Raw genomic sequence first — 72,089 nt, forward strand, 5'->3', positions numbered from 1 at the left:
GAGCTGCAGTAGTAGTAGTGGCTGCTGTTGTTGTGGCTGCTGTAGTAGTTGTAGCTGCTGTAGTAGTGGGAGCTGCAGTAGTAGTGGCTGCTGTAGTAGTGGCTGCTGTAGTTGTGGCTGCTGTAGTAGTGGGACCTGCAGTAGTGGGAGCTGCAGTAGTAGTGGTTGCTGTAGTTGTAAGAGCTGCAGTAGTAGTTGGAGCTGTAGTAGTAGTGGCGGCTGTAGTAGTTGGAGCTGCAGTAGTAGTGGGAGCTGCAGAAGTAGTGGCTGCTGTTGTAGTAAGAGCTGCTGTAGTAGTGGCAGCTGCTGTTGTAGTGGCTGCTGTAGTAGTGGGAGCTGCTGTAGTAGTGGGAGGTGCAGTAGTAGTGGCTGCTGTAGTAGTGGGAGCTGCAGTAGTAGTGGCTGCTGTAGTAGTGGGAGCTGCAGTAGTAGTGGCTGCTGTAGTAGTGGGAGCTGCAGTAGTAGTGGCTGCTGTAGTAGTGGGAGCTGCAGTAGTAGTGGCTGCTGTAGTAGTGGGAGCTGCAGTAGTAGTGGCTGCTGTAGTAGTGGGAGCTGCAGTAGTAGTGGCTGCTGTAGTAGTGGGAGCTGCAGTAGTAGTGGCTGCTGTAGTAGTGGGAGCTGCAGTAGTAGTGGCTGCTGTAGTAGTGAGAGCTGCAGTAGTAGTGGCTGCTGTAGTAGTGGGAGCTGCAGTAGTAGTGGCTGCTGTAGTAGTGAGAGCTGCAGTAGTAGTGGCTGCTGTAGTAGTGGGAGCTGCTGTAGAAGTGGGAGGTGCAGTAGTAGTGGCTGCTGTAGTAGTGGGAGCTGCAGTAGTAGTGGCTGCTGTAGTAGTGGGAGCTGCAGTAGTAGTGGCTGCTGTAGTAGTGAGAGCTGCAGTAGTAGTGGCTGCTGTAGTAGTTGGAGCTGCAGTAGTAGTGGGAGCTGCTGTAGTAGTGGCTGCTGTTGTTGTGGCTGCTGCAGTAGTAGGAGCTGCTGTAGTAGTGGGAGCTGCAGTAGTAGTGGCTGCTGTAGTAGTGGGAGCTGCAGTCGTAGTGGCTGCTGTAGTAGTGGGAGCTGCAGTAGTAGTGGTTACTGTAGTAGTAGTAGTAGTAGTGGGAGCTGCAGTAGTAGTGGTAGCTACTGTAGTTGTTGGAGCTGCAGTAGTAGTGGTAGCTGCAGCAGTAGTGGCTGCTGTAGTAGTGGGAGCTGCAGTAGTAGTGGCTGCTGTAGTAGTGAGAGCTGCAGTAGTAGTGGCTGCTGTAGTAGTGGGAGCTGCAGTAGTAGTGGCTGCTGTAGTAGTTGGAGCTGCAGTAGAAGTGGGAGGTGCAGTAGTAGTGGCTGCTGTAGTAGTGGGAGCTGCAGTAGTAGTGGCTGCTGTAGTAGTGGGAGCTGCAGTAGTAGTGGCTGCTGTAGTAGTGGGAGCTGCTGTAGAAGTGGGAGGTGCAGTAGTAGTGGCTGCTGTAGTAGTGGGAGCTGCAGTAGTAGTGGCTGCTGTAGTAGTGGGAGCTGCAGTAGTAGTGGCTGCTGTAGTAGTGGGAGCTGCAGTAGTAGTGGCTGCAGTAGTAGTGAGAGCTGCAGTAGTAGTGGCTGCTGTAGTAGTGGGTGCTGCAGTAGTAGTGGCTGCTGTAGTAGTGGGAGCTGCAGTAGTAGTGGCTGCTGTAGTAGTTGGAGCTGCAGTAGTAGTGGCTGCTGTAGTAGTGGGAGCTGCAGTAGTAGTGGCTGCAGTAGTAGTGAGAGCTGCAGTAGTAGTGGCTGCTGTAGTAGTGGGAGCTGCAGTAGTAGTGGCTGCTGTAGTAGTGGGAGCTGCAGTAGTAGTGGCTGCAGTAGTAGTGAGAGCTGCAGTAGTAGTGGCTGCTGTAGTAGTGGGAGCTGCAGTAGTAGTGGCTGCTGTAGTAGTGGGAGCTGCAGTAGTAGTGGCTGCTGTAGTAGTGGGAGCTGCAGTAGTAGTGGCTGCAGTAGTAGTGAGAGCTGCAGTAGTAGTGGCTGCTGTAGTAGTGGGTGCTGCAGTAGTAGTGGCTGCTGTAGTAGTGGGAGCTGCAGTAGTAGTGGCTGCTGTAGTAGTGGGAGCTGCAGTAGTAGTGGCTGCAGTAGTAGTGAGAGCTGCAGTAGTAGTGGCTGCAGTAGTAGTGAGAGCTGCAGTAGTAGTGGCTGCAGTAGTAGTGGGAGCTGCTGTAGTAGTGGCTACTGTTGTTGTGGCTGCTGCAGTAGTTGGAGCTTCTGTAGTAGTGGGAGCTGCAGTAGTAGTGGCTGCTGTAGTAGTGGGAGCTGCAGTCGTAGTGGCTGCTGTAGTAGTAGGACCTGCAGTAGTGGTAGCTGCAGAAGTAGTGGCTGCTGTAGTAGTGGGAGCTGCAGTAGTAGTGGTTGCTGTTGTAGTAGTGGGAGCTGCAGTAGTAGTGGTAGCTACTGTAGTTGTTGGAGCTGCAGTAGTAGTGGGAGCTGCTGTAGTAGTTGGAGCTGCTGTAGTAGTGGGAGCTGCAGTAGTAGTGGGTGCTGCAGTAGTAGTGGTAGCTACTGTAGTTGTTGGAGCTGCAGTAGTAGTGGGAGCCACTGTAGTTGTTGGAGCTGCAGTAGTAGTGGGAGCTGCTGTAGTAGTTGGAGCTGCTGTAGTAGTGGGAGCTGCAGTAGTAGTGGGAGCTGCTGTAGTAGTTGGAGCTGCTGTAGTAGTGGGAGCTGCAGCAGTAGTGGCTACTGTAGTAGTGGGAGCTGCAGTACTAGTGGGAGCTGTAGTTGTAGGAGCTGCAGTCGTAGTCGTAGTTGTTGTAGAAGCTGCATTTGTAGTGAGAGCAGTTGTGGTTTCTGCAGTAAAACATCATGTACAACTATTAATAATTTGGGAATGTAAAATATTAGATCAGTAGGATTTTAATAAGTAAATTCTTGAAATATTCTATCCCAAGTTTTGTCCTCAATCTCCTGTACTAGGTCACTGAACTCTCTGTAATTATCATTATCATTCATTCTTACGGGATCGGTATGAGATTCTGCCGCACGGGATGCCGAATGTCAGGATACCAACATCGGCATCCTGTGCACCAGAATGCCACAGTGGGGTAAGAGCAATGAAGCCCCTTGCGGGATCGCTGCGCTGTCCATGCTGCGGACTCGGTGGCGAGCTTAGCTCGCAACAGGTTTTATTCTCCCTCTATGGGTGTCGTAGACATAGAGGGGGAATAACCTACCTCGCCGGTATTCCTGCGGCGATATAGTATCCCCATCAGGATCCCGGCATCGGTTTTGCGACAGACAGGATCCCAATGGGCGGTATGTTAACCACATACCATTCTTACAAATATGTTTTTGTAGAATAAGAATGTTTCATCGGGGTTGAAAGCATTGGCGATTTAGTCTGTGAGCCGACCTTTTTCTTTTCCATTCTCGTGGATATCAGACATGTACAGATGTAGCCATGCTCATCTATCCTGTGGCTTGGCCGCAGCGGTACACACGTTTCATCGAGACACGGGTGCCAATTAGTAAGCCAAGGTGTGGTTTAGTAAGATGGATTATGTATTTCTATGGGCACGCGTACATAGAGGCACCAGCACATCATAGTCATAGGCACACTTGCCGTGCCTGGATTGCCATGAATACACCAAACTGCAGGCTGTATGAGCGTGTCTACATCTGTAGCTGCTGTTTGTGAATCGGACGCAGCTGTGTCTGTGTGAGCATCTATTGTAGAGATGAGCGGGTTCGGTTTCTCTGAATCCGAACCCGCCAGAACTTCATGTTTTTTTTTCACGGGTCCGAGCGACTCGGATCTTCCCGCCTTGCTCGGTTAACCCGAGCGCGCCCGAACGTCATCATGACGCTGTCGGATTCTCGCGAGGCTCGGATTCTATCGCGAGACTCGGATTCTATATAAGGAGCCGCGCGTCGCCGCCATTTTCACACGTGCATTGAGATTGATAGGGAGAGGACGTGGCTGGCGTCCTCTCCATTTAGATTATAAGAGACTGAGAGAGATTTACTGGAGCTGACTAGGAGGAGTACTGTTACTGTAGAAGTGTAGAGACTGAGTGGAGAGAGTTTACTAGTGAGGACAGTGCAGTTTACTTTATAATCCGTTCTCTGCCTGAAAAAAGCGATACACAGCACACAGTGACTCAGTCACATACCATATCTGTGTGCACTGCTCAGGCTCAGGCCAGTGTGCTGCATCATCTATTATCTATATATAATATTATATATATATCTGTCTGACTGCTCAGCTCACACAGCTTATAATTGTGGGGGAGACTGGGGAGCACTACTGCAGTGCCAGTTATAGGTTATAGCAGGAGCCAGGAGTACATAATATATTATATAGTGAGTGACCACCAGACACACAGTGCAGTTTATTTAATATATCCGTTCTCTGCCTGAAAAAAGCGATACACACAGTGACTCAGTCAGTCACATACCATATCTGTGTGCACTGCTCAGGCTCAGGCCAGTGTGCTGCATCATCTATATATATTATATATCTGTCTGACTGCTCAGCTCACACAGCTTATAATTGTGGGGGAGACTGGGGAGCACTACTGCAGTGCCAGTTATAGGTTATAGCAGGAGCCAGGAGTACATAATATTATATTAAAATTAAACAGTGCACACTTTTGCTGCAGGAGTGCCACTGCCAGTGTGACTAGTGACCAGTGACCTGACCACCAGTATATATAATATTAGTAGTATACTATCTCTTTATCAACCAGTCTATATTAGCAGCAGACACAGTACAGTGCGGTAGTTCACGGCTGTGGCTACCTCTGTGTCGGCACTCGGCAGCCCGTCCATAATTGTATATACCACCTAACCGTGTTTTTTTTTTCTTTCTTTATACATACATACTAGTTACGAGTATACTATCTCTTTATCAACCAGTCTATATTAGCAGCAGACACAGTACAGTGCGGTAGTTCACGGCTGTGGCTACCTCTGTGTCGGCACTCGGCAGCCCGTCCATAATTGTATATACCACCTAACCGTGGTTTTTTTTTCTTTCTTTATACATACATACTAGTTACGAGTATACTATCTCTTTATCAACCAGTCTATATATTAGCAGCAGACACAGTACAGTGCGGTAGTTCACGGCTGTGGCTACCTCTGTGTCGGCACTCAGCAGCCCGTCCATAATTGTATATACCACCTAACCGTGGTTTTTTTTTCTTTCTTTATACATACATACTAGTTACGAGTATACTATCTCTTTATCAACCAGTCTATATTAGCAGCAGACACAGTACAGTGCGGTAGTTCACGGCTGTGGCTACCTCTGTATCGGCACTCGGCAGCCCGTCCATAATTGTATATACCACCTAACCGTGTTTTTTTTTTCTTTCTTTATACATACATACTAGTTACGAGTATACTATCTCTTTATCAACCAGTCTATATATTAGCAGCAGACACAGTACAGTGCGGTAGTTCACGGCTGTGGCTACCTCTGTGTCGGCACTCGGCAGCCCGTCCATAATTGTATATACCACCTAACCGTGGTTTTTTTTTCTTTCTTTATACATACATACTAGTTACGAGTATACTATCTCTTTATCAACCAGTCTATATATTAGCAGCAGACACAGTACAGTGCGGTAGTTCACGGCTGTGGCTACCTCTGTGTCGGCACTCGGCAGCCCGTCCATAATTGTATATACCACCTAACCGTGTTTTTTTTTTCTTTCTTTATACATACATACTAGTTACGAGTATACTATCTCTTTATCAACCAGTCTATATATTAGCAGCAGACACAGTACAGTGCGGTAGTTCACGGCTGTGGCTACCTCTGTGTCGGCACTCGGCAGCCCGTCCATAATTGTATACTAGTATCCAATCCATCCATCTCCATTGTTTACCTGAGGTGCCTTTTAGTTGTGCCTATTAAAATATGGAGAACAAAAATGTTGAGGTTCCAAAATTAGGGAAAGATCAAGATCCACTTCCACCTCGTGCTGAAGCTGCTGCCACTAGTCATGGCCGAGACGATGAAATGCCAGCAACGTCGTCTGCCAAGGCCGATGCCCAATGTCATAGTACAGAGCATGTCAAATCCAAAACACCAAATATCAGTAAAAAAAGGACTCCAAAACCTAAAATAAAATTGTCGGAGGAGAAGCGTAAACTTGCCAATATGCCATTTACCACACGGAGTGGCAAGGAACGGCTGAGGCCCTGGCCTATGTTCATGGCTAGTGGTTCAGCTTCACATGAGGATGGAAGCACTCAGCCTCTCGCTAGAAAAATGAAAAGACTCAAGCTGGCAAAAGCAGCACAGCAAAGAACTGTGCATTCTTCGAAATCCCAAATCCACAAGGAGAGTCCAATTGTGTCGGTTGCGATGCCTGACCTTCCCAACACTGGACGTGAAGAGCATGCGCCTTCCACCATTTGCACGCCCCCTGCAAGTGCTGGAAGGAGCACCCGCAGTCCAGTTCCTGATAGTCAGATTGAAGATGTCAGTGTTGAAGTACACCAGGATGAGGAGGATATGGGTGTTGCTGGCGCTGGGGAGGAAATTGACCAGGAGGATTCTGATGGTGAGGTGGTTTGTTTAAGTCAGGCACCCGGGGAGACACCTGTTGTCCGTGGGAGGAATATGGCCGTTGACATGCCAGGTGAAAATACCAAAAAAATCAGCTCTTCGGTGTGGAGGTATTTCACCAGAAATGCGGACAACAGGTGTCAAGCCGTGTGTTCCCTTTGTCAAGCTGTAATAAGTAGGGGTAAGGACGTTAACCACCTCGGAACATCCTCCCTTATACGTCACCTGCAGCGCATTCATAATAAGTCAGTGACAAGTTCAAAAACTTTGGGTGACAGCGGAAGCAGTCCACTGACCAGTAAATCCCTTCCTCTTGTAACCAAGCTCACGCAAACCACCCCACCAACTCCCTCAGTGTCAATTTCCTCCTTCCCCAGGAATGCCAATAGTCCTGCAGGCCATGTCACTGGCAATTCTGACGAGTCCTCTCCTGCCTGGGATTCCTCCGATGCATCCTTGCGTGTAACGCCTACTGCTGCTGGCGCTGCTGTTGTTGCCGCTGGGAGTCGATGGTCATCCCAGAGGGGAAGTCGTAAGCCCACTTGTACTACTTCCAGTAAGCAATTGACTGTTCAACAGTCCTTTGCGAGGAAGATGAAATATCACAGCAGTCATCCTACTGCAAAGCGGATAACTGAGTCCTTGACAACTATGTTGGTGTTAGACGTGCGTCCGGTATCCGCCGTTAGTTCACAGGGAACTAGACAATTTATTGAGGCAGTGTGCCCCCGTTACCAAATACCATCTAGGTTCCACTTCTCTAGGCAGGCGATACCGAGAATGTACACGGACGTCAGAAAAAGACTCACCAGTGTCCTAAAAAATGCAGTTGTACCCAATGTCCACTTAACCACGGACATGTGGACAAGTGGAGCAGGGCAGGGTCAGGACTATATGACTGTGACAGCCCACTGGGTAGATGTATGGACTCCCGCCGCAAGAACAGCAGCGGCGGCACCAGTAGCAGCATCTCGCAAACGCCAACTCTTTCCTAGGCAGGCTACGCTTTGTATCACCGCTTTCCAGAATACGCACACAGCTGAAAACCTCTTACGGCAGCTGAGGAAGATCATCGCGGAATGGCTTACCCCAATTGGACTCTCCTGTGGATTTGTGGCATCGGACAACGCCAGCAATATTGTGTGTGCATTAAATATGGGCAAATTCCAGCACGTCCCATGTTTTGCACATACCTTGAATTTGGTGGTGCAGAATTTTTTAAAAAACGACAGGGGCGTGCAAGAGATGCTGTCGGTGGCCAGAAAAATTGCGGGACACTTTCGGCGTACAGGCACCACGTACAGAAGACTGGAGCACCACCAAAAACTACTGAACCTGCCCTGCCATCATCTGAAGCAAGAAGTGGTAACGAGGTGGAATTCAACCCTCTATATGCTTCAGAGGTTGGAGGAGCAGCAAAAGGCCATTCAAGCCTATACAATTGAGCACGATATAGGAGGTGGAATGCACCTGTCTCAAGTGCAGTGGAGAATGATTTCAACGTTGTGCAAGGTTCTGATGCCCTTTGAACTTGCCACACGTGAAGTCAGTTCAGTCAGGTCATTCCCCTCATCAGGCTTTTGCAGAAGAAGCTGGAGGCATTGAAGAAGGAGCTAAAAGGGAGCGATTCCGCTAGGCATGTGGGACTTGTGGATGCAGCCCTTAATTCGCTTAACAAGGATTCACGGGTGGTCAATCTGTTGAAATCAGAGCACTACATTTTGGCCACCGTGCTCGATCCTAGATTTAAAGCCTACCTTGGATCTCTCTTTCCGGCAGACACAGGTCTGCTGGGGTTGAAAGACCTGCTGGTGACAAAATTGTCAAGTCAAGCGGAACGCGACCTGTCAACATCTCCTCCTTCACATTCTCCCGCAACTGGGGGTGCGAGGAAAAGGCTCAGAATTCCGAGCCCACCCGCTGGCGGTGATGCAGGGCAGTCTGGAGCGACTGCTGATGCTGACATCTGGTCCGGACTGAAGGACCTGACAACGATTACGGACATGTCGTCTACTGTCACTGCATATGATTCTCTCAACATTGATAGAATGGTGGAGGATTATATGAGTGACCGCATCCAAGTAGGCACGTCACACAGTCCGTACTAATACTGGCAGGAAAAAGAGGCAATTTGGAGGCCCTTGCACAAACTGGCTTTATTCTACCTAAGTTGCCCTCCCACAAGTGTGTACTCCGAAAGAGTGTTTAGTGCCGCCGCTCACCTTGTCAGCAATCGGCGTACGAGGTTACATCCAGAAAATGTGGAGAAGATGATGTTCATTAAAATGAATTATAATCAATTCCTCCGCGGAGACATTGACCAGCAGCAATTGCCTCCACAAAGTACACAGGGAGCTGAGATGGTGGATTCCAGTGGGGACGAATTGATAATCTGTGAGGAGGGGGATGTACACGGTGATATATCGGAGGGTGAAGATGAGGTGGACATCTTGCCTCTGTAGAGCCAGTTTGTGCAAGGAGAGATTAATTGCTTCTTTTTTGGGGGGGGTCCAAACCAACCCGTCATATCAGTCACAGTCGTGTGGCAGACCCTGTCACTGAAATGATGGGTTGGTTAAAGTGTGCATGTCCTGTTTTGTTTATACAACATAAGGGTGGGTGGGAGGGCCCAAGGACAATTCCATCTTGCACCTCTTTTTTCTTTTCTTTTTCTTTGCATCATGTGCTGATTGGGGAGGGTTTTTTGGAAGGGACATCCTGCGTGACACTGCAGTGCCACTCCTAGATGGGCCCGGTGTTTGTGTCGGCCACTAGGGTCGCTAATCTTACTCACACAGCTACCTCATTGCGCCTCTTTTTTTCTTTGCGTCATGTGCTGTTTGGGGAGGGTTTTTTGGAAGGGACATCCTGCGTGACACTGCAGTGCCACTCCTAGATGGGCCCGGTGTTTGTGTCGGCCACTAGGGTCGCTTATCTTACTCACACAGCGACCTCGGTGCAAATTTTAGGACTAAAAATAATATTGTGAGGTGTGAGGTATTCAGAATAGACTGAAAATGAGTGTAAATTATGGTTTTTGAGGTTAATAATACTTTGGGATCAAAATGACCCCCAAATTCTATGATTTAAGCTGTTTTTTAGTGTTTTTTGAAAAAAACACCCGAATCCAAAACACACCCGAATCCGACAAAAAAAATTCGGTGAGGTTTTGCCAAAACGCGTTCGAACCCAAAACACGGCCGCGGAACCGAACCCAAAACCAAAACACAAAACCCGAAAAATTTCAGGCGCTCATCTCTAATCTATTGCAGCAGTTGCATCTGTGACTGTATGCTAACGCTGCTACAAGCCCTTCACTGATGTAAAGCCATGCATCCCAACGTGCATAGACAGTGGCGCCGACAGCTTTTCCGAGCCCTTGTAGAGAGAGGGGGTGTGGCCAATGCACATGATGTGTGGCCAGATCCCCTAATTGAGAATATTACAAATGAAATGCTAAGTGTGGCTGCAGGCTGTGGGTGTGATCATTCCCCGTGCAGGGAGAGAGAGGACTGATGACTGCTGCAGCTCGCTCTGTCCCCAGCCCAGCACATAACTGCATGTGCAGGACTGGAGAGAGAGGCTGCTACAGTAGCCGTCAGTTTTCTATCTTCCTTCGAAGTGCATCTCTCTGCAAAAGGGGGAGGGAGCAGAGTGGCACTTGACCCCTTCCAGGCCCCTCCCACAGGCCCGGGCCTGGGTAAAGAGTACCCGCTTCACTGCTCTCGGATCCACTGTGCATGGACTGAGCCACACACTCTGAGCCTCGTTAGATACTTATATATCGCTTGGTGCATAATCAGACACCACCATCGGTCTCACCATAGAAACTTGCAGCAGCCCCGTGCAGATTGCCCCTCATAGTATATGTCCTCCAATGTTAGTGATGAGTGGCATTAGTGTGCAACCACTGTCAACGCCAAATCCACGACTCTCCCATAACACTAAGACCCAGAATCATCATGCATCTGAATATCCACCTTCCTGTCACCAGCCAGCAAAGCCCAATACATTCCTAATACATGTCAGAGACCTTACAGCAGCTCTGTGCGCAGCCAATATGGAGGCATGTACATTGTGACTTAGACGCATCTGCTAAACAAATATGCTGCTGTACTCTAATGTATTCCTTGCCCCTATTCTTCCATCCTGACAGTGGTGTTCATTTATTATTTTATAATAATCTCATGTATGTGTATACATAATGTATGCAGTAGTGGATTTATCACTATGTGACCAGAATAGCCGCTTAGGGCCTGGGAGGGTCCTACCTGGCAGGGCTCACTGGGGTAACTATAGAGGGAGCAAGGGGTATACTTACTATGGGGCCTGGTGGCTTAGGAAGGGGTAGGGGCAGCTGCCATCAAAATCAAGGATTAAAAAGCAGTGCAGCCAGACCTTTAAATCCGCCCGGGGGAAATGTCTAGGGCTCACTCCTCTCTAGTCATCAGCGCTGTCGTTCTGGGCACTTGGGTCCCTAGGGGACCCTAGCGATGTCCCGGAGTCTAGAGCGCATGAGCAGATCTACGGGAAAATGGCTGCCTTTTTCTTAGTGATTGCTGCAGGACTGCTTCTGTGCTGTGTGACTCCAGAGGGTAAGTATTATTAATAATAATAATAATAATAATAATTTTATTTATATAGCGCTCTTTCTCCAACAGGACTCAAGTATTAAAAATAATGGGTGCAGGATGTGCGGTGTGGGCACCCCCTGGACCCGGTGGGGCCTGTGTGCACCGCCCCCCCCCCCCCGAACCCATTAGAAATATGCCAGTGTCTCAGCCTCATCCTGCACCAACCCAGCATCGGTGACCCTCTCTGCCCAGCACACGGCTACTACATACTGTACATAATGTACCTGGCCAGCAGCAGGCGGAATGTTATCAGGCACATGTAAGTACCAGCGACCCCCAATGTTGTGCCTGGCCGGTGGGTGTACATATAGATATAGAGCAGATGGCCAGCCCACCTTACACTGTGCATACACATACTGTATACTGTAACATATATATAAATATATATATATATACATACAAACACCCGCATTCACACATACAAACAATATTTATGTATTCATAGACTGAATTCCAAGTGTCGGCCACTTGGGTCGCTTAGCTTAGTCACACAGCTACCTCATTGCACCTCTTTTTTTCTTTGCATCATGTGCTGTTTGGGGACTATTTTTTAAATCTGCCATCCTGTCTGACACTGCAGTGCCACTCCTAGATGGGCCAGGTGTTTGTGTCGGCCACTTGGGTCGCTTAGCTTAGCCATCCAGCGACCTTGGTGCACCTCTTTTTTTCTTTGCATCATGTGCTGTTTGGGGACTATTTTTTAAATCAGCCATCCTGTCTGACACTGCAGTGTCACTCCTAGATGGGCCAGGTGTTTGTGTCGGCCACTTGAGTCGCTTAGCTTAGTCATCCAGCGACCTCGGTGCAAATTTTAGGACTAAAAATAATATTGTGAGGTGTGAGGTGTTCAGAATAGACTGGAAATGAGTCGAAATTATGGTTATTGAGGTTAATAATACTATGGGATCAAAATGACCCCCAAATTCTATGATTTAAGCTGTTTTTAATTGTTTTTTGTAAAAAAAAAACACCTGAATCCAAAACACACCCGAATCCGACAAAAAAATTTCAGGGACGTTTTGCCAAAACGCGTCCGAATCCAAAACACGGCCGCGGAACCGTATCCAAAACCAAAACACAAAACCCGAAAAATTTCCGGTGCATATCACTAATAACCTCGCTTTATACCCACACACCCTTATACTTTTGCCCAGAATTGTGAATGAAGCTGCAGAATTGCGAATGCATCGCAAAAAATCAAGCACCATCGACAGTTTTGGCTGAGTCAGGGCTGCTCACTTGTAAAATGCACTCACAGCACATGCGCAGACGGACGATAATCGGCCAAGCTGCGATTTTTCAAATTTACAACTGAACCAGAATAAGGCCCCATATCTACACAGTACCATACTGCTACATTCCCCTATACACTAAAGAAACAACCCTGATATCATATCCCTAATACCCTAACCCCTATCCCAATCCTCTAATTACCTTTAATACACTATCCCCTAACCCAAGCTGCTAAACTAACCCTAACCTCTATCCCAAATACCCTAACCTAACCCTAATACTCCAACCCCTAATCCGGCTAATACCCTAACAACAAAGGGCAGACTGGATGATCCATATGGTTCTTATCTGCTGACAAATTCTATGTTTCTATGGAACCCTTGCTCATGTCCCCTGTAGGCAGCAGCATCGGGGTCCTGCACAGTGCGCTGCCACCTTTCATGTGACTGGGGTTGGGGTCGGACAAGGGAGTGTACCCGGAGCCCCCGAGTCATGCCCCTGCTCTCAATAAGCAGAGTAGCCTCCCCGATCCCTTCCCAGTGGTGATCTGCATCTGGTACTATGCGGTGGACTGGACAGGTAGGTCACAGCTTTACATGGTGATTGCTGGGGCATGCCGAGACCGTTACAGTCTGCCAGGTCTCTCCCTCTGCTTTCTATCATACACTGATGGAGGGGGGGGGGGGGGCTGGGTTGAGAGGGGGACAGTGGCATACACTGACTGACTGACTGTGGGGTGGGGGTGATTTGGCATACACTGACTGGGGGGGGGGGGGGGATTTGGCATACACCGACTGGCTGGATGGGTGGATTTGGCATACACTGACTGACTGCCTGGGGGTGTGGAATACACTGACTGGGGGTGTGGTTAGCAAACACTGACTGGCTGCCTGGGGGTGTGGAATACACTGACTGGGGGGTGGGGTGGTTGGCATACACTGACTGACTGCCTGTGGGGGTTGAATACACTGACTGGGGGGGAGGCGGGTGTTGACATACACTGACTGATGCCCACTTACTGGGTGGGGGTGGGGTTGGCATGCCCTGACTGACTGGATTTGGCATACACTGACTGACTGATTGTTTGAGGAAGGGGGTCCCCTAAATTGATGTCTTGCTTAGGGCCCCATGAGGTTTAAATCGGCCTCTGAATGTATGCACAGGATATGCTACAGTTCATTGTATCAAAAGTTTTCCTTGGCACCACTGCACCCAGCAATCCTCCTATTTAGTCAACAGTAACCGCACTGTTCCACACAGATATCTATTATACAGAAAGAACAGGCATTTCATTGCAGCACATGTGAGTAGGTCTAGATATAAGGGGATTATCTCGCTAGAACTACTGTATGTCTTGCATAAGACAATGTAACATTTCCTTTTAATAGAAAAATATATTCTTTCACTATGTTGACAATGAATTTATGAAGCAGCTGTGGTGTGCCTTGTAATGATGCATGGCATAGACTCATGTTATATTAACCTATGCATGTACTTTGCAAGCATTATATTTCATGGCATACGGTGTACATTGTGGAAGCGGGTAGCAGTTGATTTACCGACGGACACAATACTGATGGTCATAATCCCAACAGTCCCTGACCGACAATCAAAATACAGACACGGTCAAAATACCGACATTCATTATACTGACATGTCAAAATGCCGACATGCGTTTTTAAGAATTTTTTGCCCAAAACCAGACTTGTTCATTCTTTACCATCCCAGTGGACCTGGAGGGGTAGTATAATAGAGTGCCGAGCGCAGAGAGGCACCGTGCCCTAAGCATGGTGAGCGCAGTGAGCCATGCCACGGGACGCGGTACACTTACATGGTGTCCGTGTTGACCTATGTCGACATTGACACTAACAAAACCAGGAAAACTCATGTTGGTATTTTGAAATGTCAGCATTTCAAATGTCGGTATTCTAACTAATGAATGTCGGTATTTTGACTGCCAGTCAATGGCTGACGCAATTATGACCGTCGGTATTGTGTCTGTTGGTAAATCATACTGAACGCGTGGAAGCTATGCATAGTTTATCTCGTACAACATGAACCTATAGATTGAGGGAACATACAGTAGGAACTGTCTTACTCACTAATTACTTTTGGGTCTATTAGTTAATGTGTGACGATAACATGAAAAATCTATTATTGTAGCAATGTATTATCAACATATTGCCAGATCAGCTTCTAATATAATACATAACTTCACTACATATCATTGTTATTTTAGCACATTTATATTTTTTATTCTGTTATCCAGATAGAGAAAGGAATAGAGCAAGAAAGGGTAAAAGAGTGGAGGAGAAATGTATATAAATGAGGGCGATATTATCATGTAATAAAATATACATACCTGAGATCTGTGCACCTGGAAAACATAAATAATACTCAGTTATTTTTTACATTTAAATACACAATATTAATTGCATCAGTTCGTCAGTTAAAAACTTGTTTGAGACATAATTCTAAAATGTGTTGTTGAATTTGATACTAATAATGCTGATATGTAAGAATGATTGCTATGTAAATGTAAAATCACCCTCTGAATCGTGTATGTTGACTAAGATCTGTGGCTTTATAACAGTGCATGACACTGAAATACTTTAGTGGTGTAAAATTCCAGCTTTCAATTTTTTTTTATAGATACAGGGCCTAATTCAGCCACTGTGCGTGCACACTCTAGCAAGGGATTCAGACTGCGATCCAGTCTGAATTAGGCCCATGGTTTTGCCCACTAGAGAACAATTTTGCTGCTGCTATCAGGTCTGAATTAGGCCCACAGTAAGTTAGACTCAGAGGACATAATATACAAAACCCAAAACACTTTGTGCAGTGAAATGAGGTTGAATAAAGATCTTGTAGAGATGAGAATCTCTTTCTTTAATGTGGAAAACGTATTGATGGTTTAGAAGTGAAAAATTCAGAAATGGGTTTAAAAATTCCAGCTTGGATCACAAAACTACTGGAATGGCAAACTGTACTATAAATGACTTTAGGATGACTTGTGAGAAAGATGCAACATACTGTACAGTATATGTTGGGTCATTATACAGAAGGGGCAGGATGTAATGGCGTCCGAGATCACTGGAAGTGCGGGAAACTTGTCGTTCTCTGACGGGTTTTTTAAAGGGGCAATTACTTACAATGCCTTGTAAGTGACTGCCACTTTAAAAAAATGTCCGAGATCAGCCGGCATCCTGTACCTCAGGCGATCTCGGATGCCATTACATCCTGCCCCTTCTGTATAATGACCCAACATACAATATACAATATCACAAAATCATCCTAGAGGAGCCTTCGAGTTTTGGGGAATTGAGATTTATGGGGGAATAAACTGTAATTGAAAACTAAAAGTATTAATCTGTAGGCAGGTTAGAGGACATAGGGGACTATTCTTGAAGCAGTGAAAAGAGTGGAAAAGTGAGCCAGTGGAGCAGTTGCCCATAGCAACCAATCAGCTGCTATGTATCATTTTATTGAATGCACTCTATAAATATTACATCAAAGCTGATTGGTTGCCATGGACACCACTCTTTTCACTGCTTCATGAATAGACTCCCAAATCAACTAAATACTCCCTAAGAGCACTTGCCTGGTTACTTGTGCCTGATACCCATCTTGTTAGGTCTTCCTCATTACGGTAATACACAGAACCAATAAGATGCTCAAGGATTAGTATCTTTTCCGTATTCCGATGCTTGTACTACAGTATAGGCCTAATTCAGAACTGATCGTAGCCCTGTAAAATTTTGCAGGGTTACGATCAGGCACACAGACATGCGGGATTATGCCCAGCACAGGGCTAGTCCGCCCCGCATGTCAGGCCCGACCCCCCCGCAGAAGTACAAAAGCATCGCACAGCGGCGATGCTTTTGTACTCCAGGAGTAGCCGCCATCCCGCCCCCTCCCGCCCAGCAAGCGCCTCTGCCTGTCAATCAGGCAGAGCCGATCGCTAGGCTACATCAGCCGTCGGCTGTCAGCCATGTGCCGGCACACTGCAGTGCCGGCGCATGCGCACTTCAGACCTGATCGCTGCTGTGCGAAAACGCACAGCATCGATCGGGTCTGAATGACCCCCTATATGCGGCCAGCTATAGCGTAAGTGGGAAGAAGAGTCAGAATATCTACCTGGCCCACTTTTACCATTGGATGTATCTGTATATTTCTCCTGTACAGAGACAACAGTGGAAAAGAGAGGGAGAAGGCTAGGTGGCACAGGGGCCCTTCCTGGGTCAGGGGCACATGTGCACTGAACACCTTGCCCTCGTTGGTAATATGCCACTGTCTAATAGCGAAAGGTAAGTAAGCTACTATTAGTAAATACTGCATGTAAAAGTGTTGATGTTATATACACAAGGAGACCCATTCTATACTCATTCCATTGTATCATCGTTAAGAAATGATTCAGCCGAGATGTCTGTATTTACAATTATATGTGGACCACCACACAATGCGGGTAATGTGTATACGGCGCTGTCACATCACCATAGGCCTGCGCAGCACATTTTATTAGTGGGTGAATGATTGGAGGGGCGTGTCTAGCATTGCCTATTGGGCGTGTCTGACGGTATCCGTTCACATGGTCGACCATGTTATGGTCGACAGTCATTAGGTCGACCACTATTGGTCGACATTGACATGGTCGACATGGACACATGGTCGACACATGAAAATGGTCGACACATGGAAATGTCGACATGAATTTTTTTACTTTTTTTCTTTTGGGGAACTTTTCCATACTTTACGATCCACATGGACTACGATTGGAACAGTAAAGTGTGCCGAGCGAAGCGGTAGCGGAGCGAAGGCACCATGCGAGGGGACGCGGTGCACTAATTGGGGTTCCCAGTCACTTTACGCAAAAAACGACACCCAAAAAAGTTAAAAAACTCATGTCGACCTTTTCATATGTCGACCTTTCATGTGTCAACCATTTTCAAGTGTCGACCATGTGTCCATGTCAACCATGTCAATGTCGACCAATAGTGGTCGACCTAATGACTGTCGACCATAACATGGTTGACCATTCATACCGGAACCGTGTCTGACACCATATTTTAGCACTCAATGCAAACTAAATAATATAGGGAATATGATTAAAGTATACAGGCCCTCATTCCGAGTTGATCGGTCGCAAGGCGAATTTAGCAGAGTTACACACGCTAAGCCGCCGCCTACTGGGAGTGAATCTTAGCTTCTTAAAATTGCGACCGATGTATTCGCAATAATGCGATTACTAACTACTTAGCAGTTTCAGAGTAGCTCCAGACTTACTCTGCCTGTGCGATCATTTCAGTGCTTGTCGTTCCTGGTTGACGTCACAAACACACCCAGCGTTCGCCCAGGCACTCCCACCGTTTCCCCGGCCACTCCTGCGTTTTTTCCGGAAACGGTAGCGTTTTCAGCCACACGCCCCTGAAACGCCGTGTTTCCGCCCAGTAACACCCATTTCCTGTCAATCACATTACGTTCGCCGGAGCGAAGAAAAAGCCGTGAGTAAAAATACTTTCTTCATAGTAAAGTTACTTGGCGCAGTCGCAGTGCGAACATTGCGCATGCGTACTAAGCGGATTTTCACTGCGATGCGATGAAAAATACCGAGCGAACAACTCGGAATGAGGGCCCCAGTGAGGACTGACAGATGATTATTAAACCCAAAAGCTGTAAGCCTAGTACCTCACTGGCAGTTGCCCCTACATTACAGCAGATACTGCCTATAGTATTGCCTGTTTTGTGAAATGCCTAATACCCTTTTCAGACAGAAATGTCCAAACAAATCCCAGCTTTTACCCAGCATTTCCGTGCCGGGTTGTTTTGCCGGTCACAGTCTGACCCCCCTTTCACACAGACAAGCAAATTACCGGTCAAGAATGTCTAGCCGGTACTTTGCAAATCAACACAGGTATTTTGTCTGTGTGAAATGGTCAACCTGAGCAGAAATTCCCGGGTCTCCGACCCTGGTAAATTCCTGGGTTGAAGTCGGAGGAGGAACTGCCGGAGTCAATTGAGTCAGCTGCCGCCGGGCTCCAGACATGAAGGGGGCACTTGTACTCCATTGTCTCAGCCAGCTGCCAGCCCAGGTCACCTGCAGGGACGGCGCTGTGCTGTTTACTAAGCATCATGCATATGATGCCTGCGACGGCTGCTGCAGAAGGCGCTATCCATCTCTGACAGACACTTGTCTCCTGCTGTGGTCCCCTTGCCAGCTGTGAATTAGGGAGTACGGTCTGGTCGGCCAATGCAGCTCCACCTCCTCCAGGCCCCTGCTATACTCACCTGTCCTCCTGGGCAGGCAGAAGCTCCGCCTCCTACACAGGAGCGGATCAGCTGCTTCCAGTCACAGGGGAATAGTGGCTCACAAAGGGGGGTCTCTGGGGGTATGTGTCCCAGGCATCCCTCCTTCATGGGGCCATCCTGAAGATAAAAAGAAGAAACGGAAAGTGGCAGTGTCCCAGCAGGGGGCGGGGCTACCTAGCCCTTTTTCCTGCAGTGCCATATGGGATATAGGAGTGATGGAGCTGCCACAGTCCCTACTCAGTGACACAACTGTCAGTATATGTAAGATAGGAGGACTATTATGTCTGTGTAACTATGTTATGTGTACAGTATGTTTATATATGTGTTTGAGTAACTATGTATGTGTCTGTAAATATATATGTGTCTATGTATGTCTATGTAACTGTATATGTGTCTCTGTGTAACCCTGTCTATATACAGTATGTCTGTGTATATAATGTGTCTGTGTATATACAGTGTGTATTAGAGATGAGCGGGTTCGGTTCCTCGGAATCCGAACCCCCCCGAACTTCAGCCTTTTTACACGGGTCCGAGGCAGACTCGGATCTTCCCGCCTTGCTCGGTTAACCCGAGCGCGCCCGAACGTCATCATCCCGCTGTCGGATTCTCGCGAGGCTCATATTCTATCGCGAGACTCTGATTCTATATAAGGAGCCGCGCGTCGCCACCATTTTCACACGTGCATTGAGATTGATAGGGAGAGGACGTGGCTGGCGTCCTCTCCGTTAGAATAGATAGAGACACTTGAGTTGATTACTTAGTAATTTTGGGGAGCATTAGGAGTACTCAGAGTGCAGAGTTTTGCTGATAGTTACTAGTGACTGACCACCACCAGTTTTATTTATTATTTAATATAATCCGTTCTCTGCCTGAAAAAAAACGATACACAGTCACATACCATATCTGTGCTCAGCCTCAGTGTGCTGCATGATAATATCATCTATATGTATATCTGACTGTGCTGAGTGCTCACTGCTCACACAGCTGAATTGTGGGGGAGACTGGGGTGCAGTTATAGCAGGAGTACAGTGCACACTTTTGCTGCCAGTGTGACTGACCAGTGACCACCAGTATATTGTCTGCCTGAAAAAGTTAAACACTCCTGTGGTGTTTTTTTTTTTATTCTATAAACGCATTCTGCTGACAGTGTCCAGCAGGTCCGTCATTCATTATATTATATAAATATTTACCTGCAGTAGTGTTATATTTTTTTTGTTCATCTCTATCATCTTTATCATCTCTATACTAGCAGACGCAGTACGGTAGTCCACGGCTCTGGCTACCTCTGTGTCGTCAGTGCTCGTCCATAATTGTATACCTACCTGTGGTGGGTTTTTTTTTCTATCTTCTTCATACTAGTAGTTTAGGAGTCTGCTGACAGTGTCCAGCAGGTCCGTCATTATATTATATATACCTGCAGTAGTGATATATATATATTTTTCATATCATTATCATCTCTATACTAGCAGACGCAGTACGGTAGTCCACGGCTGTAGCTACCTCTGTGTCGTCAGTGCTCGTCCATAATTGTATACCTACCTGTGGTGGGGTTTTTTTTTCTATCTTCTTCATACTAGTAGTTTAGGAGTCTGCTGACAGTGTCCCGCAGGTCCGTCATTATATTATATATACCTGCAGTAGTGATATATATATATTTTTTATATCATTATCATCTCTATACTAGCAGACGCAGTACGGTAGTCCACGGCTGTAGCTAACTCTGTGTCGTCAGTGCTCGTCCATAATTGTATACCTACCTGTGGTGGTTTTTTTTTTTCTATCTTCTTCATACTAGTAGTTTAGGAGTCTGCTGACAGTGTCCAGCAGGTCCGTCATTATATTATATATACCTGCAGTAGTGATATATATATATTTTTTATATCATTATCATCTCTATACTAGCAGACGCAGTACGGTAGTCCACGGCTGTAGCTACCTCTGTGTCGTCAGTGCTCGTCCATAATTGTATACCTACCTGTGGTGGGGTTTTTTTTTCTATCTTCTTCATACTAGTAGTTTAGGAGTCTGCTGACAGTGTCCAGCAGGTCCGTCATTATATTATATATACCTGCAGTAGTGATATATATATATTTTTTATATCATTATCATCTCTATACTAGCAGACGCAGTACGGTAGTCCATGGCTGTAGCTACCTCTGTGTCGTCAGTGCTCGTCCATAATTGTATACCTACCTGTGGTGGGGTTTTTTTTCTATCTTCTTCATACTAGTAGTTTAGGAGTCTGCTGACAGTGTCCAGCAGGTCCGTCATTATATTATATATACCTGCAGTAGTGATATATATATATTTTTTATATCATTATCATCTCTATACTAGCAGACGCAGTACGGTAGTACACGGCTGTAGCTACCTCTGTGTCGTCAGTGCTCGTCCATAATTGTATACCTACCTGTGGTGGGTTTTTTTTTCTATCTTCTTCATACTAGTAGTTTAGGAGTCTGCTGACAGTGTCCAGCAGGTCCGTCATTATATTATATATACCTGCAGTAGTGATATATATATATTTTTTATATCATTATCATCTCTATACTAGCAGACGCAGTACGGTAGTCCACGGCTGTAGCTACCTCTGTGTCGTCAGTGCTCGTCCATAATTGTATACCTACCTGTGGTGGGTTTTTTTTTTCTATCTTCTTCATACTAGTAGTTTAGGAGTCTGCTGACAGTGTCCAGCAGGTCCGTCATTATATTATATATACATGCAGTAGTGATATATATATATTTTTTATATCATTATCATCTCTATACTAGCAGACGCAGTACGGTAGTCCATGGCTGTAGCTACCTCTGTGTCGTCAGTGCTCGTCCATAATTGTATACCTACCTGTGGTGGGTTTTTTTTTCTATCTTCTTCATACTAGTAGTTTAGGAGTCTGCTGACAGTGTCCAGCAGGTCCGTCATTATATTATATATACCTGCAGTAGTGATATATATATATTTTTCATATCATTATCATCTCTATACTAGCAGACGCAGTACGGTAGTCCACGGCTGTAGCTACCTCTGTGTCGTCAGTCACTCGTCATCCATAAGTATACTAGTATCCATCCATCTCCATTGTTTACCTGAGGTGCCTTTTAGTTGTGCCTATTAAAATATGGAGAACAAAAATGTGGAGGTTCCAAAAATAGGGAAAGATCAAGATCCACTTCCACCTCGTGCTGAAGCTGCTGCCACTAGTCATGGCCGAGACAATGAAATTCCATCAACGTCGTCTGCCAAGGCCGATGCCCAATGTCATAGTACAGAGCATGTAAAATCCAAAACACAAAATACCAGTAAAAAAAGGACTCAAAAATCTAAAATAAAATCGTCGGAGGAGAAGCGTAAACTTGCAAATATGCCATTTACCACACGGAGTGGCAAGGAACGGCTGAGGCCCTGGCCTATGTTCATGGCTAGTGGTTCAGCTTCACATGAGGATGGAAGCACTCAGCCTCTCGCTAGAAAAATGAAAAGACTTAAGCTGGCAAAAGCACAGCAAAGAACTGTGCGTTCTTCGAAATCACAAATCCACAAGGAGAGTCCAATTGTGTCGGTTGCGATGCCTGACCTTCCCAACACTGGACGTGAAGAGCATGCGCCTTCCACCATTTGCACGCCCCCTGCAAGTGCTGGAAGGAGCACCCGCAGTTCAGTTCCTGATAGTCAGATTGAAGATGTCAGTGTTGAAGTACACCAGAATGAGGAGGATATGGGTGTTGCTGGCGCTGGGGAGGAAATTGACAAGGAGGATTCTGATGGTGAGGTGGTTTGTTTAAGTCAGGCACCCAGGGATACACCTGTTGTCCGTGGGAGGAATATGGCCATTGACATGCCTGGTGAAAATACCAAAAAAATCAGCTCTTCGGTGTGGAAGTATTTCAACAGAAATGCGGACAACAGGTGTCAAGCCGTGTGTTGCCTTTGTCAAGCTGTAATAAGTAGGGGTAAGGACGTTAACCACCTCGGAACATCCTCCCTTATACGTCACCTGCAGCGCATTCATCATAAGTCAGTGACAAGTTCAAAAACTTTGGGCGACAGCGGAAGCAGTCCACTGACCAGTAAATCCCTTCCTCTTGTAACCAAGCTCACGCAAACCACCCCACCAACTCCCTCAGTGTCAATTTCCTCCTTCCCCAGGAATGCCAATAGTCCTGTAGGCCATGTCACTGGCAATTCTGACGAGTCCTCTCCTGCCTGGGATTCCTCCGATGCATACTTGCATGTAACGCCTACTGCTGCTGGCGCTGCTGTTGTTGCTGCTGGGAGTCGATGGTCATCCCAGAGGGGAAGTCGTAAGACCACTTTTACTACTTCCACCAAGCAATTGACTGTCCAACAGTCCTTTGCGAGGAAGATGAAATATCACAGCAGTCATCCTGCTGCAAAGCGGATAACTGAGGCCTTGGCATCCTGGGCGGTGAGAAACGTGGTTCCGGTATCCATCATTACTGCAGAGCCAACTATAGACTTGATTGAGGTACTGTGTCCCTGGTACCAAATACCATCTAGGTTCCATTTCTCTAGGCAGGCGATACCGAAAATGTACACAGACCTCAGAAAAAGACTCACCAGTGTCCTAAAAAATGCAGTTGTACCCAATGTCCACTTAACCACGGACATGTGGACAAGTGGAGCAGGGCAGACTCAGGACTATATGACTGTGACAGCCCACTGGGTAGATGTATTGCCTCCCGCAGCAAGAACAGCAGCGGCGGCACCAGTAGCAGCATCTCGCAAATGCCAACTCATTCCTAGGCAGGCTACGCTTTGTATCACCGCTTTCCAGAAGAGGCACACAGCTGACAACCTCTTACGGAAACTGAGGAACATCATCGCAGAATGGCTTACCCCAATTGGACTCTCCTGTGGATTTGTGGCATCGGACAACGCCAGCAATATTGTGTGTGCATTAAATATGGGCAAATTCCAGCACGTCCCATGTTTTGCACATACCTTGAATTTGGTGGTGCAGAATTATTTAAAAAACGTGAGGGGCGTGCAAGAGATGCTGTCGGTGGCCAGAAGAATTGCGGGACACTTTCGGCGTACAGGCACCACATACAGAAGACTGGAGCAACACCAAAAATGCCTGAACCTGCCCTGCCATCATCTGAAGCAAGAAGTGGTAACGAGGTGGAATTCAACAAGTCTGCAGGGGTTCAAAGAACTGCTGGTGAGAAAATTGTCAAGTCAAGCGGAACGCGACCTGTCAACATCTCCTCCTTCACATTCTCCCGCAACTGGGGGTGCGAGGAAAAGGCTCAGAATTCCGAGCCCACCCGCTGGCGGTGATGCAGGGCAGTCTGGAGCGACTGCTGATGCTGACATCTGGTCCGGACTGAAGGACCTGACAACGATTACGGACATGTCGTCTACTGTCACTGCATATGATTCTCTCACCATTGAAAGAATGGTGGAGGATTATATGAGTGACCGCATCCAAGTAGGCACGTCAGACAGTCCGTACGTATACTGGCAGGAAAAAGAGGCAATTTGGAGGCCCTTGCACAAACTGGCTTTATTCTACCTAAGTTGCCCTCCCACAAGTGTGTACTCCGAAAGAGTGTTTAGTGCCGCCGCTCACCTTGTCAGCAATCGGCGTACGAGGTTACTTCCAGAAAATGTGGAGAAGATGATGTTCATTAAAATTAATTATAATCAATTCCTCCATGGAGACATTCACCAGCAGCAATTGCCTCCACAAAGTACACAGGGAGCTGTGATGGTGGATTCCAGTGGGGACGAATTGATAATCTGTGAGGAGGGGGATGTACACGGTGATGAATCGGAGGATGATGATGAGGTGGACATCTTGCCTCTGTAGAGCCAGTTTGTGCAAGGAGAGATTAATTGCTTCTTTTTTGGTGGGGGTCCAAACCAACCCGTCATTTCAGTCACAGTCGTGTGGCAGACCCTGTCACTGAAATGATGGGTTGGTTAAAGTGTGCATGTCCTGTTTATACAACATAAGGGTGGGTGGGAGGGCCCAAGGACAATTCCATCTTGCACCTCTTTTTTCTTTCATTTTTCTTTGCGTCATGTGCTGTTTGGGGAGTGTTTTTTGGAAGGGCCATCCTGCGTGACACTGCAGTGCCACTCCTAGATGGGCCAGGTGTTTGTGTCGGCCACTAGGGTCGCTTATCTTAGTCACACAGCTACCTCATTGCGCCTCTTTTTTTTCTTCTTTGCGTCATGTGCTGTTAGGGGAGTATTTTTTGGAAGGGCCATCCGGCCTGACACTGCAGTGCCACTCCTAGATGGGCCAGGTGTTTGTGTCGGCCACTAGGGTCGCTTAGCTTACTCACACAGCTACCTCATTGCGCCTCTTTTTTTCTTTGCGTCATGTGCTGTTTGGGGAGTGTTTTTTGGAAGGGCCATCCTGCGTGACACTGCAGTGACACTCCTAGATGGGCCAGGTGTTTGTGTCGGCCACTTGGGTCACTGAGCTTAGTCACACAGCTACCTCATTGCGCCTCTTTTTTTCTTTGCGTCATGTGCTGTTTGGGGAGTGTTTTTTGGAAGGGCCATCCTGCGTGACACTGCAGTGCCACTCCTAGATGGGCCAGGTGTTTGTGTCGGCCACTTGGGTCGCTGAGCTTAGTCATCCAGATTTAAAACCTACCTTGGATCTCTCTTTCCGGCAGACACAAGTCTGCAGGGGTTCAAAGAACTGCTGGTGAGAAAATTGTCAAGTCAAGCGGAACGCGACCTGTCAACATCTCCTCCTTCACATTCTCCCGCAACTGGGGGTGCGAGGAAAAGGCTCAGAATTCTGAGCCCACCCGCTGGCGGTGATGCAGGGCAGTCTGGAGCGACTGCTGATGCTGACATCTGGTCCGGACTGAAGGACCTGACAACGATTACGGACATGTCGTCTACTGTCACTGCATATGATTCTCTCACCATTGAAAGAATGGTGGAGGATTATATGAGTGACCGCATCCAAGTAGGCACGTCAGACAGTCCGTACGTATACTGGCAGGAAAAAGAGGCAATTTGGAGGCCCTTGCACAAACTGGCTTTATTCTACCTAAGTTGCCCTCCCACAAGTGTGTACCCCGAAAGAGTGTTTAGTGCCGCTGCTCACCTTGTCAGCAATCGGCGTACGAGGTTACTTCCAGAAAATGTGGAGAAGATGATGTTCATTAAAATTAATTATAATCAATTCCTCCATGGAGACATTCACCAGCAGCAATTGCCTCCACAAAGTACACAGGGAGCTGTGATGGTGGATTCCAGTGGGGACGAATTAATAATCTGTGAGGAGGGGGATGTACACGGTGATGAATCGGAGGATGATGATGAGGTGGACATCTTGCCTCTGTAGAGCCAGTTTGTGCAAGGAGAGATTAATTGCTTCTTTTTTGGTGGGGGTCCAAACCAACCCGTCATTTCAGTCACAGTCGTGTGGCAGACCCTGTCACTGAAATGATGGGTTGGTTAAAGTGTGCATGTCCTGTTTATACAACATAAGGGTGGGTGGGAGGGCCCAAGGACAATTCCATCTTGCACCTCTTTTTTCTTTCATTTTTCTTTGCGTCATGTGCTGTTTGGGGAGTGTTTTTTGGAAGGGCCATCCTGCGTGACACTGCAGTGCCACTCCTAGATGGGCCAGGTGTTTGTGTCGGCCACTAGGGTTGCTTATCTTAGTCACACAGCTACCTCATTGCGCCTCTTTTTTTTCTTCTTTGCGTCATGTGCTGTTTGGGGAGTATTTTTTGGAAGGGCCATCCGGCCTGACACTGCAGTGCCACTCCTAGATGGGCCAGGTGTTTGTGTCGGCCACTAGGGTCGCTTAGCTTACTCACACAGCTACCTCATTGCGCCTCTTTTTTTCTTTGCGTCATGTGCTGTTTGGGGAGTGTTTTTTGGAAGGGCCATCCTGCGTGACACTGCAGTGCCACTCCTAGATGGGCCAGGTGTTTGTGTCGGCCACTTGGGTCGCTGAGCTTAGTCACACAGCTACCTCATTGCGCCTCTTTTTTTCTTTGCGTCATGTGCTGTTTGGGGAGTGTTTTTTGGAAGGGCAATCCTGCGTGACACTGCAGTGCCACTCCTAGATGGGCCAGGTGTTTGTGTCGGCCACTTGGGTCGCTGAGCTTAGTCATCCAGCGACCTCGGTGCAAATTTTAGGACTAAAAATAATATTGTGAGGTGTGAGGTGTTCAGAATAGACTGAAAATGAATGGAAATTTTGGTTATTGAGGTTAATAATACTTTGGGATCAAAATGACCACCAAATTCTATGATTTAAGCTGTTTTTTAGGGTTTTTTAAAAAAAAAACACCCGAATCCAAAACACACCCGAATCCGACAAAAAAAATTTGGTGAGGTTTTGCCAAAACGCGTTCGAACCCAAAACACGGCCACGGAACCGAACCCAAAACCAAAACACAAAACCCGAAAAATTTCCGGTGCACATCTCTAGTGTGTATATGTGTGTCTATGTAACTGTATATGTGTATCTGTGAAACCCTGTCTATATATTTATGTGTATATAATGTGTCTGTGTATATACAGTATGCATCTATGTATATGTGTGTCTATATAACTGTATATGTGTATCTGTGTAACTATGTGTCTCTGTGTAACCCTGTCTATATATGTATGTGTATATAATGTGTCTGTGTATATACAGTATGCGTCTATGTGTGTCTATGTAACTGTATATGTGTATCTGTGTAACTCTGTCTATATGTGTCTGTGTACATACAGTATGTGTCTGAGTAACTATATATGTGTCTGTATATATGTTTCTGTGTTTATACAGTATCTGTCTGTATACCTGTATATATGTGTCTTTGCAACACTGCATTATATGGTGGGCGCTGCAATGCTCTGCATTATATAGTGGGCACTGATGGTCTTTGTATTATATGGCGGTCACAAAATTCTTTAAGTTACTAAATGTCACACATCTGGGATTGCGGCCGCCGCGCTTACCCCTGCGTGTTCGCTGGCTCTTCTGGCGGCTCCGGCCTCCGGTGGGTTCCGGGTCCCGGCGTCTGGCTGGCGCTGCTCCCGGCGGTCCTCCGGAGCGTGGGTACCGCCATTGCGCCAGGCGTCCACATAGGTGCTGTGAGCGGGTGACGTCGCTTGCTCCCCTCTCCGTCAATCAGGGTGAAGCGGGAAGTTCAAAAGCGGACGCTCGTCTGTGTCCGGCGCCTGAGTATCGTCTCTGTACTGTTACGAACGCCAGTGCTCCTGGTAGCAGCGTGTTTCCCTGTGGCTATACTCCAGAGCCTCCTGCATCCAAGGTGTCTGCCTGCAAGCATAGTCCCCAGTGTTCACAGTATTCAGCATGCCTTATGGGTTGAACAAACTTTAGTCTTTAGTCTTCAGCATCACTCACAAGTTCCTTATTCTTCTGTGTACTTCAACATTTTCCCAAATCCTCTCACATCGATTTCTTCAGCATCGTTCACAAGTTCTTCATTCTTCTGTGTGCTCCAGCATCGCTCCCTAATTCTCTCACATCGATTTCTTCAGCATCGTTCACAAGTTCTTCATTCTTCTGTGTGCCCCAGCATCGCTCCCTAATCTTCACATATCGATTTCTTCAGCATCGTTCACAAGTTCTTCATTCTTCTGTGTGCTCCAGCATCGCTCCCTAATCTTCACACATTGATTTCTTCAGCATCGCTCACAAGTTCTTCATTCTTCTGTGTGCTTCAACATGGCTCCCAAATCTTCTCACATCGATTCCTTCAGCATCGCTCACAAGTTCTTCATTCTTCTGTGTGCTTCAACATCACTCCCAAATCTTCTCACATCGATTCCTTCAGCATCGCTCACAAGTTCTTCATTCTTCAGTGTGCTTCAACATCGCTCCCAAATCTTGTCACATCGATTTCTTCAGCATCGCTCACAAGTCCTTCATCCTTTTGTGTGCTTCAGCATCACTCCCAAATCTTGTCACATCGATTTCTTCAGCATCGCTCACAAGTCCTTCATTCTTCTGTTTACTTCAGCATCGCTCCCAAACCTTTGTCACACCAAGTTCTTTAGCGTTATATACAAATTATAACTGCCAAGTAGTTCTGCGTGAGGAAGACCTATATTCGTCCGTCCCTACTCCGGCCCAGCTGCAGTTCCTCTTCCCGACCATCGGAAGAACCCCCAAGTTCTCAATTACTTCAGACCAGGTCAGTGACACTAAAATGCTATTAGTATTCTTTTGTGGTCATTAAATTGCTCTCAGTTGTTGTCTAGAGGTCACAAAATTGCTCTCAGTATTGTCTAGTAGTCACAAAATTGATCTCATTATTGTCTAGTAGTCACAAAATTGCTCTCATTATTGTCTAGTAGTCACAAAATTGCTCTCATTATTGTCTGGATGTCCCAAAATTGCTCTCTGTATTATCTGGTAGTCACAAAATTGCTCTCAGTACTGTAGGGTAGTCACAAAATTGCTCTCAGTATTGTCTGGAAGTCACAAAATGTCTCTCAGTATTGTCTAGTAGTCACAAAATTGCTCTCAGTTTTGTCTAGTAGTCACAAAATTGCTCTCAGTAATGTCTGGAGGTCACAAAATGGCTCTCAATATTGTCTAGTATTCACAAAATTGCTCTCAGTATTGTCTAGTAGTCACAAACTTGCTATCAGTATTGTATGGTAGTCACAAAATTGCTCTCAGTATTGTCTGGAGGTCACAGAATTGTTCTCTGTATTGTCTAGTAGTCACAAAATTGCTCTCAGTATTGTAGGTTAGTCACAGAATTGCTCACAGTATTGTCTGGTAGTCACAAAATTGCTCTCAGTATTGTAGGGTAGTCACAACGATTGCAAATGGAATCAGCATTGTATTTTTTTCATTTTTTCTGTTAATGTGCATTTGACATGGATCTGTGAATGTGAATGTGAGTAATATCAGGTTGGCATGGGGTTGGAGTTTCAATCTATATCTTGCCTCAGGGCACCTGGGATGAAGTTACGCCACTGGTTGAAGTCCCGGAAATTTCAATCCGGGTTGACCCTTTCACACAGAAAAAGGACCCGTGATTATCGGCAAATTACCGGGTAGAACTTCTTAACCCGGTAATTTGTTTTTCTGTCTGAAAAGGGTAATAGAAGAGCTGGGTAAGTGGAATCTGGCATGTCAGCAGTGGCAGGGCAGGGCAAACATGGATTGCGACTGAGCGCGGGCGTGAGGACAGCGCAGGGCTGTGTGACATCAGCATACTACATCGCGAGGCGGTCGGAGCGTGATGTCGGGTGGGCTGTGCTGCCACATGACTGTGAGTCTGACTGGGCAGCGGGCGCAGTGGGAGGGGTTGTGGAGGAAGAACAGTGACAGCATATCAATGAGCAGCGCAGCTTGCTGGGCTCATGCACGCTGTAGTAGCAGGCGTGACTGGGGGGGGGGGGGTGCCGGACATTAGGGGGTACCTGTGCGCACCCCAGGTACCCCACCTGCACATGCCTATGCACACTACAAGATTCCAATTATTTTCAACAGCCTTAAAAATCTAATTAATCCATCAGGTTAATCACTTGGATTTAATTAAAAAAACTGGAATAGCAAGATAGCTTTTTGATATTTAGGTTTTAATTGAATGATTCACGTAAACAATTTGATAATTATATGCGGATGAGTATAATAATGCAATGTATTAGGAACACCTAATTGCCCCAACTGGAAACAATTTCTGAAACTTCTCTGCAACTAAACATAGCTGACAAGAGAGAACAGGAGACCGGCGTAAGGTAAGCTGCCTGTTGATCGTTCTTAAACTGATTTTTAAGCCTAGAACCCCAAACGTCATACCCCTGCACTACTAGATGTCTTGGGATAGGCATTGTGTCTAATGAGAGGGGAGGGGCTTGTTCAAAATAAAGTCACAATCTGGAGTTTGCAAATCCCATATGCTGAATGCATTCCGGAGCTGCAGTCATCTATGCTGTGTATGTATGTGAAGGGATTGGTACACAAACTTCCCATGCAGTCATGTGCTGCAGATTTACATTTGAGGGGTGGAATGTTGCCATGTTCGATAGCAAGTACAGCCTTACTCAACAAGATTGCCCTTGTGCACAAATACTGTGTACTCCATGACCATATAATATATGGGTAATCATGGAGGAAAGCAGCTTCAGATGTAGATTTTAGTCAGCCAATCAGATCATTGTCATTAAATTTATCACCAGTGTTTATTTGCAGATACAGTACCTGCAATTGATCTAGCTACTGGCAGACATACTGTATGGGCATCTATAAGTAAGTCATTATGCAAACACGACCTTATTGTATTTATAATAGATCTCCCCTTTCCTCCCCCATGTCACATCTCCAGAAACTGACAGGCACACATGTCACATGCCAGCAGTGTCGGACTGGAGCATGGAGGGCCCACCGGGGGGATGCAGAGGTAGCGGCCCATGCTTAGGGGTGTGGCCAGCTTCCACAGAGGCTTGGCTAACATGGTATGGGCCCCATGATAAATATATATAGTAAATACTGCTAGTGCATGCATGATAATGTACCAGATTACTAACAGCAATGCACTGTAGATAATATGTATAATGTACAATTCAAGTGCACAGTCGGGACCTGATCCATAGAGGAGGAGGTGGGCCCCCAGGCAGTGGGGCCCACCAGGTGGTTTCACCTGTACCCCTGTGGGCCTGTCTAACCCTGCATGCCAGCAAATCTGCTTTAATAACTTATCTTTCTGGGAGCACAAGGGGATGATATACAGTAGATTGCATTTTTTTATGGCTCTTCCTATCCAGGTTCCAACGCCATACAGGAGAACCCCCCTCATTATTAAAAGAACTCATCTGGGGAAGTTTAATAATCATTGAAATAGATCATTTACATATATAAATTAATGTACATATCCAGGGGGAATGTATTTATACAGTATAGTTTTTCTCTTCAAGAGAAAGGGTTTTTTAAGTTTGCTTGGAATTCCCTTTCAGTACGAACATTTTCCATTAACCCATTTCAACCCATTTAATACAATTTTAGTAATGTTTGAAATTGTTTCACAGTGGTTCTAAAGTTGAAAAGAATTGTGTTACATTCTAGCACTTTATAAAGACTAAAATTATTTGAGCAGTTAGGGGCCATACATCTGTGGCCCAATTCCCTGTTCTGACTATCTAATCTGCCTATTACTAATCAGCGTTCCGTCAGGAAATCTTTAAAAAAAAATAATGTTAAACATTTCTGACTAATTGAGTATTCCAGCAAATTGGATTTCCCCAATCCACTGACCAAGGCATCGGCAGAACAGAGAATTGTCCCAATACCTACATGACTATAAATTGTGTGATATTTTAATATTGTAAAATTTCAACTCAAAGCAAAGTAATAAATCAAAGGAATTTAGAAAAAACAAAGAACAACCCTATGAACTGTAGTTAATTAGTCTTCAGCAGGCAGAAAGAGCACTTGTTTGTAGTTTGTTTTCTAAATGGAACTGCGGACTGTAGAGGTGATGTTGCACTACATTGAGAGTTCATGGATGAAGTAAAAGTTTTCAATCCAATATGACTACCTTGAATAGTTGGAGCATCTCAAATTCATACCTCAGTATTACCTGGCAACATTCTCTTTATTGTAGTCTTACAACATTCTGAATAAAACCAATTGACTCTAACCAACTTTTTGGGGTGTAATAACAAAAAAATCACCTGTCGGAGATAGCAAAGCAGAACAGTTTTCTGTTACAGGTTGAGAGATAAACTGGAGAAGTTGCCCAAAGTAACCAATCAGCTAATACCTGTCATTTATCTGACACAATCTTGACATGGCAGTTAGGAGCTGATTGGATGCTTTGGGCAACTACTCCATTTTACCTCTCTTGATACATCTTCCCATTAGACAAAATTAAGAACTCTGCCACGTAATATAAATACATAGCTAAAAACAGAAACAAAGTAGATAGAAAAAGCACTTGTTGGAGAACTTGTATTAGTCAGGTCATCTTAAAATCAACTAAATATTATAGATAAGCAGAAACATGGAGGCCAATGTCTACACAAATTGGTCACGCTACTCGACTGTAAACTGGATGGGCAGACATGGAGAAAAGCCAATCTGCATATTTTCAGGTTGCACTTCATTGTCTTCCTGTAGCCTCACTATGGGGTCTATTTACTAAGCCTTGGATGGAGATGAAGTAGATGGAGATAAAGTCCCAGCCAACCAGCTCTTAATTGTCATTTTTCAAACCCAGCCTGTGACATGGTAGTTAGGAGCTGATTGTCTGGAACTTTATCTCCATCCAATTTATCTCCATCCAATGCTTAGTAAATAGACCCCATGTCACTCTATCCATTTATCTATTAATATGAAGCATCTGTCTTACCTGTCCCGGGAAGCACGGCCAACAATAGCAGAAACCAAGTCAATGGAATAAAATGTAATGTCCCCATGGTTTGTGTTCCGTGTAAGTCCTTCTGTCCTGATAAATATCCAATGGGAGCATCAACAGGACAAATGCTAAATGGATGAATTCTGCAGGGGTTTTATCTGAGTGTGATGTAGACAAGGGACAACCCATATATGACTCTGCTCAGTGTATATTCATAGACATTTCCATTTATTCTGCTAAAACAATTAGCTTAAATACTCATAATTCATGGTCAATGAGCTGTGACACATGATGTAAACATGATACTGAATGACTAGTGACTGCAGGAACTTTTGCCTGTACCTATAAATGGAGAAGCGTTCTGGGTATTGACAACAGCATAGGATGTTTGCCTGTAGTAAAGGAAATTGTCTATCAACAGCAAATTTTTACTGGAGTTTAAACTTGTTAATAATTTTACTTATTCTATGTACTGACCAACTAATTATTTTTCTTCACTCTATTTCATATACATATATATATATATATATATATATATATATATATATATATATATATACTGTATGTATTTAATAAGTGTTGCCCTTGTGTACTTTACTCTGTGTTTGTTCTTTGTTCATATTTTTTTCTCAATACCTTGCAGAGTGACACAACTTGATAGATAGATAGATAGATAGATAGATAGATAGATAGATAGATAGATAGATAGATAGATAGATAGATAATGAGCAAAGAGACAGCGGCACTCCCAAAGGAATTTTTAAATAGTATTTAGTGAATCTTCAATAAGTACAAAGGAAGCACGTGCTGATTCATTCACCGATATTTCAGGGCCAGACCAGCCCAATTATCAAGGTGACAGCATGACAGTGAAAAAAAATAATAACATGTATGTATATATATATATATATATATATTGTTATTGTTATTTACTTTATTTATTTTTTTTCAATTATTTTAGGACTGATTTTACCCTGTTCCTTACAGGAAACCCTAATAAGGTCCTTTATCTACACTTGAACTCCAAATTAGGCCATCCACTTGATGTGGGGGTTTTACACCCCACCTTTATTCACACTTTTATACTTCAATTATATGGGTATGTATTTTTACTATAACCACCTGTTCATCTTTTCTGTTCCATTCTTGTTTGTTACCAAAACTTAAATGGGTCCAAAATAGTAATTATCACCACATCTGGTTTCAGATATTTCCTATCTTAAAATTCCTTGCAACTTCATTGAGCACACCTGTATGTGATTCTAACTTGGTATGTACCATCCTTGATGTCCCTTACTGCGGCACTGTTTGTCTATATTTATTATGTGTCAGTAAGTGCTTTATGATGAAACGCGTTGGTTTTTTATGAATATCATCTATGTCATCATATTCGGAGGCCTAGTGACGATCACGAGACACAAATTGAGAATACTCAAATGTATTAGTGAGAACAGATGATTTTATGTTTTTGCTGTATACGTATGTAGTTTTTTTCTCTACAATCCGCATTGTTTTTATATGATCTGGAATATGTCAAACTTTTAATTAATGAAATCTGTTATTTTCAGGATTATTGAATGATTTATTATGCATTAGGTGGTATATTTGAAATTAAGTAGGAGAATGTATTAGTGCCCTCAGATCTTGTTCTTCTACATACTTTATATATTTAATAAGTGTTGCCTTGTGTACTTTACTCCGTGTTTGTTCTTTGTTCATATTTTTTTCTCAGTACCCTGCAGGACCGGGCACCTTTTATTGGGCTTTATGAATATTTACACACATATAAAGTTATAATTGGTTTAGCTTGTTTGCCCAGTACTTCCATTCTAATTTAATTTCACAGGATATGTTAATAAGTACTTTTTAAGCTGTTGTTGCCGCTTTGATGATCATTTTGGAGAAAAGTTGGCAGGAGATACTGTAATTACATCTGTGCCAGTCTGTGGTGTGGACAGTCTTCTTTCTCTTTTATTTGTTATTATATAATAGAATGGTTCTCTCTATTCTCAGTGCCTATATTCCGAAACTTGCAGCACCAGATATAACTTCTAATAATGTCACATATATAGAAAGCGGCTTGTGCTTTCATTTCATTCATCACCTAGCCTGTCACCTTCTTATATCTAATATCTTTGGTTAAGCCTGAGAGACGATCACTTTGCTGCATGAACCTGGTATTTTTCTATATGCGTTTTTGGCATTCTGTAAATCAGTAGTCAACATGTAATGAAATAACATGACCCATACATCAATCAAATACATATTTGATCCATACAGTACATCAGGCGTTCAACACAACATCCAGTGCTGTAGCTGTACTTTATAGAACATTATTTTTCACATATCTTGGCTACTTTTATATGTACCGTAATCTACAGAGAATATGGGCAGTGTAGATGGTGTAATGGTTAGCAATAATGTTTCACAGAATTGAGGTCATAGATTAATTTCCCACCAAAGCCCTAACTCTTTTGGGTTCTCCGGTTTACTCCCACAATCCAAAAATATACCGGCAGGTTAATTGGCTCCTCTCAAAAATATAAACCATAGAGTACTTGGCCATGTGTTTAGGGTAGACTAGATAGATAAGTGGTTCCACTTTTAGCCCCTACCACTTTATTTCCTTGTGAGTAAAGTTTTGTAATTTAGAATTAAAACACAGTCAAATTGGGGGTGTGGCTTGGCTGGCAAGAGGAGCAGTCTCATCTCTCATCAGCTCCTGCAGGCTTGCCACATTAGAGGCACTTAAAAGAGGATTTCCCACCCCCAGTGCATTACCTGTGCCACCAGGGCATCTGCTGGTCTCAGTGCTCTATCTCTCCTGATGATGTGAGGCCTCGGTGGAGTCCCTCTGTGCTGAAGCCTACCTGCTGGAGGAAGCCGCGGCCTCAATTTCTGGCCCTCCCCCATAACATCCTCAGTTGTGTTGCCGGCGGCGGATCGCTACTCATTCCCGGCCTGGAACAGTGCTGTCTCCCACGGCTGCCCCTACTCCTGACACCCTAGGATTGGGGCTCTGTCCCCGCGACTAGGCTTGCCCACCATCTTGGATGGCTTCATTGAGATGGGACTGCACGCAGGTGAAATGTCTCCCTGCTTCTTACCATGGACCCCACACTCTACTAATAAAGAGGCAAACAGGAGCGGGAATTGGGCCCCCTTCTATGCTGGTGGTAGCATGTTCTGTGTCCTAGCACACAGTAGTGTATCCTGCCAAATACAGGGAGCAGAAATTCACCACCTAGAGATCCAGACTGGCGTTTCTGACCCACCTCTCCCATCTCCTCTGTAATGCTGTCTGAGGCTCCCACTTTCTCAGTTTGGCCCCCTCTATGCAGTACATCCCAGGTTGTAAAATTAGCGGCTCAAGATGACACACCAGACCTCGCTGCAGGTCATGACCCATTCACTCCACGGCTGTCTCTGGAGGCAATACAGGTGTCAGCTGGACCACACCTGGAGCAGTCCAACAGAACCTGCTACAAGGAAATGGAAGTGCACCTGGCGCTAATCACTAACCAGAGTGAGAGCAGCTGAACTCTGAGGGATGATCCAAAAACCCTCTAAAGAAGAATATACAAACAAAAAATGAGACAGCGCTGCCAACCCTGGTTTTGAGATTTAAATTTATATTTATATGGTATACATACACAAAGATGACAAAAATTATTAAATATAGACAAAAAGATACCGGCCAGTATCACACTAATATAATTAATAAAATTTCATCATAAAATACAATTCTTAATTAATTGCACCTCTATTTGAAAGAATTATTTTTATAATATTAGCTTATCATTCAATAATGATGCCAATAATAATTCATGCATAAAATTTCCCTAGCGAATTAATGACAAAAATATATATACTCTGAACTTTAAAATGAATGCTGTACTAGCAGTCCCAATATTTAGCACAATGAATTAATATGCCCCAATGAGCAAGCATATATTTCCTTATCCAGGCAGCCTTTCAATCATCCATATATGGCAAGGTTAGTATTATTATATAGCCACACAAGATTCTCTTAGCCCAAATAGAAGAAGCAGTCCTGTGAGACTTGCAAGGAAAAACAGCCAATAGCCAGGAATAGAAGCAGAGTTAGTAGATTAGGTTAGCCCCTGTTTTGCATTACTCCAGGATTAGAGCACATTTTGCCAAAGCACTCAAAATAGATGTTATCCTTTCTGGCTGCACAAGCTAGCAGCATAAGATTGTTGGGGTCACCAAAGCTTCACAGCACTCATAACCCTGTGCACTAAGGTATGAGTGATAACAGTTCACCGGCCGGTAAATGAAAGTTGTGAGCCACACACTCGATATTGCAGGGGGTGAGAGACTGTCTCTTGACTCACAGTACTTGTCTTTATCCCTCTCAAACGCGTTTCTCCGCCTCAGGGTCCGTTTTCAGCGGCTTCATCAGTGTCAGACACTGATGAAGCCGCTGAAAACGGACCCTGAGGTGGAGAAACGCGTTTGAGAGGGATAAAGACAAGTACTGTGAGTCAAGAGACAGTCTCTCACCCCCTGCAATATCGAGTGTGTGGCTCACAACTTTCATTTACCGGCCGGTGAACTGTTATCACTCATACCTTAGTGCACAGGGTTATGAGTGCTGTGAAGCTTTGGTGACCCCAACAATCTTATGCTGCTAGCTTGTGCAGCCAGAAAGGATAACATCTATTTTGAGTGCTTTGGCAAAATGTGCTCTAATCCTGGAGTAATGCTAAACAGGGGCTAACCTAATCTACTAACTCTGCTTCTATTCCTGGCTATTGGCTGTTTTTCCTTGCAAGTCTCACATGACTGCTTCTTCTATTTGGGCTAAGATAATCTTGTGTGGCTATATAATAATACTAACCTTGCCATATATGGATGATTGAAAGGCTGCCTGGATAAGGAAATATATGCTTGCTCATTGGGGCATATTAATTCATTGTGCTAAATACCGGGACTGCTAGTACAGCATTCATTTTAAAGTTCAGAGTATATATATTTTTGTCATTAATTCGCTAGGGCAATTTTATGCATGAATTATTATTGGCATCATTATTGAATGATAAGCTAATATTATAAAAATAATTCTTTCAAATAGAGGTGCAATTAATTAAGAATTGTATTTTATGATGAAATTTTATTAATTATATTAGTGTGATACTGGCCGGTATCTTTTTGTCTATATTTAATAATTTTTGTCATCTTTGTGTATGTATACCATATAAATATAAATTTAAATCTCAAAACCAGGGTTGGCAGCGCTGTCTCATTTTTTGTTTGTATAGAACCTGCTACATACGGCTCCAGTCTTCTACATTTGGCCTGCCCTCCTGCCCAGTGAGTACCTGCTGCTGTTGATAGCTCCTCTGTGGCCTGCTGTTTTTGCCTGTTGGGTCCTCATTTCTGCTTCCTAACCGCATAGACCTCCTCCTAGTTACCCCTTCTGTGAGGAATTCTTATCCGCTTGGTGCCAATGTCACCTGTAATGACTTTCTAAATTTGACTCCTTACCCCTCTTGGCCTTGAGCTACACCATTGGAGCAAATCCCCCCTTTATTTTTGTGTTACTTTCCCCTGCTCCCTGTCTCTCCATAAGATTTCTAAGGGAGGCAATAAATCCTCAGGTGGTGATCTCGCTCCGTTTCTCTCTAAACATACACTGGCCGGAGCTAGTTCTGATACACATGGACATTTCCATGATCGCTCCATTTCTTGCTCCAACAAGAATCTGAGGATGATGACCTTGCACCTATAACCTGTCGAGACTTTCTTTCTCTTATCAAAGAGGTTAAGAATGTGAAAACCACAGTGCAAGCTCTTCACTCCTTGAAATCAATATTGCAGAAATTGGTGGTAGGACCAACCAGCTTGAGAAATGGGTGGATGAAGTGGTGACATTCCAATAATCCATAGATACTGAAGAAGTTGAGCTGTATTTTAAATGCCTCTTTGCTCACCTATAACCTGAGACTCCAGAAGACTATGTCCTCCTGGATCATGCTCACAAAGCCCTGCATCCTTATTCCCAACAATCATCTCAACCCAGGGAGGTCATCATCAGGGGATACGGGCATTAGGTTTACACCACTTAGGTCGACATGCATTAGGTCAACAGGATCACTAAGTCGACATGGTCATTAGGTCAATATGTACTAGGTCGACAGGTCAAGATGAGTTTTTTAATTTTTTTTTAAATTTTTGAACTTTTTCATACTTTACGATCCACGTGGACTACAATTGGGAACAGTAACCTGTGCCAGGCGCAGCGAGCCACAGTGCCCGAAGCATGGCAAGTGAAGCGAGACACGCGAGGGGACATGGTGCACTAATTGGTGTTCCCCGTCACTTTACGAAGAAAACGACACCCAAAAAAGTACAAAATCTCATGTCGACCTTTTGAACTGTCGACCTAGTACATCTCGACCTAATGGCCATGTCGACCTAGTGACCCTTTTGACCTAATGCATGTTGTCCTATATTGGTCGACCTAATGACTGTTGACCTAAGTGGTGTCGACCCAACGACCCATACCCATCCTCAGAATGCACTACTTCTCTGCTAAAGAAGCCATCATGATGGCGGTTCATCAACTCCAGACTGTAACCTTTGATAATTCCACCTCTCTCCAATCACATAAGCCAAACGTAGGGAATCTAAGTCTATCACTGCTCTATTTTGCCAAAAGGATATTAAATACTGGTTGGGTTTCCCTTACCGCATCTTGGTTTGGCATCAGGCAAAATTGCTCTCAGCTAGATCTCTCCCTGAACCTAAATCTCTACTCTCCAAGCTGGGTATCAATATGACAGTCAAAGTCAGTGCTGCCCCCCTGTCACGGTTTGTGCACAAGGTTATCTGGGTCAGGTGATGACCGATGTCCAGGGTCTGAGGCTTGGAGCTGGTTACCAGCTGAGGAATACAGCTGAACTGGACTGGCTACTGGCTGAAGAAATTCTGCTGGATCAGACTGGCTACCGGCTGAGGAACATAGCTGTACCGGGCTGGCTACCGGCTGAGAATATGCAGGACCAGACTGGTTGCCAGCTAAGGATATGCAGGACCGGACTACTTACCGGCTGAGGATATGCAGGACCAGACTTTTTACCAGCTGAGGATATGCAGGACCGGACTGGTTACCGGCTGAGGTTATACCAGGCCGGATAGTGCCACACAGAAGAAGCGGGGCAGGTTCACTTGTAACACTATGTTACTAGTTGCACAGGACTAGAATGTTGCAGCTAGACTTCCTTTAAACCCCTTGCTGGGCTGTGATTGGCTGCAGGGTAACTGGCTGGCTGGGCTGAGACTAACAGTAGGTTGGTGAAGTGGAAACAACTGGTCAGAGAACATTGCTGCAATCTGGATTCTGTGCACCTGTGCAATCAGCCTGGGAAGGTGTGGCCCTCAGCTGACAGAATAGCTACTGAACGCCACAAGGAGTGGGTTTCACACAATTAGCTACTGTCGGTTCTTTACCTGTGGTCTGGGGTGGTCTCCGCAGGGTGGTTCATTGTCTTTATTATCGGAGAAGTAGGAAGAGCTGATCAGGTTCAAGAACTAACTTAATAATTTCACGGTTTTACTGTATTTATTATCGTCCGAAGATAAACAGTGCCTTGTGGATGCAGAAATATATTAACAATAGGATTCACTGCTATAATACAGAAGTTGACTTTAAATTCATGAACAAAACAATGCAATAACGGATAAAAATCTTAATCCTTCAATATCACAAATTATCAATATTCCACAGGTAACCATAAACTAACATTGCAATAATTCCGAATGATATTAAGTGCACTTCAATACTTGGCTAGGCCAATGACGTTCAGCTGTGTCAGTAACGTTAGTATTAGGTACCTCCACACTTTTCTCAATTAAATATGTTTTCAACATAACATACATTTCCCCTTGAATACCTGTGTACAGGATAAGTGTTCCTAACTAGTGAGAACATGTATATACTTTATACGTATGTATATATATATATATATATATATATATAGAGAGAGAGAGAGAGAGAGAAAACGCTGGTGCGGCACTCAGGCGTATTGGCAGTATAAATAACAGACGGAAGCTGTAAACTTTCAATCAACGTTTCAATATATAAAATATTGTCTTCAGGATTTTTAATATTTTATTTATATATTGAAACGTTGATTGAAAGTTTACAGCTTCCGTCTGTTATTTATACTGCCAATACGCCTGAGTGCCGCACCAGCGTTTTCTCTACATTTCCCTAATGTGAGGGCACCGGCTCAAGTTGATTTGCTGCGCTGGGAGTGCCGGACCTTGCTCATCGGGGGGGAGGCGGTCAAGAGCCCACTGGACGGGATCCCGGCGGTCAAAATACCGACGCCGGAATCCCGACCAGCACAATCCCGACATATTCTCCCTCCATGGGTGTCCACGACACCCATAGAGGGAGAATATAATAGTGTGCCGAGCGTAGCGAGTCACCATGCCCGCAAGGGGCCGCGTTCCGCTCGCCACCCCTGTCGGGATTGTGTGGTCGGGATTCCGGCGTCAGTATTTCGACCGCCGGGATCCCGTCCAGCGGGATTTAGTACTGATCTCATCAGGGGAGAGGGGCTAAGAGAGGAGGGGGCTCCAGCACAGCAGCACAGACCCCATGCACCGTGCATCCAGCCACGTGTTACTAACAGGCTCCCACGTCCCATGTTGGGGGGGGCTGTAAGTAATCACCAGTGGCCACGCTGGAATTCAGACTCACATCTGCTTTTCATTCCCTCATGGAGGAAGAATACAGAATGTGAGCGTGGAGTTAAAGGGTTAGGTGACATCACTGCATTTAACAGGATAGCACAATGACATAACTAAAACCCTTTTCACACGCACAAATAACCCAGTATCGACCCGGGTCAACATGGGTCGGCGTGCGGTGTGAAAGGGGCATTGCTGAAATCATGTTATACTCGGGTTGAATACCGGGTCAGTGGCTGCGTAAACGGGCTCCCGAGTCGATGCGATCCGGGACCCGTTTACTAGATAGGGAGAGGTGGCGCGGAGATGAGCTCATCTCCCAGCGCCACCTCCGCCCCCGCCGCCGGCTCCGCCCCCCCCCCCCCCCGCTGGTATGGCAACCCGCCAAGCTTATTGACGGGCCGGGGAAGCCTGCAGACGCAATGCCGGATCCCACTCGGGAAGGACCCGCTTCCAATTCCCGGGCGGATCCGGCATTGGCAGTGTGAAAGGGGTATACATTTTTACAAAACCCAAATAAAAACAAAATAAAAACAAATATAAAGGTGCAGTATAGACAGCGAATTAAGGGCTCCATCCACAAGTCCCACATGTCTAGCGGAATCGCTCTGTTTTAGCTCCTCCTTCAATGTCTCAATGTCTCCAGCTTCTTCTGCAAAAGCCTGATGAGGGGAATGACCTGACTCAGGCTGGCAGTGTCTGAACTGACTTCACGTGTGGCAAGTTAAAAAGGTTGCAGAACCTTGCACAATGTTAAAATCATTCTCCACTGCGCTTGAGTCAGGTGCATTCCCCCTCCTTTGCCTATATCGTAGGCAGATGTATAGGCTTGAATGGCCTTTTGCTGCTCCTCCATCCTCTGAAGCATATAGAGGGTTGAATTCCACCTCGTTACCACCTCTTGCTTCAGATGATGGCAGGGCAGGTTCAGGACTGTTTGCTGGTGCTCCAGTCTTCGGCACGCGGTGGCTGAATACCGAAAGTGGCCCGCAATTCTCTTGCACGCCCCTGTCGTTTTTTAAATAATTCTGTACCACCAAATTCAATGTATGTGCAAAACATGGGACGTGCTGGAATTTGCCCAGATGTATTGCACGCACAATATTGCTGGCGTTGTCCGATGACACAAATCCCCAGGAGAGTCCATTTGGGGTAAGCCATTCTGCGATGATGTTCCTCAGTTTCCGTAAGAGGTTGTCAGCTGTGTGCCTCTTCTGGAAAGCGGTGATACAAAGCGTAGCCTGCCTAGGAACGAGTTGGCGTTTGCGAGATGCTGCTACTGGTGCCGCCACTGCTGTTCTTGTGCGGGAGGCAATACATCTACCCAGTGGGCTGTCACAGTCATATAGTCCTGAGTCTGCCCTGCTCCACTTGTCCGTGGTTAAGTGGACATTGGGTACAACTGCATTTTTTAAGACACTGGTGACTCTTTTTCTGAGGTCTGTGTACATTTTCGGTATCGCCTGCCTAGAGAAATGGATCCTAGATGGTATTTGGTACCGGGGACACAGTACCTCAATCAAGTCTCTAGTTGTCTGTGAATTAACGGTGGATACCGGACACACGTTTCTCACCGCCCAGGCTGCCAAGGCCTGAGTTATCCGCTTTGCAGCAGGATGACTGCTGTGATATTTCATCTTCCCCGCAAAGGACTGTTGGACAGGCAATTGCTTACTGGAAGTAGTACAAGTGGTCTTCCGACTTCCCCTCTGGGATGACGATCGACTCCCAGAAGCAACAACAGCAGCGCCAGCAGCAGTAGGCGTTACACTCAAGGATGCATCGGAGGAATCCCAGGCAGGAGAGGACTCGTCAGACTTGCCAGTGACATGGCCTGCAGGACTATTGGCTTTCCTGTGTAAGGAGGAAATTGACACTGAGGGAGTTGGTGGTGTGGTTTGCAGGAGCTTGGTTACAAGCGGAAGAGATTTAGTGGTCAGTGGACTGCTTCCGCTGTCATCCAAAGTTTTTGAACTTGTCACTGACTTATGATGAATGCTCTGCAGGTGACGTATAAGGGAGGATGTTCCGAGGTGGTTAACGTCCTTACCCCTACTTATTACAGCTTGACAAAGGCAACACACGGCTTGACACCTGTTGTCCGCATTTGTGTTAAAATAATTCCACACTGAAGAGGTGATTTTTTTTGTAATTTGACCAGGCATGTCAATGGCCATGTTCGTCCCACGGACAACAGGTGTCTCCCCGGTGCCTGACTTAAACAAACCACCTCATGATCAGAATCCTCCTTGTCAATTTCCTCCTCAGCGCCAGCAACACCCATATACTCATCCTGGTGTACTTCAACAGTGACATCTTCAATTTGACTATCAGGAACTGGACTGCGGGTTCTCCTTCCAGCACTTGCAGGGGGCGTGCAAATGGTGGAAGGCGCCACCTCTTCCCGTCCAGTGTTGGGAAGGTCAGGCATCGCAGCCGACACAATTGGACTCTCCTTGGGGATTTGTGATTTAGAAGAACGCACAGTTCTTTGCTGTGCTTTTGCCAGCTGAAGTCTTTTCATTTTTCTAGCGAGAGGATGAGTGCTTCCATCCTCATGTGAAGCTGAACCACTAGCCATGAACATAGGCCAGGGCCTCAGCCGTTCCTTGCCACTCCGTGTCGTAAATGGCATATTGGCAAGTTTACGCTTCTCCTCAGACACTTTTAATTTTGATTTTTGGGTCATTTTACTAAACTTTTGTGTTTTGGATTTTACATGCTCTCTACTATGACATTGGGCATTGGCCTTGGCAGACGACTTTAATGGCATTTCATCGTCTCGGCCATGATTAGTGGCAGCAGCTTAAGCACGAGGTGGAAGTGGATCTTGATCTTTCCCTATTTAAACCCTCCACATTTTTGTTCTCCATTTTTTAATGTGTGGAATTATATGCCAGTATCAATAGCAATGGCCTACTACTATATATACTGCGCACAACTGAAATGCACCACAGGTATGGATGGATAGTATACTTGACGACACAAAGGTAGGTAGAGCAGTGGCCTTCCGTACCGTACTGCTATATATTATATACTGGTGGTCAGCAAACTGTGCAAAACTGAAATGCACCACAGGTATGGATGGATAGTATACTTGACGACACAGAGGTAGGTAGAGCAGTGGCCTACTGTACCGCAATGCATTATATTATATACTGGTGGTCAGCAAAGTGTGCAAAACTGAAATGCACCACAGGTATGGATGGATAGTATACTTGACGACACAGAGGTAGGTAGAGCAGTGGCCTACTGTACCGTACTGCTATATATTATATACTGGTGGTCAGCAAACTGTGCAAAACTGAAATGCACCACAGGTATGGATGGATAGTATACTTGACGACACAGAGGTAGGTAGAGCAGTGGCCTACTGTACCGTACTGCTATATATTATTTACTGGTGGTCAGCAAACTGTGCAAAACTGAAATGCACCACAGGTATGGATGGATAGTATACTTGACAACACAGAGGTAGGTAGAGCAGTGGCCTTCTGTACCGTACTCCTATATATTATATACTGGTGGTCAGCAAAATTATGCACTGTACTCCTACTATATACTACAATGCAGCACAGATATGGAGCGTTTTTCAGGCAGAAAACGTATAATACTGGTGGTCACTGGTCAGCAAAACTCTGCACTGTACTCCTCCTATATAATACTGCTGGTCCCCAGTCCCCACAATAAAGCAGTGTGAGCACAGATATATGCAGCACACTGAGCACAGATATGGAGCATTTTTCAGGCAGAAAACGTATAATACTGGTGGTCACTGGTCAGCAAAACTCTGCACTGTACTCCTCCTATAATACTGCTGGTCCCCAGTCCCCACAATAAAGCAGTGTGAGCACAGATATATGCAGCACACTGAGCACAGATATGGAGCGTTTTTCAGGCAGACAACGTATAATACTGGTGGTCACTGGTCAGCAAAACTCTGCACTGTACTCCTCCTATAATACTGCTGGTCCCCAGAATAAAGATATTTGCACTGCAGCCCCCTGAAACAAAGTGAGAGGACGCCAGCCACGTCCTCTCACTATTATTTCCAATGCACGAGTGAAAAATGGCGGTGACGCGCGGCTCCTTGTATAGAATACGAATCTCGCGAGAATCCGACAGCAGGATGATGACGTTCGGGCGCGCTCAGGTTAACCAAGCCATACAGGAGAATCCGAGTATGCCTAATAAGTGTCAATCGTGTCGCAGTTGTATGTATCTTAAGAGTCCTGGTGCTATGCAGAGTATAAGGCATAGTAAATTTGTTACCAGACAGTGAGACACTTCCCTTGAATAATCTCTTCTTTGGTGAATATCTACAGTCAATCAACTAGTAAGGGGTGTCTGCAAGTAACATGTGGCAGATATAATAGAACTGATGAACGTCTACAGATGCTTTCACTGAAGAGAGAAATCAGTCCAACAAATGAGTTCTCCTGTTTTGGTCAGGGTCACTAGATGGTCTCTATAAATGTACAGTTTCCAATGGCATCTGGAGTTTCTGTAAACCTTATAATGCTACACACACTGCTCCAGGGCCGGACTGGCCATCTGGCACTTCTGACATATGGTTTGGTCCCTCAGAGAGCCGGGAAGGCCGCGTGCAGCGCATCCTCCGCATCCCAGCAAGCGTCGCCATGGTAATGGGGGGGGGGGGGCGTGCCACGAGTCCACGCCCCCGTGACTCACGGTACACCACCATACAATGTTATGGCGCATCCCCCGTGTTGTACACGCAATCCCCATGATGAGCGTGCACACTCAGAGCGCCTGGGCCGAAATGGAGGCCCAGTCCGTCACTGTGCTGCTCCGTGCAAAAAGTCACTACAGTATGTCATGGTGCTCTCAGACCCTGGAATTAAACACTGCTTGAATATCTTGATCCTTATCAATGTTATCTATATTATAACAGGATAGTCACCAATAAAAGTCTACAGCATGACATGAAGTAAGATCCTTCACTTATTCTCCACCAATAGTCAGGGTGAGCACTGTATCAACTCAGTTCGGGCATGTGTGTTACACGTCAGTATGGGGAGATTATAGTCTACTACAGAGGGTATTTGGCTTACGTGGCTCCTGGAGTTACTCGAGTGCCGGGTCTTCTGGCCAGTGTCGGACTGGGGCATGAAGGGCCCACCGGGGGGATGCAGTTATAGAGGCCCATACTTAGGGTTGTGGCCAGCCTCCACAGAGGCTTGAAATACACAATAGTTTAGTGCAGTGTAATGTAATGCAACATATCTACCATGTATAATACAAGTGCTAAGTCTGGAACCTGATCCCTAGAGGAAGGAATGGGCCCTCAGGCAGTGGGGCCCAACGGTGGTTTTCCTGGTACCCCTGTGGGCCGGTCTGACCCTGCTTCTGGCAGTTCTACTCCACCTCTGGATCAGATCACTGACATTCCCATTATCTGTCCTTTCAGTAAAAGCCTTATTCCCACACACTGCAGCGATCCAACAGAGATCATGTGGTCTGGGAGAAGGGATTGGTCAGGTTCCTCCCCAAACTTCGTAACTGCGCCGTTTTTATCCAGGTGTGATCCTCTGTACAGAGTCCCTCACAAATGCTGCTGCTCCTCTCTGCAAGCAGCTTTCTTGGAGCTCAATCTCAGCCTTCTCACTCTCTCTCACAGCATGCTCCAAGTGCTCCCTCAGGCTCCTCCCCAAACAGCCTCTCCTTTTGGTTTCTTTTCCATCTCTCTCTGAGCACATGTTGCTTCTAGTTGTTAGCTTCTGGGTCCTAAAGTCCTTCCCCTTTCACAGCTCCTGTAAGTCCCTGGAGAGTTTATTTTTCAGGGGTGCCACAAAGGTGCTGCAGTTTGGAAACTAGTATACACAGCAGATACTGGAGACCCAGAAAACCCTGCAGAGGATCATCACAGATTGCCAGCCGCCAGAGACCCCTTGTCAGAGGACCTGACGGACCCCCTGCAGCAACCGCAGTGACACTGGTGAGTGTTTAGGATGCCGATGCTGGTTGCGCGTCCTGACACCCCCCCCCCCCCCCCCACACACACACACACACACACACACAAGCAAGCACACACACACACACACACACACACACACACACACACACACACACACACGTACACACACACTCATTACATAACTCTCACCCAGAATTATGCTGCAAACTGTAACCTGATGCATTTCATGCCTGCAACCACACTGCCAAAAAACATGGCATTGCAAGTTTATTTGCTCGTCACCTTACATTTGAACCTATTGATATCCATGCTGATAAAGAGGGCCATTTCCTAATATTAGTAGGGAAATTAAATAATAAACTATTTACCTTCGTTAATGTTTATGCTCCTAACCAGTGCCAAAATCTATTTTTTTTCTAAGTTAGATTCACTTCTTACCAGATTTCGACAGGGGTAACTAATCGTTGCTGGAGGCTTCAACTTGGTTCTAAATCCCACTCTGGACTGTTCTACCCCTGCAGCCTCGCCCTCTTCTGCATCGAATTCCCCACTTTCCAAGGCTCTCCTCCACCTCATGAAATCCCAGCTTCTTTATGATTCCTGGAGAGTAAAGGAGCCTTCCGCTCACGATTATACATTCTGATCTTCGATCTATAACTCATTTTTGCACATCGATATGATCCTGCTCAGCCACGAACTTTCTTTGAATATTTAATTGGAACTCATTCACCCACTTATTTGGTCAGATCATGCCCCTATATCTTCTGACATATAAGGCCTGCATACTCACTCGCCTTATGACGTGGCATCTCAATTACTCCTTGTTGCACAATCCTGACACAGTGTCCTATCTTCAAACCCAGCTTTCAAACTATTTTACTTTAAACAATTCCCCAGATGTCTCTGGATCCACTCTTTGGTTGGTTCATAAAGCGGTCTTATGAGAACATTTCATTAGTATGGCTTCCAGGAACAAAAAGGAAACTCTCAACCAGATTAATAAGCTCTCTCTCAAACTCAACAAGTTAGAATTTGAAACACAAATCTTCTTCTGACCTTACTACTTTCTGCTACCTTCTTCTTTCCAGAGAAGTGGCTATATGTCTCAAATGGCTCTGCCAGTCCTTTTATGAATAAGGAGACAAAGCTGACAGAATTCTGGCATCACTTCTTCCTTCTACCAAGGCTCGCAATACATCATATTGATTCGTGATTCCCATGGTCAGTTACTCCACGACCCCACAGCTATTAGAACTGCCTGTCAAGGTTATTACACTGATCTTTATAATCTATCGCCTCCCGCCACCACCCAAACATCCTCACCCCACTCTGATCTGTTTATTATTTTCTTTCCACATCCAACCTCCCAAAATTATCTCAATCAGCACTGAAACATCTTAATGCTGAAATTTTTATAGAAGGAACTGACCAGACTATAAAGGTTAAAAAGCTGGGCAAATCCCCTGGCCCAGATGGATTTAAGGCAGCCTATTATAAAAAATTCTCAGACTTGCTGCTCCCTCATCTACACATTCTCTTTAACAAGGTCCTCAATGGCAATCCTTTCCCTCCTGAGATGCTGGAAGCCTGGATAGTGGTAATTCCAAAAGAGGGTAAAGATCGTCTTAATTGTACCAACTATAGGCCAATATCTCTCTTAATTTTAGATTTAAAGTTGTTTGCTTAAATTCTTGCAACCCGATTAAACCCCTTTCTCCCTTCTCTGGCCCATTACGACCAAGTAGGGTTTATCCCAGGCCGCCAGGTGAGGGCAATATCCAACGTGCCATTGATCTTACCCATGTCACTTCAAGAGATCCCATACTATCTTTCTCTCCTTAGATGCTGAAAAGGTGTTTGATAGGATCTCCTGGAGTTTTATGTAAGTTGCCTTGGAGGCTTATGGCATGTCTGGTGACTATCTCACTGGTCTTCTGTCACTGTACTTTGCTCCCTTGGCCACAATTCTGATTAATGGTCTTCCATCTGCCCCAATCTACATTCATGATGGTACAAGGCAGGGTTGCCTCTTATCCCTTCTGGTATTTAGCATTATAATTGAACAACTAGCTTCTCAATTTAGCTCCCATCCTGACATACATGGAATACAGGTGGGTGCAACTAGTTTCAAGATCTCCCTCTTTGCAGATGATATCCTACTATCCCTGACCCACCAATGATTTCCTCCCTAACCTTTTTACTTTCCTTCACTCATACAGTATTGTCTCTGGCTATAAGATTATAGATTAACTACTCTAAATCAGAAGTCATGCTTCTCTGTGTTCCCCATGGAGATGCTGAAATCTTCAGGACTAGTTTTAACTTTAAATGGCAGCCCAAGAAGATCAAATACGCGGGGACCTACCTAACTTCTTGTTGACTCTCTCTTTCGGAAAAACTTAATACCTCTTTTTTCTAGAATGCAGACCAATCTAGCAACATGGAATCAACTTATTATCTCATTGCTGGGAAGGATCATAGCTGTCAAGATGAATGTCCTAAATGGCTCTATCTTTCTCATACGTCCTAGAGGATGCTGGGGTCCACTTCAGTACCATGAGGTAAGACGGTTCCGCAGGAGCCATGGGCACTTTAAGACTTTTCAAGGGTGTGAACTGGCTCCTCCCTCTATGCCCCTCCTCCATACCTTAGTTTTAGAAATGTGCCCAGGCAGACTGGATGCACTCCAGGGGAGCTCTACTGAGTTTCTCTGAAAAGACTTATGTTAGGTTTTTTATTTTCAGGGAGGACTGCTGGCAACAGTCTCCCTGCTTCGTGGGACTGAGGGGGCAGAAGTAGGGACCAACTTCCTGAAGAGTTTCATGGCTCTGCTTCTGGCTGACAGGACACCATTAGCTCCTGAAGGGAACTGAACGCTAGCTGTGCCTAGATGCTCACTCTCACAGCACGCCGTCACCCCCCTTGCATAGCCAGAAGTCAGAAGATAGGTGAGTGTTAGAAGAGAGATCTTCAATCAAGGTGACGGCTAAAGGTACCGTGTGGCTGGCGGCAGCGCAGCGCGCCATATCGCCCACACAACACAGGCACTGCAGGATGCAGGGCACGGGGGGGGGGGCGCCCTGGGCAGCATGAAACCTTGGCAGAAAGGGGGCATAAGATGCCGAGGCACAGCCCTACCCATGCCAGTATAAATAATATTATCAGAATCTCTGAGGAGAAACGCGCCATTGCGGGGGCGGAGCTTCCTCCTCAGTCAGCCAGCACACTGCTCAGCGCCATTTTCTCTCTCTCCTCAGACTGCAGAGACAACGCTGGTCCTCCTCCACTACTGAATACAAGTAACAGGGTGCAAAAGGGGGGGGGGGGGGCACAGTAAAATTGGTGCTTTACAGTGTGTATTTACGTTGTAAAAAGCGCTGTATGTCAGTGGCCATTTTATGTTTCACAGGCATTGTCTTACTGGCGCTGGTTTTGTGAACTGGCTGCTCCTATATCTGTCTTTCCGACAGATTTTACTGTCGGTCTGTCCCCTATAAGTCCCGGAGTGTCTGTGGTGTGTTTGTGCACGTGTGTGACATGTCTGAGGCAGGGAGTTCTTCCCCTGAGGGAGCCATTTTAGGGACACAGAGTTGTAATGTGGTGGCGCTGCCGGCACACCACGAGCCTGAATGGGTGAAAGAAATATGTGATAGTGTGAATCATATCAGTAGGAGATTAGATAAGTCTGAGTCTCATGCAGAAAGCTGGAGAAAATGAGTGGAAGATGTGATTTTTCAGGTTTCTGCTTTCTCATCCGCAGGCGACCCCTCTGGGTCGCATAAGAGACTGTTTGCAAACATTGTACATACTGATACCGACACAGACTCTGATTCTTGTGTCGACGATAGTGATTCCAGGGGGATAGATCCTAAATTGGCAAAAAACATACAATATATGATTGTTGCTATAAAGGAGGCCTTAGAAGTTACGGAAGCCCCTACTGTACCTCATGAAAAGGCTTATTTCTATAAGGAAAAGAAATGTAAGGTAACTTTCCCTCCTTACCACGAGCTAAATACTCTTTTTGAGGGAATATGGGTGAATCCTGAAAATAAATTTCATATTCCCAAAAGGATTCAGATTGCTTATCCTTTTCCATTAGAGGACAGGAAAAGATGGGAGTCACCCCCGGTGTTAGACAGTGCACTGTCAAGGTTAACAAAAAAGGTGATTCTCCCTGTACCTGGGACGGCTTCACTAAAGAAGCCGGCAGACCGCAAAATGGAGACTATGTTAAAATCTATTTATGTGGCCAATGGTACGCTGCTCAGACCCACCATTGCTTGCGCGTGGGTGAGTCGTGCTATTGAAAAATGGTCAGATAACTTGTCATTGGAAATTGACACGATTGATAGAGATGAGATACTCATAACATTAGGTAATATCAAAGACGCTGCCGCATACATGCTGGAAGCTATGATGGATATTGGACTCTTGGGTTCAACAGCTGCTACCATGGCAGTATCGGCTAGGAGGGCGTTGTGGATTCGCCAGTGGAATGCTGATGCAGATTCCAAAAGAAATATGGAGGCTCTCCCGTATAAAGGTGAGGCCTTGTTTGGAGATGGGCTGGATGCGTTAGTCTCTGCGGCTACAGCAGGTAAGTTGACATTCTTGCCTTATGCTCCTGCATCGGCGAAAAAGACACATCACTCTCACATGCAGTCCTTTCGGCCCAACAAATACAAAAAGGCCAAAGGTTCCCCCTTCTTTGCAGGTAGGGGAAGGGGAAAAGGAAAGAAATCTGCAGCGTCTCCAGGATCCCAGGAGCAGAAGTCAACCCCTGCTTCTGCCAAAACTGCAGCATGATGCTGGGGCTCCCTTGGGAGCACGTCTGAAATTTTTCAGTCAAATCTGGATTCAATCTGGCCTTGTCCCGTGGGTCTTACAAATAGTGTCCCATGGGTACAAACTGGAGTTTCAAGACGTCCCCCCATGCCGATTTTTCAAATCGACCTTGCCAGCTTCTCTTCCAGAAAGAGAGGCAGTAACAACGGCAATTAAAAAAACGACCGATTTTAAACCTGAAAAATCTGAATCTCTACCTGAAAAGGTTCAAGTTCAAGATGGAATCCCTGAGGGCAGTGATTTCCAGTCTGGAGGAGGGGGACTTCATGGTGTCAGTAGACATAAAGGATGCTTACTTGCATGTTTCCATTTATCCTCCTCATCAAGCTTATCTGAGATTCGCAGTACAGGATTACCATTACCAGTTCCAGACGTTGCCGTTCGGACTCTCCACGGCACCGAGGGTATTCACCAAGGTGATGGCGGAGATGATGGTCCTCCTTCGTCAAAAAGGAGTCAATATAATTCCTTATCTGGACGATCTCCTGACTAAAGCGAGATCCAGGGAACAGTTGGTGCAAAACATCGCACTCTCCCTGTCAAAGCTCCAACAACACGGTTGGATCATAAATTTTCCAAAGTCGCAGCTGGAACCAATGACAAGATTGTCCTTTTTAGGGATGATTCTGGACACAGTAGTACAGAGAGTATTTCTTCCAGTGGAAAAGGCTCTGGAAATCCAGAAAATGGTCAAACAGATATTGAAACCAACAAGAGTGTCGATCCATCAATGCGTTCGGTTGTTGGGGAAAATGATAGTGGCCTACTAGGCCATACAGTTTGGCTGATTTCATGCCAGAGTATTCCAGTGGATTCCATTCTATTGGACAAGTGGTCCGGATCCCACCTACACATGCACCGGAAAATAATCCTGTCCCCCAAAGCCAGGATTTCGCTCCTGTGGTGGCTAAACAGTTCTCACCTATTAGAGGAACGCAGGTTCGGGATTCAGGACTGGGTCCTGATAACCAGGGATGCAAGTCTCCGAGGCTGTGGAGCTGTCACACAGGGGGAAAGCTTCCAAGGAAAATGGTCAAGTCAGGAAGCCTGCCATCACATAAACGTTCTGGAATTGAGAGCCATTTACAACGGCCTTCTACAAGTGGTACATCTTCTTCAAGATCATCCCGTGCAGATCCAGTCGGACAATGTGACAGCAGTCGCGTACATAAACAGGCAAGGTGGAATGAAAAGCAGACCGGCAATGGCAGAGGTGACGAGGATTCTCCTCTGGGCAAAAGACATGTAAGAGCTCTGTCAGCAATTTTCATTCCGTGAGTGGACAACTGGGAAGCAGACTTCCTCAGCAGACACGATCTCCATCCAGGAGAGTGGGGCCTCCACCAAGAAGTCTTCGCAGAGGTGACAAGTCTTTGGGGAGTTCCTCAAGTAGACATGATGGCCTCTCGTCTAAACAAGAAGCTTCAGAGATATTGTTCCAGGTCGAGAGACCCTCAAGCGATAGCAGTGGATGCACTGGTGACCCAGTGGGTGTTTCGGTAGGTATATGTTTTCCCTCCACTTCCACTGATTCCAAAAGTTCTCAAGATAATTAGAAGAACAAGAGTTCGAGCAATCTTCATTGCCCCAGACTGGCCAAGGAGGGCTTGGTATCCAGATCTTCAGGAGTTCTCATAGAAGATTATCGGCCTCTTCCTCCTCGAGAGGACCTACTACAGCAGGGGCCGTGTGTGTATCAAGACTTACCGCTGCTACATTTGATGGCATGGCTGTTGAGCGCCGGATCCTAGCCCAAAAGGGTATTGCCAAGGAAGTCATCCCCACTCTTATTCAGGCCAGGAAAGGAGTAACGTCTAAACATTACCACCGTATTTGGAGAAAATATGTGTCTCTGTGTGAATCCAAAAAGGCTCCTACAGAAGAGTTTGAGTTGGGACGTTTTCTCCATTTTCTGCAGGCTGGTGTGGATGCGGGTCTTAGATTGGGGTCAATCAAGGTCCAGATTTCGGCATTATCAGTTTTCTTTCAAAAACAATTGGCCTCCTTTCCAGAAGTTCAGACCTTCGTGAAAGGGGTTCTGCACATCCAGCCTCCATTTGTGCCTCCAGTGGCACCATGGGACCTTAATGTGGTGTGGCAGTTCCTTCAATCGGATTGGTTTGAACCTCTGCAGGAGATAGAATTGAAGTTTCTCACTTGGAAAGTGGTGATGCTTTCGGCCTTGGCATCCGCAAGGCGGGTGTCTGAGTTGGGGGCCTTGTCTCACAAGAGCCCTTACCTGATCTTCCATGAAGATAGGGCAGAGTTGAGAACTTTTTCCAAAGGTGGTTTCATCTTTCCACATAAACCAACCTATTGTGGTGCCAGTGGCTACTGACACTTTCACTGAGTCAAAGTCTCTAGATGTGGTTAGAGCTTTGAAGATTTATGTTGCAAGAACAGCTCGTATACGGAAAACAGAGACTCTGTTTGTCCTGTATGCTCCCAACTAGAATGGGTGTCCTGCTTCTAAGCAGACTATTGCGCGCTGGATCAGAGGTACGATTCAGCACGCTCATTCTAAGATCTGATCAAAATGTTATCCCACTCCTACTTCGGCCACTAGTTACCTGCTATTGTGTTTTTGTTTTGTTTTTTTGTTTTTCTTTCCTCTTCATTGCTCGCTTCCACCCCACCATGTGTTTTCCTGTAATGTTTACCTCCACTGATTGCACACCTTTCCATTGTGCCCTACATGCAGGGTACATCATACGACTACATAAGCATCAGTTTTCCAATATATGAACTTGGCCTTGTATGGCTCACCTCCCACAGTGTAACCTTCAAAGTGCGCCCAACATGGCTGCCCCATATGGTACACTTGTGGATGGGATGAAAAATACATGGACCTTGTGGTTTTGTTGGAACCCTACTCTAAACTGTAGGACTCTGAAATCACCCCCATTTTGTGTCATCTCTTCTAGGGGTAGACTATTCCACCCTGGGTAATCCTACGCGGAGCGCCCAAGATGGCTGCTGCACTTGGTACCTATGAGGGTGGAATACACAACCCTTGGAAGTCATTACCCAAAATACCTGCACCAATCCTGCGTTATGCTTTCTGTGGGCTTAAGGTTTTTCTTTTATGTCTGTGTTGCTTGTCTATTGTTGTATTACTCAAATCCTCTGTATCATGTGTATTGTTTTTGATGTCTGCAAAGCGCCTTGAGTCCTGTTGGAGAAAGAGCGCTATATAAATAAAATTATTATTATTATTCTACGGCAGGATTGCCGATACCAAAGTCGGTGAAGGCCCATTCTACTAGGAAAGTGGGCTCATCCTGGGCGGCTGCCCGGGGCGTCTCGGCTTTACAACTTTGCCGAACAGCTACTTGGTCAGGGTCAAACACATTTGCTAAATTTTATAAGTTTGATACTTTGACTGATGAGGACCTCAAGTTTGGTCAATCGGTGCTGCAGGGTCATCCGCACTCTCCCGCCCATAGTGGAGCTTTGGTATAACCCCATGGTACTGAAGTGGACCCCAGCATCCTCTAGGACGTATGAGAAAATAGGATTTTAATACCTACCGGTAAATCCTTTTCTCCTAGTCCGTAGAGGATGCTGGGCACCCGACCCAGTGCGTACTTTACCTGCAGTTTGTTCATTATAGTTACGCAAGTTGTGTTACATTTGTTTTCAGCATGTTGCTGTAAATGGTTCATGCCTGTTGGTGTGTGTTATGTTGAATGCCATATTGTGCGGCATGGTTGAGGTGTGAGCTGGTATGAATCTCACCATTAGTATAAAAGTAAATTCTTTCCTCGAAATGTCCATCTCCCTGGGCACAGTTCCTATAACTGAGGTCTGGAGGAGGGTATAGAGGTAGAAGCCATTTCACACACTTGAAAAGTCTTAAAGTGCCCATGGCTCCTGCGGAACCGTCTATACCCCATGGAACTGAAGTGGACCCCAGTATCCTCTATGGACTAGGAGAAAAGTTAAGTTCCCTGCAGATTTTTCTGACCAGGGTCAACGGTTATCCATGCCCAATCTATAACAAAAAAACTCCTCCCAGGTCCCATTGAATTTCTTCAAATCTGCCATTTTTTACTCTATATATCTTCGCTCTCTGTTCTCCGTACCCTTACCCCTTTTAAAAATCTGTGTAAGCACAGCCCTTTATCCAAGGGCTTGATCTCTCAACTATATGCCCTCCTTTTAAATGCTATCCTCCCTTCTCTTAGACCTCATGAGATTGTCTGGGAATGAGATCTCAACCATCCTCCAAATGCTAAGGCTTGATATGGCATGAGACTGGGGTTTGCTAAAAGCTCAATTAATACCAAAATCAAAGAAACTGCATATAAAGTTTATTATCGCTGATTCTATACCCCTGATAGACTTAATAAAATGTTTACATCTGCTTCTCCTGAATATTGGCAGATTTGTGGCTGCAGGGGTACTATGGTCCATGTATAGTGGACCTTTCCGAATATTGTCCCCTTTTGGGACTTGGTTCGTGGGCTTCTGAATTCTCTTTTTGAGGCTCCAATAGCAAATAACTACCCAGGTGCAGGGCTGTCTTTTCATATGGGCTCAATGGGCAGTTGCCCAAGGGCCCAAGGAGTATAAAGGCCCAAGGCTGAGAGCTACGGGTCACCTTTTTCCAGAGGTACCAGATTTTTTTAAATCAGCCATTGAGAACCACAGATATACAACTTCAAAGCAGTGGTCCCCATCTGAGCCTGTTAATTGCTCTTCCCAGCCAGATATCCTGGGCTCTGTTTGATTTAGAGTTTTTCTGAAGGTATACTTCAAAATCTGGGACTCTACCTTTTCCATGGACACTGTCAGCATGTCTCTACTATGCCCAAAACCAGAGATATCAGCCTTCTAGCAGCTGGTCCGTGCTCCAGCTCCACACGCCTGGTATGCAGTTTTATATTTTTCAATGAAGCTGCCCTACCTCCGAAAAACGATGACTATTAAGCCCACTCCACAATTCACCCCTCCCCTGCATATTAAACACCCCTACCACCCTGGAAGTCATGTACTGGGACCCCTCATTCTGCCCAATACCCCCTTCTACAGTTTAGTGTTCTCCCTCCCGCTCTATCTCCCACCATCTGTGCAGTAAAGAAATAATTAGCTGAGCGGAAGATAGAACACCCCCTAACGCCCGCGGGACATCAAAGCTGCCACTGATAGTGCCCCCCACCCCTACTGCTGGAGAATGGTTAGGGGCCTCAGTGCATTGCTTTGCCCAGGGGCCTACACTGCTGTTAAGATGGCCCTGCCCAGCACACACCTTAGTTGGCATACAGTAGGTACATATAAAAGCTGCCAGTGTTGCATTTAAATGAACTCTTCTGTGATGTATTGACAACAGATCAGCAAGTAACAGAAAAAAATAAAAATGTTACTTTGATAAAGAAAACCCACGTAACTCTCCAAAGAAAATAAGGATAAATTTCTCTCCTTCTAAAGCATCATTGAGATATGCAATGGTTATATCAAGTATTCATTACTTTTTATTTGAGTTAACAGTAAATACAAAAGAAAACAAAGACTTTCTGCATTTAATAAAACAAATTAATTGTGATGAATAGAATCAATATGTTTTATGGGATGGTTCTGGAAGACAAAAACAAATACTAATGGCCATAAAGTAACCTCCCAGATGATACTATACAATTATACTATAAATGTATATTATAGTTAAAAAAAAAAAAAATGATATCACAATAGAGTTTTGTAAGGTATGGCTGTGTAGCTATAGTACTGTAAGTTTTGCCGTACTGTATTTGTCTGGGTGTCCTTGCTCAGTAAAGGTTCCAGCCAATGCATTTGAAGCACATAAAATACATTCCTTAAAAAGTAGGAATCACTCATCCAAATGTGTAATATATTTTTGTAGCTGTTGCTGAGAAAATTAATCATGGTGAACCATTTGGTAAAATTGTACATCTATTGTAGAGTAACTGGTACTCCCTTTGAAATGTATTTAGGGTCATTTAATGATACATGTTAGCCGGCAATATATTTATATACCACAGTTTCCTCATCAGCATTCCTGGAGTTATAGTTGGGAAGTTCAAGTTGGGAAGCCATCATTATAGCCATTTACAAATTTGGGCAGGTCAGAAATCAAATTAATTTAACTTTCCAATTTAGGAAAGTGTTTGATAAGGATTGCGGTCAGGATGCCTGCTCTTGAAATATCAACATCGCAATCCTGACACACGGACAAAATCCCAGCACCAGAACTCTGACATTACTTGGAATACCGACAAAAGAATTCCAACCAATGAAATCCCTAACGTAAGTATGCCAGGGTCTCCTAGATTTTAGCCGCAGGAGGACGGGGGAGGGTAGGTTTAGGCTTTGGGGGAAGGTTAGGGTTAGGCTGCGGGAAAGGGAGGTGTAGAGTTAGACTACAGATAGGGGGGTTAAGGTTAGGCATCCCCTAAGAGGGTTAGAGTTAGACTGCAGGGAAAGGATGATTAGGGAGGGTTAGGTTTAGGCACCACTGGGAAGGGTTAAAATTAGGCTGGGGGGGTAGGGTTTGGGGGGCAAGGGGGAAGGGTAAACATAATTACCCAACCCCTGTCGGGATTCTGTGCATCGGGCAGATGGTGTCGGTCTTATGACCACTGGCATCCCACCCACCGATATTTCGTATGACACCTATTTGATAACGTATTGCAAAAGTACTGGGCTGATACAGAATTGAGTTGAGGGACCAGTATGAGACGGAAGGAGAAGAGAGGAGTGTGAAGACCTCATTTTCAGTAAAAGAGAAAGAAAGAGAGAGAGAGAGAGAACTGGGTCAAGTAGAGAGTAGAGGAGAAGGTCAGTGTAATGTTGTGGATCAGACAAAAAGAGATTGGTAATGTTAGTTTTGCCTGTGAAGTATTTGACAGTAGTGGGCATAAAGATAGAAAGTAGAGGTGGGCAGAGAAGTGTACTGAAGGTGGCAAAGAGGCACTGGATGTCGGATGATTGGGTGGATATTAGGAACTCGCATGCTTGCAGATTGTAGAGATGAGCGCCTGAAATTTTTCGGGTTTTGTGTTTTGGTTTTGGGTTCGGTTCCGCGGCCGTGTTTTGGGTTCGAACGCGTTTTGGCAAAACCTCACCGAATTTTTTTTGTCGGATTCGGGTGTGTTTTGGATTCGGGTGTTTTTTTCCAAAAACACTAAAAAACAGCTTAAATCATAGAATTTGGGGGTCATTTTGATCCCAAAGTATTATTAACCTCAAAAACCATAATTTACACTCATTTTCAGTCTATTCTGAATACCTCACACCTCACAATATTATTTTTAGTCCTAAAATTTGCACCGAGGTCGCTGTGTGAGTAAGATAAGCGACCCTAGTGGCCGACACAAACACCGGGCCCATCTAGGAGTGGCACTGCAGTGTCACGCAGGATGTCCCTTCCAAAAAACCCTCCCCAAACAGCACATGACGCAAAGAAAAAAAGAGGCGCAATGAGGTAGCTGTGTGAGTAAGATTAGCGACCCTAGTGGCCGACACAAACACCGGGCCCATCTAGGAGTGGCACTGCAGTGTCACGCAGGATGGCCCTTCCAAAAAACCCTCCCCAAACAGCACATGACGCAAAGAAAAAAAGAGGCGCAATGAGGTAGCTGTGTGAGTAAGATTAGCGACCCTAGTGGCCGACACAAACACCGGGCCCATCTAGGAGTGGCACTGCAGTGTCACGCAGGATGGCCCTTCCAAAAAACCCTCCCCAAACAGCACATGACGCAAAGAAAAAAAGAGGCGCAATGAGGTAGCTGTGTGAGTAAGATTAGCGACCCTAGTGGCCGACACAAACACCGGGCCCATCTAGGAGTGGCACTGCAGTGTCACGCAGGATGTCCCTTCCAAAAAACCCTCCCCAAACAGCACATGACGCAAAGAAAAAAAGAGGCTTTTTACTGATATTTGGTGTTTTGGATTTGACATGCTCTGTACTATGACATTGGGCATCGGCCTTGGCAGACGACGTTGCTGGCATTTCATCGTCTCGGCCATGACTAGTGGCAGCAGCTTCAGCACGAGGTGGAAGTGGATCTTGATCTTTCCCTAATTTTGGAACCTCAACATTTTTGTTCTCCATATTTTAATAGGCACAACTAAAAGGCACCTCAGGTAAACAATGGAGATGGATGGATTGGATACTAGTATACAATTATGGACGGGCTGCCGAGTGCCGACACAGAGGTAGCCACAGCCGTGAACTACCGCACTGTACTGTGTCTGCTGCTAATATATAGACTGGTTGATGATAAAGAGATAGTATACTCGTAACTAGTATGTATGTATAAAGAAAGAAAAAAAAACCACGGTTAGGTGGTATATACAATTATGGACGGGCTGCCGAGTGCCGACACAGAGGTAGCCACAGCCGTGAACTACCGCACTGTACTGTGTCTGCTGCTAATATATAGACTGGTTGATAAAGAGATAGTATACTCGTAACTAGTATGTATGTATAAAGAAAGAAAAAAAAACCACGGTTAGGTGGTATATACAATTATGGACGGGCTGCCGAGTGCCGACACAGAGGTAGCCACAGCCGTGAACTACCGCACTGTACTGTGTCTGCTGCTAATATATAGACTGGTTGATAAAGAGATAGTATACTCGTAACTAGTATGTATGTATAAAGAAAGAAAAAAAACCACGGTTAGGTCACTGGTATATACAATTATGGACGGGCTGCCGAGTGCCGACACAGAGGTAGCCACAGCCGTGAACTACCGCACTGTACTGTGTCTGCTGCTAATATATAGACTGGTTGATAAAGAGATAGTATACTCGTAACTAGTATGTATGTATAAAGAAAGAAAAAAAAACCACGGTTAGGTCACTGGTATATACAATTATGGACGGGCTGCCGAGTGCCGACACAGAGGTAGCCACAGCCGTGAACTACCGCACTGTACTGTGTCTGCTGCTAATATATAGACTGGTTGATGTTAAAGAGATAGTATACTCGTAACTAGTATGTATGTATAAAGAAAGAAAAAAAAACCACGGTTAGGTGGTATATACAATTATGGACGGGCTGCCGAGTGCCGACACAGAGGTAGCCACAGCCGTGAACTACCGCACTGTACTGTGTCTGCTGCTAATATATAGACTGGTTGATAAAGAGATAGTATACTCGTAACTAGTATGTATGTATAAAGAAAGAAAAAAAAACCACGGTTAGGTGGTATATACAATTATGGACGGGCTGCCGAGTGCCGACACAGAGGTAGCCACAGCCGTGAACTACCGCACTGTACTGTGTCTGCTGCTAATATATAGACTGGTTGATAAAGAGATAGTATACTCGTAACTAGTATGTATGTATAAAGAAAGAAAAAAAAACCACGGTTAGGTCACTGGTATATACAATTATGGACGGGCTGCCGAGTGCCGACACAGAGGTAGCCACAGCCGTGAACTACCGCACTGTACTGTGTCTGCTGCTAATATATAGACTGGTTGATAAAGAGATAGTATACTCGTAACTAGCATGTATGTATAAAGAAAGAAAAAAAAACCACGGTTAGGTCACTGGTATATACAATTATGGACGGGCTGCCGAGTGCCGACACAGAGGTAGCCACAGCCGTGAACTACCGCACTGTACTGTGTCTGCTGCTAATATATAGACTGGTTGATAAAGAGATAGTATACTCGTAACTAGTATGTATGTATAAAGAAAGAAAAAAAAACCACGGTTAGGTCACTGGTATATACAATTATGGACGGGCTGCCGAGTGCCGACACAGAGGTAGCCACAGCCGTGAACTACCGCACTGTACTGTGTCTGCTGCTAATATAGACTGGTTGATAAAGAGATAGTATACTACTAATATTATATACTGGTGGTCAGGTCACTGGTCACTAGTCACACTGGCAGTGGCACTCCTGCAGCAAAAGTGTGCACTGTTTAATTTTAATATAATATTATGTACTCCTGGCTCCTGCTATAACCTATAACTGGCACTGCAGTAGTGCTCCCCAGTCTCCCCCACAATTATAAGCTGTGTGAGCTGAGCAGTCAGACAGATATATAATATATATAGATGATGCAGCACACTGGCCTGAGCCTGAGCAGTGCACACAGATATGGTATGTATGTGACTGAGTCACTGTGTGCTGTGTATCGCTTTTTTCAGGCAGAGAACGGATTATAAATAAAAGTGGTGGTCACTGGTCACTATCAGCAAAACTCTGCACTGTACACTACTGAGTACTCCTAATGCTCCCCAAAATTAGTAAATCAAGTGTCTAAACGGAGAGGACGCCAGCCACGTCCTCTCCCTATCAATCTCAATGCACGTGTGAAAATGGCGGCGACGCGCGGCTCCTTATATAGAATCCGAGTCTCGCGATAGAATCCGAGCCTCGCGAGAATCCGACAGCGTCATGATGACGTTCGGGCGCGCTCGGGTTAACCGAGCAAGGCGGGAAGATCCGAGTCGCTCGGACTCGTGAAAAAAAACATGAAGTTCTGGCGGGTTCGGATTCAGAGAAACCGAACCCGCTCATCTCTAGCAGATTGACGCAAGTATAGTAAGAAGATTAGATCCATATTTAGGTAAGAAAGTCAGTGTTAGATGAAGGTTTTCCCTATTAGACCTCAGCAACATGGGAGCACTATACAGGGTTAAGATTGTGATCACCACCAATTTAGGAGCTCCCCCCCCCACCCACCCATCCACCCCTGTAATTTATTTTTTAATAGAGATCCAATTGATTTATAACTTTAGCACATCTATAATGTAAAGCTGTAACTGGAAAATCCATTTTGAAACTCCAAGTTGCCCACAAAATATATGGTGTGCTATTTTTATTTATACAAATGTAACATTTACCATATGTGTCAGGTAGACATTCTCTTTAAAGGTGTATTAACCAAAATAACCAATTGAGTGATGTTGAAAAGTTTGTGTGGTTATGGAGGGCAGGCAGCGGTGGCATCCTGCACTGTGTGTAGACTTAGCTGTAGGTGTTGCAGTGTTGATCTTGTGTGTGTTGCCAGTGACTGTGTACATGTGTACATTTGTCAACAGCCAATTTAAACATAACTCCAACACTAACCACAACTCTAACACTAACCCCACTCTCATCCCTTCTTATTCCTAATCCTAAAATTTCTATTGTCTACATTTTAGCTAAGTTTTATATAGTTAAGTTGGGTGCCAACTTAACTATGTTGACATTATATTCAACATTATTGTGTCATCCTTTTGACTGCCGACATTGTGATTGCCGACAACATGACTACATCCCATAGAGTGTTAATATGGGTGTGTATTGCGCGGTCAGCATACCAACGCCGTCATCCCAGCAGCGGAATGCCGGGGGAGGGGGAGGAGTGCAACAAGCCCCTTGCGGTTGCCACAGGTTGTATTCCCACTCTATGGGTGTCATGTACACCCACGAGTGGTGATAGTCCCTGCTGGCCAGCATGCCAACTGTCGGGATCGTGAGGGTGCAGTATGTAGGGGGAGGTAATATGACCGGGGGTCTCCTGACCACCAGTCACATAACTACATCCCGTTAATACCATAGGGTAACTAAGTATCAGGATGAGGGGGGTCATTCCGAGTTGATCGTAGCTGTCATGAGGGGGGACGCCCAGCACAGGGCTAGTCTGCCCCACATGTCAGTGCCAGCCCCCCCCCCCCCCCCGCAGAAGTGCAAAGGCATCGCACAGCGGCGATGCCTTTGCACTTCAACAGTAGCTCCCGACCAGCGCAGCTTTAGCATGCTGACCGGGAGCTACTCATCGCTCCCCGGTAATGCAGCCGCTGCGGCTCGCCCCCCCGTTTGATCCAGCCACGCCTGCGTTGGCCGGACCGCTCCCACGAAACGGCAGCCAAACTTCGCCGTTCCACCCCCTCCCGCCCAGCGATCGCCTCTGCCTGTCAATCAGGCAGAGGCAATCGCAGCCCTGCTACGGCCTTAGGCCATCTGGCATGCGCTGGCGCACTGTGGCACCGGCGCACTGTGGCGCCGGCGCACTATGGCGCCAGCGCACTACGGTGCCGGCGCATGCGCAGTAGGGACCCGTTTGCTCGGCTGCGACAAAAAGCAACGAGCAAACGGGTCAGAATGACCCCCGGGAAGTGCAGCTTAGATAATTAATGTGTAATGACATTTGATGATTTGTCTGTTACCCATCCACTCGTACAAGATTACTGCTCTTTGATAACCAATTTTAACACCATATACAGTTGTTGTTGTTTTTTGGTAGAGTTATTATGGTTAATTAAGGTGTATAGAGAGGTAGATGCCGGCTTCTGCTGTAAGTAGTTTGTCAAAATGAAAAGAATATTTTACAGAGCAGCACTGACAAAGTATCTTTTACTTTTGAACAGGGAAAAGGTACAATGTAAGTAACAGAATACAACACAATTAGTGGCAAAACGCATTAGAGCAGTGGTTCTCAAACTGTGTGCCGTGGCCCCCCTGGGTGCCTCAGGACACTTGCAGGGGAGCCTTGGATTGGTGGTCCAGGACCAACTAAAATTATTTATGGTCAATATAATGGGCAAAACCAGTGCCGGTGGCTGCCAGTCATAACATATTATGGACAAACAAAAGCAAATCCTGTCCCTCACCACACAATTGAACCTAAGGATGACATACAGTATAAACACAATTTACTTCATTTAATATTTCATTCTAAATTTCTCAATAAGAAACTCTGGGACCAGGGGTGCTGTGAATTTTTTTTTTATTCTCTAGGGAGCTGTTTGGGAACCACTGCATTAGAGACAGATTCTGATCACAGTGGATCATGTATAGGAAAGTCCTATAACCACAATGTTATTGTACTGTACAGTGACTACTTATTACCTGTATAAAATAAATAAAATAAGAATTTACTCACCGGTAATTCTATTTCTCGTAGTCCGTAGTGGATGCTGGGAACTCCGTAAGGACCATGGGGAATAGACGGGCTCCGCAGGAGACTGGGCACTCTAAAAGAAAGATTAGGTACTATCTGGTGTGCACTGGCTCCTCCCTCTATGCCCCTCCTCCAGACCTCAGTTAAGGAAACTGTGCCCGGAAGAGCTGACACAACAAGCAAAGGATTTGGAATCCAGGGTAAGACTCATACCAGCCACACCAATCACACCGTACAACTCGTGATAACCATACCCAGTTAACAGTATGAACAACAACTGAGCCTCAGTAACAGATGGCTCATAACAATAACCCTTTAGTTAAGCAATAACTATATACATGTATTGCAGAGAGTCCGCACTTGGGACGGGCGCCCAGCATCCACTACGGACTACGAGAAATAGAATTACCGGTGAGTAAATTCTTATTTTCTCTGACGTCCTAGTGGATGCTGGGAACTCCGTAAGGACCATGGGGATTATACCAAAGCTCCCAAACGGGCGGGAGAGTGCAGATGACTCTGCAGCACCGAATGAGCAAAGGCAAGGTCCTCCTCAGCCAGGGTATCAAACTTGTAGAACTTAGCAAATGTGTTTGAACCCGACCAAGTAGCAACTCGGCAAAGCTGTAAAGCCGAGACCCCTCGGGCAGCCGCCCAAGAAGAGCCCACCTTCCTTGTGGAATGGGCTTTCACTGATTTTGGATGCGGCAATCCTGCCGCAGAATGAGCTTGCTGAATCGTGTTACAGATCCAGCGCGCAATAGTTTGCTTTGAAGCAGGAGCACCCAGCTTGTTGGGTGCATGCAGGATAAACAGCGAGTCAGTTTTCCTGACTCCAGCCGTCCTGGCTACATAGATTTTCAAAGCCCTGACTACATCAAGTAACTTGGAGTACTCCAAGTCCCGAGTAGCCGCAGGCACCACAATAGGTTGGTTCAAATGAAACGCTGATACCACCTTAGGGAGAAATTGGGGACGGGTCCTCAATTCTGCCCTGTCCATATGGAAGATCAGATAAGGGCTTTTACAAGACAAAGCCGCCAATTCTGACACATGCCTAGCCGAAGCTAAGGCCAATAGCATGACCACTTTCCACGTGAGATATTTTAGCTCCACGGTCTTAAGTGGCTCAAACCAGTGGGATTTCAGGAAACCCAACACAACGTTAAGATCCCAAGGTGCCACTGGAGGCACAAAAGGGGGCTGAATATGCAGCACTCCCTTAACAAACGTCTGAACTTCAGGCAGTGAAGCCAGTTCTTTTTGAAAGAAAATAGATAGGGCCGAAATCTGGACCTTTATGGATCCTAATTTTAGGCCCATAGTCACTCCTGACTGTAGGAAGTGCAGGAATCGACCCAGCTGGAATTCCTCTGTAGGGGTCTTCCTGGCCTCACACCAAGCAACATATTTTCGCCATATACGGTGATAATGTTGTTGTTACGATTCCTGTACTCCAGACTGGAGAAGATCTTATGGCAGAGATCTGAGTACAGGAATGAAATACAGGTTGTGGGAGCTGGAGAGCCTAGTAACCCCTGGCGCCCTAACTCCGTTGTCTCGCCCGTGTTATCAGAAATCCCCTGCGAGACTATGGTTGCTTGAGCCCATGGCAGCCGCGTTCGAAGGGCGGATTATGTCTGCCCAACCCCGATGCCCCCGCAGGTCTTAATGGGAGACAAGGGGAAGTCCGAGACAGGGAGATAACAAGGGGCCCTCTGACTAAGCAACCAAGCCAGGGGTTACAAGCTAACTTAACTAAATCAAAAGGTATGTGCGGACTAGCCGCCAGGGAAAAGGACAACCAAGGATCCACGGATCCGACACTCCTATCCGGCACCGCTGGACACCAGAGTGGATCTTGTGGAAGCGGAATCCTCCGCAAAGCTCCAGAACTCAAAATAAACACAATAATAAATAGTAGCGGACAAGCTGCAACACACGGCTGCGCCGCGACTCACGAACACCACCAGATGTTAAAGGTGCTCGGTCAGACTCCAGGAACAGATGGTAACTTCCGAGTACTGGATCACTGAGAACAGGAACAAACGAACAGACCGGGACTGGGAACTCTCTCTGCAGCAGAATCAGGCAAACAGGAAGCTATCACCGGCGTCTGTGAGGAGTCCTGGGAGTGCTTTTAACAGAGAGTCTTCCAATCAGCTGTTTGGAGGCTGATTGGATTAAATGCCATGCAGCTGACAAGCTGCATGGCCAGGGAAACAGATGAGTGATAATTACAACATGCCGTGCAGCTGCATGCTACACAGCCAGGAAACCAGTGATGATATAAACTTAGACCCAGCAACGGGGAACACGATCCGACAGTGGCGTCCCCGTTGCTAGGCGCCGGCCGCACTGACGAGCGGACCCTCTGCGCCTAACAGTACCCCCCCCTTGAGGAGGGGTCAAGGAACCCCTAAATCCGGGTTTCTGAGGAAATTCTTGAAAAAATGCCCTTTTGAGCCTTGGGGCATGAAGGTCCTCATCTAGGACCCACGACCTTTCCTCAGGACCATAACCTTTCCAATGCACCAAAAAATAAAGCCGACCCCGGGACAGCTTGGAATCGAGAACCTTCTCAACCACGAACTCCTGCTGACCCTGTACATTAACTGGTGATCTCCCCTGAGGTTTTTTACGAGGAAATCTGCTAGATGAAACATATGGTTTGAGCAAAGAGCAATGGAAGGTATTTCCGATTCGTAACGTTTTTGGTAGCTGTAACCGGAAAGCAACTGGATTGACTTTTTTGATAATGAGAAATGGTCCAATAAATCTAGGACCCAATCTGGCTGAGGTTTGTCGAAGTTTGATATTGCGAGTCGACAGCCACACCCTGTCTCCTACTCTAAAAGTGCACGGCCGCCGGAACCTGTCCGAAAAATCTTTTTCCTTGAAAGCTGCTTTTCTGAGAGCTATGTGCACTTTTTTCCAAATAAGTTTAAGATGAGAGGTCAGGGCCAGAGAGGAGACAGAGGAATGTTGGAAAAATGAATTAGCTCTGGGGTGGAAACCAAAAACTGCAAAAAATGGAGACACATTGGTGGAGGAATGACAGGCATTATTATAAGCAAACTCTGCCAATGGAAGAAACTCAGACCAGTCATTTTGGAGTTTGGCCGAGTACAAACGCAAATATTGTTTTAAGGATTGGTTCACTCGCTCAGTCTGTCCATTTGATTGTGGATGATAACCGGAGGTTAATGATAATTTCATTTTTAACGAAGCACAAAAAGACTTCCAAAACTGTGCAATGAATTGTGGACCCCTGTCAGAAACAATATCAGTGGGTAACCCATGGAGTCTGAAAACATGACGGAGGAACAAGACTGCCAATCCCTGGGCAGATGGCAATCGGGGAAGACCAATAAAATGAGCCATCTTACTAAAACGGTCCACTACCACCCATATGACTGTGCATCCAGCTGACAGAGGGAGATCCACCACAAAATCCATGGAGATATGCGACCATGGTCTAAGAGGAACATTCAATGGCATAAGTTGACCAATAGGCAAAGAACGGGGAACTTTATGCTGTGCACAGACCTGACACGAAAAAACAAACTCTTTAATGTCTTTAGAAAGACCAGGCCACCACACTGAGCGGGATACCAATTCAAAAGTTTTAGCGACTCCCAGATGCCCTGCAACTTTGCTATCATGAAATTCCTCCAAAACAGTTGCTCTCAAAAACTCAGGAACAAAAAGACGACCAGCAGGAGTATTTCCCGGAGCTTGATGTTGAAGCAGCTTCAATTGAGAAAAAACATCCTGTGTGAGACCTGCCTGAATGACTGAAGGCGGAAGTATGAGAGTAACAGGACTGTTGTCTTGAGCGGGAAGAAAACTGCGTGAGAGGGCATCTGCCTTGGTATTCTTGGAACCAGGTCTGAAGGTGATAATGAATTTGAAACGAGTGAAAAATAAAGCCCAACGAGCCTGTCGGGCATTCAGTCGCTTAGCTGATTCAATGTATTGAAGATTTTTGTGATCTGTCAAAACAGAAATGGTATGTGTCGCTCCTTCAAGCCAATGTCTCCACTCCTCAAAAGCCCATTTAATAGCCAGCAACTCCCGATTACCAACATCGTAGTTGGATTCAGCAGATGAGAATTTCCTGGACATAAAGGCACAAGGATGTAACTCAAGGGAATCTGGATCCTTCTGAGAAAGGATAGCCCCTACACCAACCTCCGAGGCATCTACCTCAACGATGAAAGGCAATTCTGGGTTGGGATGTCTAAGGACAGGGGCTGAGACAAAGGCTTGTTTCAAGGCCTGAAAAGATACTTTAGCTTCACATGACCAATTGGTAGGATCTGCTCCCTTCTTAGTGAGTGCCACAATGGGAGCAACTATGTCAGAGAAAGAGTGAATAAACCTTCTGTAGTAGTTCGCAAACCCTAAAAAGCGCTGAATTGCTTTTAAGTTGGTGGGTTGCGCCCAACTCAGGATGGCTTGGAGCTTCTTAGGTTCCATTCGGAATCCCCGAGGGGAAATAATGTACCCTAAAAAGGATACCTCCGTGACGTGAAATTCACACTTCTCCGGTTTGGCATACAAGTGATTTTCACGTAATTTCTTAAGTACCTGACGCACCTGGGTAACATGTTGTTCTATAGAGTCAGAATAAATCAAAATGTCGTCTAAATAGACCACAACGAATCTTCCCAGAAACTCACGGAGCACATCATTAATGAGATCCTGAAAGACTGCCGGAGCGTTAGATAGGCCGAAAGGCATGACCAGATACTCATAGTGACCTGATTGAGTACTGAATGCCGTTTTCCACTCATCCCCCGATCTGATTCTAATGAGATTATATGCTCCTCTCAGGTCAATCTTGGAAAAAATAACAGCCGAACGTAGCTGATCAAAGAGGACAGAGATCAGAGGCAGAGGGTAAGTATTCTTTACTGAGATTTTATTCAGGGCTCGAAAGTCAATGCAGGGTCTGAGGGAACCATCCTTCTTCTCTACGAAGAAAAAACCTGCACTTAAAGGGGATTTAGATGGCCTGATAAACCCTTTCTCAAGACTTTCTTTCACATACTCATTCATGGCCACAGTTTCAGGACCAGACAATGCATATAACCTTCCTTTAGGCAACGTGGCACCAGGAATTAACTCAATGGTACAATCATAAGGCCTATGGGGAGGCAAAATATCCGCATTGCCCTTGGAAAACACATCCAAAAAATCTTGGTACTCTCCAGGAATATGTGCGGACCTGGCAGCAGCTACTCGGATAGGAAGTGTAATACATTCTTTATCACAGATGGTACTCCATTGTAGAATCTCCCCAGACTGCCAATCTATGATGGGATTATGAAAGGCCAGCCAAGGGTGACCCAGAACCACAGGAACTGCTGGACAATGGGTAAGAAAAAACTCAATCTTTTCAGAATGTAGAGCTCCCACCGAGAGCAAAACAGGAGGTGTACATAGAGAAATAACCCCATTGGATAAGGGACTCCCATCTAAACCATGCATGGTGATACACCTACTTAAGGTTAACTGAGGAATACCTAAGGCCTTGGCCCATGTTAAGTCTATAAAGTTTCCTGCAGCTCCACTGTCCACAAAAGCAGAGACCGAGGAACAGAGGCTGTCATAAGAAACTTTAGCAGGAACCAATAGTGAATTATTTGAGGAGATGAGCTGTAGACCAAAGTGAACCCCCTCACTATTCACTTGGTCAGGAAGTTTCCCGACTTGTTTGGGCAACTACGGGCAAAATGTCCCTTACCTCCGCAGTACAAACACAGACCAGAATTTTGCCTCCTGGTTCTTTCTTCCGGAGACAATTTGGAGAGACCAATCTGCATAGGCTCCTCCATGTCTATCGGAACGGAAGAAACACAGGGAAAAGAAACTACAGATGCCCCTTTCTCAGTCCTCCGCTCTCTGAGCCGACGATCTATTTTAATAGAGAGCTCCATGAGTTTATCAAGGTTCTCAGGAGCGGGATACTGAAGGAGGCTGTCTTTTATAGATTCAGATAAGCCGAGGCGAAACTGACTGCGAAGGGCAGGATCATTCCAGCCACAGTCGTTCGACCAACGGCGAAACTCCGTACAATAATTCTCTGCAGGATTCCTACCCTGTCTTAGAGCACGCAACTGACTTTCTGCGGATGCCTCTCTATCAGGGTCGTCATACAATAGCCCTAAAGATTTCAAAAAAGCGTCTACAGACGATAAGGCCGGATCGTCTGTCTTTAAACCAAAAGCCCAGGTCTGAGGATCCCCCTGAAGCAGAGAAATTATAATTCCAACCCGCTGAGCCTCCGTACCTGAGGAAACTGGTCTTAAACGAAAATACAGTTTACAAGACTCTTTAAAATTAAAAAACTGTTTTCTATCCCCAGAAAAACGGTCAGGCAGATGCATTTTTGGTTCAGGGATGACCCTCGGGGAAGTCCGTAACAGATCTTCCTGTGAGCTCACCCGGAGGGACAGATCCTGAACCATCTGGGTAAGTTCCTGAATCTGACTAACCAAAAACTGGCCAGGATTTGGCCCAACACCGGTGGGATTCATGAGGCCGACAAAATTCTCCCTACTGGATAAGTGAAAAAATTAACTCCTGTTGAAATTTTTTCTTTTGTCTGGCCGGTGATAATGTTACGATTCCTGTACTCCAGACTGGAGAAGATCTTATGGCAGAGATCTGAGTACAGGAATGAAATACAGGTTGTGG

This window comes from Pseudophryne corroboree, chromosome 8 (assembly GCF_028390025.1).
Source record: "Pseudophryne corroboree isolate aPseCor3 chromosome 8, aPseCor3.hap2, whole genome shotgun sequence".
NCBI lineage: Eukaryota > Metazoa > Chordata > Amphibia > Anura > Myobatrachidae > Pseudophryne > Pseudophryne corroboree.